The 60,948-nt window shown below is 43.4% G+C and overlaps 1 non-coding gene across 1 annotated transcript; it reads right to left on the reverse strand.

Annotated features, from left to right (window-relative positions):
- Positions 1-43,097: 43,097 nt before the first annotated feature.
- LOC119924985 lies at positions 43,098-43,235 on the reverse strand. The gene has a single exon (XR_005449658.1). It is a non-coding gene; the product is annotated as a small nucleolar RNA SNORA7 (small nucleolar RNA).
- Positions 43,236-60,948: the final 17,713 nt, after the last annotated feature.

A 60,948-nucleotide genomic window follows, 5' to 3' on the forward strand; every position in this document is an offset into this window, starting at 1 on the left:
ATCTTGGGAAATTGAATTCATTCTCTAGTAATCCAAAGAGTTTATTTCCCCTATGCAAAAACATGTTGTTGCTTCCTTAAATTATATATTGAATGACAATGGGGTGCAACTAAAGGTCAAATTAAAATATCACTTCCTTCAGTTTGTGGGACCAGCCTGATCATCAGGCAAAAGGTCAGGATAAGTGCAAATTATTATAAATTATTATTGGCACCATCCAATGCTATTTTCATAGTTAGGGAAACCTGTTCAGTGGAGGAAGGTTATTGTACTATCTCAGGAAACTACTAAATTTAAGTTCCTCCAGCTATGGCTTTTTTACCATGCACACTTCCTCATGGCATTTGTTCACTGGTAATTAATTAATCAAAAGGGAAGGCTGATTTTTCATCAAATCCCTAGATATGCTCTTTTTGCTGCAATAGTTCTAATCTTCAGAGGCCCACAAGGTGATACTTGCCTTTCTTGAGTGTACTCTCTCTCTTCCTCGCCACTATCTTCCCCCTCTCTCTCTCCCCCTCCCTGCCTCCCTCTCCTTCTGTCTCTTTCCCTCTCCTTTCTCGCTCTCTGTTTCCTTCTCTATCTCTCCCTCTCCTTTTATTCTCCCTCTCAGTCTGCCTCAGCGTTTCCTTCTTTCCCCCTCTCCCCCATTCTCTCCCTCTCCCGTCTCCCTCGCCTCCCTCGCCTCCTCTCTCTCCCTTTCCCCATCTCCTTCTCCTCTTTCTCTCCCTCTCCTTCTCCCTCTCCTTCTCCCTTTCTCCCTCTCCTCTCTCTCCCTCTCCATTTCTCTCATCTTTTCTCTGACTCCCTCTTTCTTTCTCCCTTTGTCTCTGCCTCTCTCTCCCTCTCTTCCCTCCACCTCTTTCTCCACCTTTCTGCCCCCTCCTTTCTCTTTTTTCCCCTCAATCAATCATTTATCACTCCCTCTCTCTTTTTTCTCTCCCCCCCTTTTCCTTTATTTCCCCATTCCTTTTGCCCCTCTTTCCTTCTACCTTTCCCTCCCTCTATCCTTTCCTTCTTTCCTTCCCTTACTCTCTCCTCTCTTCTCCTTCTCTCCTATCTCTCTCCCTTTGTTCTTCCTGTCTTTCTTTCTTCTCTCCTCCTCCTTTCCCTCCCTCCCTCCCTTTTTACCAACCTAGCGCACTGGGTTGGAGGGAGAGAAGGTAGTGCCCGGCAAATCCTGGGCTGTGGTTGAAGCAGCCCCTAGCAGGCCCTCAGTATTCCACCCCCTCCCCTTCTGGATGGTCAGACTGGCCGGGGAATGATAAAGGGATGGAGGGTTTGATCTCCATTTTTGAATGTTCTCACTAGAACTTTTTGTACTTCCTGTAGTTAACACACGAAGCCCAATTTCTTCATCTCAGAAGCAGCCAACAAAGAAAACAAATCCCTCTTCCTCATGGTAAATGCCATCCAAATGTGAAGCCTCTGGATTATCACCTCCTTGGTCAACCAGTGGGAAAAAAATATTAGAGATGTACTGTTTGGTGCTCTTTTCCGTAACATCTGTTGAAGTCGGGCATATGGGGCTCTATCATAAATCACTCTGATTGGCTAGCGACCACAAGGCACAACCAAAATAGACAACTGTGATAAGGGTTTCTCTCTGCAGAAAAGCAGCCTAGTTCTCAGAAAAGCACCCAACCTGGTCCACGAAGAATGCAGCGACATCGGCAAAAAGAATGGGCCGGAGATGAAGCTCGCAAAAGGAAATGAAATTCTCTTTGGGATTACTCGGCCTTCAGCCTTCAGGCACCCGGGAGTCTGCCCAGAAGAGCAGATTCTCATCTACAGGGTTCAGGAAGAATCAGCTGTACGTGCTTCTGGGGACCCAGAAATGGCAGCTCAGAGTTTCTTTACCTTGGAGGAGTAATGGGAACAAGCCCAGTGGAGAGAGCTCTGTCTTCCTCATCTAAAAGCCCCCCCCTGACCTTTTTCCTACCATGCAGAGAACAGTGCTAGTTAGTTTTGAACATATATAGCACTTCCGTGCATATCTGTAATTTATTTATTTATATTAGTGCCTGTCTCCCCCTCTAGACTGGAAACTCGTTGTGAGCAGAGACTGTGTCTGTTTATTGTTGAACTATATTCTCCCAAGAGCTCAGTACAGTGATCTGCACACAGAAAGCGCTAAATAAATAATATTTAGTGAGTGGTTACTCTATTTATCGAGTGCTTTCTATGCACCAAGAACTGAGGTATATTTACAAGATATAAGATTGATTACAATCCCTGGCCCATGTGGGACCCACACCTCATTTTACAGATGAAGAAACTGAGGCCCAGCGTGGTTACGTTCTTTGCCCAAGATTGCCTGGCAGGGCAGGGGCAGAGCTGGGACTAGAAATTGGGTTTCCTCCTTTTTTCACTAGGTCATGATGCCTCCCTGTTGCACAATTCATTCATTCAATCGTATTTATTGAGAGCTTACTGTGTGCAGAGCACTGTACTAAGTGCTTGGGAAGTACAAGTCAGCAACATATAGTTGCACTGTGGTAGTCTAGTGGTCTTGAAGCCGGATGGCTTAGAAGAAAGGATAGTTCATGGGCTTGGAAGTAAGAAGGACATGGGTTCTAATCCCAGCTCCACCACATGTCTGCCGTGCGACCTTGGGCAAGAGTGGAAGCACAGTGCAAAGCCCTTGATTTGCCCCTTCTCTCTCTGGCCTTCCTCTCTGAGCCATTTCAGCTCTAGCCCTGCTCCACCACTCTTATCCTTGGTCACTTGATTGACTCAAATAACCTGGTCATTTGATTGACTGACTCAAATCCAACTTGGTTACACGATTGACTCAAATCGAAGGGCCAAATTCGATTTGAGCCAACCGCATTATGACGTATCCTAGGCAAGATGAAACCACTCCATTGAACTAATCAAGACCCCTGGCCCTGCTAATCAATAGTACCAGATCACCATGGGACTTGCTGCTTTATATCCTAAAGTATTTCTCTTGTGTCTTCTGATCATTATGATCATTATGACCAAATGACCATTATGAATGTTATACCAACGATATATAAAGAAACTCTGTATTGCTTGAAGTTGAGCTGGCCTTGACTAGCAGAGGAAATTCTGCCTGTCAACAACCACTCCCTACTAGTGCTAGAATTAGCTCTAGTAGTAATAAACCTATCTCTGACATACCTTTTTTTGATACGAAGCAGAGTCCGTGAAGTTTTTCTTCTACATAAGTCACTTAACATCTCTGGACTTCCGTTACCTCATCTGTAAAATATGGTTTAAGAGTGTGAGCCTCATGTGTAACAGGGACTGTGTCCAACCTGCTCAACTTGTATCTACCCCAGTGCTGAGAGCAGTGCTTGGCATACAGTAAACACTCAAGTTCCATAATTATTGTTATTATCATCATTGAGAAATAGCGTGGCTTAGTGGAAAGAGCCTGGGCTTGGGAGTCAGAGGTCACGAGTTCTAATCCCAGCTCCACCATTTATCAGCCATGTGACTTTGGGCAAGTCACTTAAATTCTCTGCGCCTCAGTGACCTCATCTGTAAAATGGGGATTATGACTGTGAGCCCCACGTGGGACACCCTGATTACCTTGTATCTACCCCAGCGCTTAGAACAATGCCTGGCACACAGTAAATGCTTAACATATACCATTATTATTATTATTATTATGGGTCCTTCTTTCTTTTTTTTTTTTCAGTGAGTAACCTCGGCCAGAGATTTAACAGTGGAAGAGCAAAGGGAACACGGCCCCTCCCAATGATCCTCATTTGTAAGTGATGCCGGTGGTCTTTTGGTACTGGCGTGGAGCAGATCTACTAGATCATTCCCAATCCCTGGTTATCCAACCACAATAGAGTTGTTCATTTGTTGTGTGAACAGATCTGAATTTGTAACCAGGACAGCCTCCCCTGGTATAAGAGTCCTCCCTGCCAACCAACCGCTAGCTCCTAGACTGAAAGACCCCCTGACTGGCACCCGGGCTCACATTTTATCACTGTGACTGAACGCTACCCAAAGGACAGAGCAACCTAGGTTGAAGTCCACATTTGGGGGGTATAATTTGCGTAAGAGGCGTTTGGTCAGCTTATGACGTTGTCTATTAATTCTATCAATTCTGGCACCAAGAAGTCATACTGCGCAATCTGACACGGGCCTGATGTCCGTCCCCCACATGCAGCCCCATTCATGGTGCCACCCCTCTGGCAGTCAGCATGGCTTAGTGGAAAGAGCACGGGTTTGGGAGTCAGAGGACATGGGTTCTAATCCAGGTTCTGCCACTTGTCTGCTGTGGTTTCCTGTGCCTCAGTTACCTCATCTGTAAAATGGGGATTAAGACTATGAGCCCCATGTGGGACAACCTGATTACCTTGTAACTAACCCAGTGCTTAGAACAGTGCTTGGCACATAGTAAGCGCTTAACAAATACCATAATTATTATTGTGACACGATGTGACGCCAGTCTGGCACCCGCCTCCCAAAAAGACAGTGGCTCTAGCTCACGGACAATCAGTTCATCCATGTGGACTGAACACAACAATTGCCCTTTCCCATTTAAACATTCTGTAGACGGTAAGCTCCTTGTTGGCAGGGATCACGTCTGCCAACTCTGTTGTAGTGTACTTTCCCAAATGTTCATCACAGTGCTCTGCAGCCAGTAAACATTCGATAAATACCACTGATTGATTGATTATCCCTGGAAGATTTTCAAAACGGGGATGAAAGACAATAACTAAGATTCATTCATTCATTCAATCATATTTATTGAACACTTACTGTGTGCAGAGCACTCTTCTAAGCGCTTGGGAGAGTACAATATTCATTCATTCATTCAATCAATCATATTTATTCATTCATTCATTCATTCAATCGTATTTATTGAGCGCTTACTGTATGCAGAGCACTGTACTAAGCGCTTGGGAAGTACAACTTGGCAAAATATAGAGACGGTCCCTATCCAACAGTGGGCTCACAGTCTAGAAGTTATTGAGCATTTACTGTGTGCAGAGCACTGTACTAAGCGCTTGGGAAGTACAAGCTGGCCATATATAGAGATGGTCCCTACCCGAAACGGGCTCACAGTCTAGAAGGGGGAGATAGAAAACAAAACAAAACATGTAGACAGGTGTCAAAATCATCAGAACAAGAACAAATAGAATTAAAGCTATATGCACATCATTAACAAAATAAATAGAATAGTAAATATGTACAAGTAAAATAGAGTAATAAATCTGTACAAATCTATACAAGTGCTGTGGGGAGGGGAAGGAGGTAGGGCAGGAGAGGTGGGGAGGAGGAGAGGAAAAAGGGGGCTCAGTCTGGGAAGGCCTCTTGAAGGAGGTGAGTGCTCAGTAGGGCTTTGAAGGGAGGAAGAGAGCTAGACACATTGAAACCTCAGCCGCGGTTAACTGATCACTCTGCCTGCTTCAGTCATCCCAGATCCGACATAGGTTGCAGGAGCCACTACGAATCCCCCTCTCCATCCCCCCCCATCTTACCTCCTTCCCTTCCCCACAGCACCTGTATATATGTATATATGGTTGTACATATTTATTACTCTATTTTACTTGTACGTATCTATCCTATTTATTTTATTTTGTTGGTATGTTTGGTTTTGTTTTCTGTCTCCCCCTTTTAGACTGTGAGCCCACTGTTGGGTAGGGACTGTCTCTATGTGTTGCCAATTTGTAATTCCCAAGCGCTTAGTACAGTGCTCTGCACATAGTAAGCGCTCAATAAATACGATTGATGATGATGATGATGAAATAATTATAGTCTACAAGATAATAATAATACTGGCATTTGTTAAGCGCTTACTATGTGCAAAGCACTGTTCTAAGCGCTGGGGGATACAAGGTGATCAGGTTGTCCCACATGGGGCTCACAATCAATCCCCATTTTACAGATGAGGTAACTGAGGAAGATCGAGATGAACTGTACAAGGTCTGAACTGAACTGAACTGAACAAGATCTAGAGGAACTGTATCCCCACCCAGAACAAAGGCCCAAGAGCACTGGCCTCCTTGCCCGACAAGGAATGATCTCAAGGAATCGGCATTACTAGTGGTGGACACGTGTCTCTGTGCCTTCCAGAATGTTCCTTGAGCTGAGGAGAAACTCAGGATCCTGTAAGGCAGACCAGGCCCGGATGGGAACAGAGGCTGCTGTTTAATCTTTGTTTACACGGGGAGGCCCCAGATGGCCTAAGGTGACAGAGGCCCCTGAAACCAAGCCTATAATTGGGTGAGGAAACCCGCGGCCAAGACTCCTCCATCAGTTCTCACCCACGGGCCCCTGCAATAGCACGTGCCAAAATTTGCTTTTCCTTTTTTTAGGTTTCTTTTCAACACCTAAATAAATACCCTGAGTTCTTGCCTGGAACCCATTTGTCAACTCGTTTCACGTCTTATCGTTGTTGAAATGCAAAATACTTCGTGTTCCGAAAAAAAAATGGAAGTGAGTTACTCCAGGCTGGAACACAAAGATCCAGAGTGACAATTGAAATTGTAAGCTCCTTGAGGGCAGGGATGATGATGTCCCTCACCATCATCAATCATCAATCGTATTTATTGATCGCTTACTGTGTGCAGAGCACTGTAATAAGCGTTTGGGAAGTATAAGTTGGCAACATATGTCCCTCAACTCTGTCAGGCTCTTCCAAAGGCTTAGTACAGTGCTCTGAGCACAGATAGCTCTCAATAATTACTATTCATTCATTCAATCATATTTATTGAGCACTTACTGTGTGCAAAGCATTGTACTAAGTGCTTGGGAGAGTACACTATAACAAGATTATTATAACAAGACTGCCCGCAATGATTAATTGAACAAAATGTTGAGGAAAAGAGATTGTTTGGTATATGTGACTCTAGGAGGCAATGGAGTCTAGTGGAAGTCGTGAGGGGCAGGGAGTTGGACGATCTGTTGTATCCAATTCTACTGTATTAGACTCTCCCAAGCACTCAATACACAGCTCTGCACATGGGAGTCAATAAATACAGCATGAAGCAGCGTGGCTCAGTGGAAAGAGCACAGGCTTGGGTGTCAGAGGTCATGGGTTCTAATCCCAACTCCACCAACTATCAGCTGTGTGACTTTGGGCAAGTCACTTCACTTCTCTGTGCCTCAGTTCCCTCATCTGTAAAATAGGATTCAAACTGTGAGCCCCCCGTCATCAACATCATCATCAATCGTATTTATTGAGCGCTTACTGTGTGCAGAGCACTGTACTAAGCGCTTGGGAAGTACAAGTTGGCAACATATAGAGACAGTCCCTACCCAACAGTGGGCTCACAGTCTAAACAATAATAATAATAATTATTATTATTATTATTATTATCTCAAGGACTCTGCCAAAGTACAGAGAGAGACTTCTATTGAAGGAACAACCCTTCGTAAGAGTATCTGGATTATTTTTCCAGTGAGCAATATGGAGGTGGTTTACCCACCTGAAGCTAGAACCTGTGCAGAAAATGTTTCAAAAACCACCATATCGTTCTCTAGCTGGCGATTAGTACAGTATCCTGCACATGGTAATCATTCGATTAACACTGCTGATTAATTGTTGACAGCCACTAAGGATGTTTTCTTAATGAGCCAAGGCTGGCAGTGGGTAGGGACTTCTAGACTGTGAGCCCGTTGTTGGGTAGCCAACTTGTACTTCCCAAGCGCTTAGTATAGTGCTCTGCACACCATAAGCTCTCAATAAATACGATTGAATGAATTGGGACGTGAATCCCCGTGTGACTGCAAGGTCATGAGTGTAAGCTCATTGTGGGCAGGAAACTTTCTACCAACTCTGTTGTACTGTGCCCTCCCAAGTACTCAGTACAGTGCTCTGCACAGAGTAAGTGCTCAAAATCAATATCATTGATTGGTTGATTGATTCATGAGGAAGTGAAGACAGGTTCACAGTGGGCTATTTCTTGGTGGATGCCCAGGGAAATGGGAGCCAAACTATTATAAAGGTCAATTAAGAATTACTAGACATTGGTTTCCCCATGTGACCTGCCTTTATAACTTACGAAGAGGATCAGTTACCTCATCTGTAAAATGGGGATGAAGACTGTGAGCCCAAGTGGGACAACCTAATAATCTTGGAGAAGCAGCGTGGCTCAGTGGGAAATAGCCTGGGCTTTGGAGTCAGAGGTCATGGGTTCAAATTCTGGCTCTACCACTTGCTAGCTGTGTGAATTTGGGCAAGTCACTTCACTTCTCTGTGCCTCGGTTCCCTCATCTGTAAATGGGGATTAAGACTGTGAGCCCCACGTGGGACAACCTGATTACCTTGAATCAACCCCAGCGCTTAGAACAGTGCTTAGCACACAGAAAGCACTTAACAAATACCCTCATCATCATTTAAAAAACAAACCCAAATTGTCTTATGTCTATCCCAAAGCTGATTGTGGTGCTTGGCATGGAAGTCTAGCTAAGCATTTAAAGGAGAGTAGACTTTCTCTGCATATCACACCCCAAAATGTGTGCCAGCTCAGAGGAGAAGATCAGAACAAACTAGTGTAAGTGGGAGGAGACTCGTTGCCTTATAAGAAATCCAACGGCAAACTGTGCCACTTTATGAATCAGAGTTGCAATGAGAATTATCGTAAAATTTTCCAGACACCGCCTAAGAGAGATACACGCAAATGCATTTGTTTGTGGGGCCTGAGATGGGTCTTGTTCGGGAAAATAGTATCTGTCACCTAAAAATTAATTTCATAATGGCATTTCATGGTAGCCAAGTCTTGGGTCACCGTGACTGAGGTTTTGTAGTTTTTGTTTTCCAAAGAGGGATGACATTTTGCTTTCAGTCATTAAAAAAATCTTTGCAAGCCTGTCATGGTCAGAGGTTAATCGAGTGATTTGAAGTGCTTTCAAATGTATGGGATCAGGCAAAAAAATAAAATAAAATAAAACATTTTTCTGTCATTTTAAAAGCCTAGGTAAATGTCAAGACAAATGGAATTCTAGTGGAATTGGAGATATGATCTCTAATTTCTATTTTTTGGAAATAGCTTTTGGAGGCAAAAGATTTTTTGAAATCATAACAAAAAAAAAAAATGCCCAGGAGATTGTCTTTTTCTAGCACCTATGGAATTTTAAATCCGAGAATGATTGAATGAACGAATGAATCTTGTATCTAGCCCAGTGCTTAATACAGTGCCCAGCATATAGTTTGTACTCAACAAATACATTCGTTCATTCATTCATTCATTCAATCAATCGTATTTATTGAGCGCTTACTGTGCGCAGAGCACTGTACTAAATGCTTGGGAAGTACAAGTTCGCAACCTATAGAGACAGTCCCTACCCAACAGTGGGCTCACAATCAATCAATCAATCGTATTTATTGAGCGCCTACTGTGTGCAGAGCACTGTACTAAATGCTTGGGAAGTACAAGCTGGCAACATATAGAGATGGTCCCTACCCAACAACGGGCTCACAGTCTAGAAGGGGGAGACAGACAACAAAACAGAACATGTGGACAGGTGTCAAGTCATCAGAACAAATAGAAATAAAGCTAGATGCACATCATTAACAAAATAAATAGAATAGTAAATATGTACAAGTAAAATAAATAGAGTAATAAATCTGTACAAACATATATATAGGTGCTGTGGGGAGGGGAGGGAGGTAGGGCGGGGGGATGGGGAGGAGGAGAGGAAAAATGGGGAAGAAAAATGCACAATTTTGCATGTCCAAAGTCACAAATTAGTATGAATTCTAAGTTTGCTAACAATTTTGCGTTCATTCCTTCAGTCGTATTTATTGGGCACTTACTGTGTGCAGAGCACTGTACTAAGCGCTTGGGAAGTACAAGTTGGCAACATCTAGAGATGGTCCCTACCCGACAAAGGGCTCACAGTCTAGACAACGGGCTCACAGTCTTGATGAATACTGAAGTCAGGTAATCAAGTCAACTGGTAATGATATAGTAATGATGGAACCCAGGCCAATCACATCTGCTTAAACCTTTCCCTTATATATGTGTAATGTACTTCTTGGACACATATTGAATCTAATGCGGAGAGAAGCAGCGTGGCTCAGTGGAAAGAGCCCGGGCTTTGGAGTCAAAGGTAATGAGTTCAAATCCTGGCTCCGCCAATTGTCAGCTGTGTGACTTTGGGCCAGTCATTTAACTTTTCTGTGCCTCAGTTACCTCATCTATAAAATGGGGATAAAGACTGTGATTCCCCCCGTGGGACAACTTGATCACCTTGTTACCTCCCCAGCGCTTAGAACAGTGCTTTGCACAGAGTAAGGGCTTAATAAATGCCATCATTAATGACGACTTGGTGGCTAGTGCATGAATCTGGGAGTCAGAAAGATCTGTGTTCTAATCCCCACTCTGCCATTTATCTGCTGTGTGACCTTGGGCAAGTCATTTAACTCCTCTGTTCATCAGTTACCTCATCTGTAAAAAGGGAACTGGGAATGTGAGTCCTGGATGGGACAGGGACTGTGTCCAACCCATTATTTTGTATCTACCCAACGTTTAAAACAGTGGCTGGTCATAGTAAGTACTTAACAAATACCACAATTATTATTTTATTGTTACTGTTATTATTATTATTACCTTTTCAACCCCCTGATTAGCTTGTATCTACCCCAGTGCTTTGAACAATGGCCTGCCCATTGGAGGCACTTAATAATAATAATGATAGCATTTATTAAGTGCTTACTATGTGCAAAGCACTGTTCTAAGCGCTGGGGAGGTTACAAAGTGATCAGATTGTCCCACGGGGGGCTCACAGTCTTTATCCCCATTTTACAGTTGAGGAAACTGAGGCCCAGAGAAGTTAAGTGACATGCTCAAAGTCACACAGCTGACAAGTGGAGGAGCCGGGATTTGAACCCATGACCTCTGACTCCAAAGCCCGGGCTCTTTCCACTGAGCCAAGCTGCTTCTCTAACTTAACTGTGAGCCCGCTGTTGAGTAGGGACTGTCTCTATATGTTGCCAACTTGTACTTCCCAAGTGCTTAGTACAGTGCTCTGCACACAGTAAGCGCTCAATAAATACAATTGAATGAATGAATGGACTTAAGAAATACCGTTTAAAGAAAAACCCTCAGCTTTTGATAGGAGCTTGAACTTGGATTTACACCCTTTATTCACCCCTTCCTCAGACCCACAGCAATCCATAATTTATTTATTTATATTAATGTCTATCTCTCCCTTAGACTGGAAGTTCACTGTGGGCAGGAATCAGGTCTATCCACTCCGTTCTAATCTACTCTCCCAAGTACTTAGTACAGTTCTCTGCAAACAATAAGCCCTCAGTAAATATGGTTGATTGCTAGTGCTCACCCAAGCCTTTAAAGAAAAAATCTCAACAGCCTCCCAGTTAGGAAATCCATCTTCAGAAATAAATTATTTCTCCTTGGTCATCCTTCAGAGATGAAAAGCAATATGGCCTTATAGAAAGAGCCTGGGCCTGGGAACCAGAGGTTCTGGATCCTAATCCCGGCTCCACCACCTGCACGCTGCGTGACTTCAGGCGAGTCACTTAACTACCCTGGGCCTCAGTTTCCCCATCTGGAAAATGGGGATTCAATACCCATTCTCCCTCTTATTTAGAGTGGGAGCCCCATATGGGACAGGGACTGTGTCTTACCTAATTGACTTGTATCTACCTCAGCACTTAGTACAGGGTAAGCACTTAACAAATACCACAAATATTATCATAATTAGTGAGCACAAAATAAATACTACTGATTGATTGTAGCTTTCTCTTCTCGTAGAGAAGAATTCTAGACTGTGAGCCCATTTCGAGACTGTGAGCCCGTTGTTGGGTAGGGATCGTCTCTATATGTTGCCATCTTGTACTTCCCAAGTGCTTAGTACAGTGCTCTGCACACAGTAAGTGCTCAATAAATATGATTGAATGAATGAATGGATAAATAACCCTACTCTAATTTTACCTTTCCTCCCCAGTTTTATTTTTCTTATTCCTTTTCCTTGGACCACACTCCTGTTTTTCTTTGCCCCCAGATGATAAACAGTATGCCTAATATTCAGTATGTACCACTCAAAACCTCCTTCATGGTCATACACCCAATGAATCCTCATTCTTCCACTGGCTGTATTCTGGAAGTGGCTGAGAAAAGAATTGCAATAGGACTACATCTAATTCCCACCTATAGTCTCTCTCAGGGCTCACTTCAGTGCTCTGCACACTACGTGCTAAATAAATATTATTGTCACTTCCACCTTGAATAAGATTCTGACTCGAGTGGAAAAGGAGGTTTGCTAAAAAGTATTATTATTACTTCCACCTTCAATAAGATTCTGACTTGAGATGAGCGGAACAAGGAGGTTTGCCTCCCAATTCTATGCCAATGACCTTGCAGTTATCAACGTCAGCGCATCACTGACTGCTGTTTAACTTTTTATCCACCAGGATCTTTGGATTCTTTTTGCCACTGTTAAATTGAGCCAAAATTCCTTAATGTCGGGATTAGACTCCCTCCACCTAGCAGCAGGACACATTCCCAGGATTCCCCAGAACCGGACATGGAGGATAGGAAATCATCATCGCCAAGCTAGGTCTCTTCCTCCCTTCCAAGCCCTACGGAGAGCTCACCTCCTCCAGGAGGTTGTCCCGGACTGAGCCCCCTTTTTCTCTCCTCCTCCCCATCCCCCCAACCCTACCTCCTTCCCCTCCCCACAGCACCTGTATATATGTTTGTACAGATTTATTACTCTATTTATTTTACTTGTACATATTTACTATTCTAATTTGTTAATAATGTTCATCTAGCTTTATTTTTATTTATTCTGATGACTTGACACCTGTCCACATGTTTTATTTTGTTGTCTGTCTCCTCCTTCCAGACTTTGAGCCCGTTGTTGGGTAGGGGCCGTCTCCATATGTTGCCAATGTGTACTTCCCAAGTGCTTAGTACAGTGCTCTGCACACAGTAAGCGCTCAATAAATACAATTGAATGAATGAATGAATCATGATCAACATCATTATCGTTATCAATGTCTACTGAGCCTCTAATGTGTGCAGAACACCATACTAAGCTCTGGATAGAGCATTCATTCAATCAATCACCTTTATTGAGCGCTTACTGTATGCAAAACACTGTACTAAGCACTTGGGAGAGTACAATATTAACAACAGACACATTCCCTGCCCACAAGCAAGTCGCAGATGTAATTACCTGACCAAAGGGAGCTTAATTACTATGTGCAGAGCACTATTCTAGGCATTTGGGAGCATAAATAAAAGACTTCCAGAGACCGGTGATTTCTTTGTTGATGTGTCTAGGTGTGGGGACTAAGGTCTGGTCAGACAAGTAGATGATTCATAACCCTTTTATGAAAAGCGGCTGAGTTTAGCTTGTTATACGGACCTCGGAGGAAATGGTTTTACTGCCCTTTCAAGACGCTCGAAATCAAATCAAATACATAGCAAAAATGAGTGTGGAAAAATGTCATTCTCAGGGTTTTATGCTGACAACTGAGGGGGAGTTAAAAAGAAAAACCCCAGTGAGATGAGTTTATCACTTTGCGAAGTGATAGCTATAGTTTCGTGTGCAAATTTCAGTCATATCAGTGGGAATGAGTGAACCCAAGTTGAAAGTTTGGTAGCTCTTTCATTGCTGTTTTATCAGATTGCCAGGCACAGCAACTTGCCATGTTGCGGTTAATCACTTCTGTGGTTGTAAATGTCAAGAAATGCCAGACTTTCAACCCTTAAACATAGAAATGTGATTTTTGTGTGTGGTTTCCTATCAGAATGAGTCACTGAGCCGACACCTTCAGAGAGGGTGACCCTATTTTAGAAATTTTAATCCTGCTGAAGTTGTTATCAACTTGGTGCAGGGCTCAGGAGGAAGAAGATGTGGGTGGCCAATAGTTCTGGGAAAATGCAGAGAGTAGCTGGTGAAACTGGCAAACGTCAATCTTCTCATTTCTCCTTTTGGACTCATTCTGCTTCTAGCTACCTCCCCATCGAGCGCTTAGCCCAGTGCTCTGCACACAGTAAGCGCTCAATAAATGCGAGTGAATAAATGAATGAATGAACCTAGGAGGAGCCTTTAGATTATCATCAACCCCTCACTAAATTTCCTTCAAGGTAATAGCTAAAATGGGTTCATCAAGCAATGGGATTTATTGAGTGTTTTCTGATGGCAGAGCACTGTACTAAGTGCTTGGGCAGTACAATAGTTTAGGTAGACAAGATTCCTACTGTCAAGATATCTACATTTAGTCTAGCTGTGTATCCTCAGACCCGCTTTACCATGTGTTTTCACTGTGCATTCTGAGACTTAGGGAATTAGAGGATGTTCATAATAATAATAATAATAATAATGATAATGATAATGGTATTTGTTCAGTGTTTACTATGTGTGTTCTAAGCACTGGGAAGGATACAAGGTGATCAGGTTGCCCCAGGTCGGGCTCACAGTCTTAATCCCCATTTTACAGATGAGGTAACTGAGGCCCAGAGAAGTTAAGTGACTTGCCCAAAGTCACACAGTTGACAAGTGTGACAAGTGGCGGAGCCGGGAGTAGAACCCATGACCTCTGGCTCCCAAGCCCGTGCTCTTTCCGCTGAACCACACTGCTTCTCAATGGTGACGACTTGTTTGGCTACAGCGTACCTCAACAAAGGAAGAAGCAGTTTGCGTGTGTTTGTATGTCAATAATTACGATTGAAGGAATGAATGAATTCATTCCTTCAATTGTATTTATTGAGTGCTTACGGTGTGTAGAGCACTGTACTAAGCGCTTGGGAAGTACAAGTTGGCAACATATTGAGACGGTCCCTACCAAACAATGGACTCACAGTCAAGACTGTGAACCCCAAGTGGAACAACCTAATAACCTTGCATCTATCCCAGCGCTCAGAATAGTGCTTGGCACATCATCATCAATCGTATTTATTGAGCGCTTACTATGTGCAGAGCACTGTACTAAGCACTTGGGAAGTACAAATTAGCAAAGCACTTAACAAATCCAACATTATTATTATTAGATCTCTTGGAAACACCCCACAAAATCAGAAGCAGGTCTAGAACTGGGATCTTCTACTGCCTTATCAGGTGCTTGCGCTGGTATTTTACTACTGGTTTCTCTTTCTGTGGGAAGTGAAAAGAAAGCCCATATCATGAAACCAAACTGGAGCACCCAAAGAACAGATTGCCTTCTCTGTTCCATCTCCTGCCCTTTTCTTTCCCAATCTCCCTGCCCCACGCTAATCCACTTTCCCTCCTCTGGTGCTTCCTCAATCGATCGATCGATCAATCGTATTTATTGACGGTTTACCGTGTGCAGAGCACTGAATTAAAGGCTTGGAAGAGTATAATACAACCAAGTTGGTAGACATATATACCATTTCCTCACAATCTATCTTCTGCTTCCATCCCAGAAGTTCCTAGCTCTGAGCGGGGCTGAGATCCCTTCGGCAATCACTGCAGGGCCTTCCACGCTAGTTAGTGGGTGGACTGCATGGAGATTCCCTAAACACAGGTCCCAGAAATCCTGTAACTTTAAGACACCCCACCTCAGCCCCAAAGCACTTATGTAAATCTACATAATGTAATAATAATGATAATAATGATAGCATTTATTAAGCACTTACTCTGTGCAAAGCTCTGTTCTAAGCGCTGGGGAGGTTACAAGGTGATGACATTGTCCCACGGGGGGCTCACAATCTTAATCCCCATTTTACAGATGAGGGAACTGAGGCCCAGAGGAGTTAAGTAACTTGTCCAAATTCACACAGCTGAGAATTGATGGAGCCGGGATTTGAACCCATGACCTCTGACTCCAAAGCCCAGACTCCTTCCACTGAGCCACGCTGCTTCTCAATGTACGTTAATGTCCATCTCCCCCCTCAAGACTGTAAGCTCCTTGTGGACAGGGAACATGTCTACCAACTCTGTTACACTGAACTTTCCCAAGCATTTAGTACAGTGCCCTGAAAACAGTAAGAGCTCAGTAAATACAACTGATTGATTTACTGTGACCAGATTTTCTAAAGTCTCACTGCTTGTAACACCTTCCCCCCTCGGCACTGCCAAACCACATCTCTCCTCACTTCCAAAACTCTCCCAAAAAGCCACTTCCTCCAAAAAGGTGTTCCTTAATTAAGCCCCACCTTCCTGCTCATGTCACTGCACCAGTCACCCAGAGCACTTCCATGTACACATCTGCTTTGGTTATTTAATTTATTACTTAATATTTTTTTAAAGCTTTCTCCATCCAGGCCCAGTTGTGGAGAATCAGGCCACCTCTCCTCAAGTAGAAGCAGCAGTGTTTAATGAGCACTGTACTTGGAGTTGGGACAATACAGAGAAGTAAACATTTATTCATATTAATGTCTGTCTCTCCCTATAGACTGAACTCACTGTGGGCAGGGAACAGGTCTGTTAATTCTGTTGTATTGCATTCTCCCAAGGGCTTTATGGATAGCGTACAGGCTTAGGAGTCAGAAGGATTTGAGTTCTAATTCCATCTCTGCCACTTAATAATAATAATAATGATGGCATTTATTAAGCACTTACTATGTGCAAAACACTGTTCTAAGCACTGGGGAGGTTACAAGGTGATCTGGTTGTCCCAAGGGGGACTCACAGTCTTAATCCCCATTTTACAGATGAGGTAACTGAGGCATAGAGAAGTTAAATGACTTGCCCAAAGCCACACAGCTGACAATTGGTAGAGCTGGGATTTGAACCCATGACCTCTGACTCCAAAGCCCGGGCTCTTTCCACTGAGCCACGCTGCTTCTCTACTGTGCTCTTCTCTACTCTTCTCTGCTGTGTGACCTTGGGCAAATCACTTCACTTCTACGTGCCTCAGTTACCTCATCTGTAAAATGGGGATTAAGACTGTGAACCCCATTTGGGACAGGGACTGTGTCCAATTTTATTATTTTGCATCTACCCCAGAGCTTAGAACAGTGTCTGGCACTAAGTAAGCACTTAACAAATACCATAAAAAAGTAAGCACTCAATAAATACCACTGATTGATTGGTTGATTAAAGGAAATAGTCCCAGTTCCTGAGAAGCTTCCATTTCTGTCCAAACCTCTGCCACCCAGCTTCAACAAAATGCCTCAATCAATCAATCAATCAATCAATCAATCGTATTTATTGAGCGCTTACTGTGTGCAGAGCACTGTACTAAGCACTTGGGAAGTACAAGTTGGCAACATATAGAGACAGTCCCTACCCAACAGTGGGCTCACAGTCTAGAAGGGACTCCTGAGCTCCTATCTATCCAAAGCACTAAGGAGCAAGGCCGAGTGGAAAATACACAGGCCTGGGTGTCAAAGGACATGGGTTCTAATCCCAGCTCCACCACCTGTCCGCTGTGTGAGCTTGGGCAACTCACCTAACTTCTCGTTGCCTCAGTTACCTCATCTGCAAAATGGGAATTAAAGTTCTGAGACCTCTGTGGGACACAGGCTGTGTTCAACGTGATGATCTTATATCTCCCCCAGTTCTTAGTATAGTAGATGGCATATAGAAAGGGCTTAACAGATACCATAATAATAAAATAAAAACACAGAGCTAAGTATACTCCAGTGAATTCTGGGAATCTGATTCATGCCCCAATTTTCTAGATGTCATCCTGGGACCCAGGTGCTTAGTAGGTACAAAGATTCATTCATTAAGTCATTCAGTCATTTATTGAGCCCTTACTGTGTGCAGAGCACTGTACTAAGCGCTTGAAAAGTACAACACAGCAATAGAGTGGGCTAGAGTTGGAAAGCCTGTCTCAGCCAGTTTTCAGGGGTCAACTGAAAAGTCATTTACTGGATATTCTATAAAGTCAGCTTTCTTCTCAAGAAATCCCAAATTTGAATTTCCCAGATTCATTTGTTTTCCACGCTTTGCCAGGGATCTCACTCCCTTCTGTAAATTGCTGGCATCTGCCAGCTTTCCAGTGGGCCACTTTCCCCAGGATGACTAGCTCTGTGCCATGTTTATTTCTCATGATGTGGATTTTACTGCTGCCAGTTGTGGTTGTGCTCTCTCTCTTTATCTCTCTCTCTCTCTCTCTCTCTCTCTCTCTCTCTCTCTCTCTCTCTCTCCTTTTTTATGGTATTTGTTAAGCGCTTACTATGTGCCTATGTGCCCACCACTGTACTAAGCACTGGGATAGATACAAGCAAATCAGGTTGGACACCATCCATGTCCCATATGGAGCTCACAGCTTTGATCCTCCATTTGACAGATGAGGTAACTGAGGCAGAGAGAAGTGAAATGATTTGCCCAAGGTCACCCTGCAGACAAGTGGCAAAGCAAAGATTAGAACCCAGGCCCTTCTTATTCCTAGGCCTGCACTCTATCCACTGTTCCTTGCCACTAGCGGGTCCTGAGGATGAGGGGGCACTGGGGAGGGAGGAAAAGATGAAGGGAGGGAAATGGGGGAAGGAGAGAAAGACGGTAAAATCCTGCCTTTAACTCAAATTCTAATGACCCCAGGGTCTTACAAAGCCCATATTTTTCTCCAAAGCCCAGGGCTATTCTTCTCCTTCCTCCTACCCCCAATCTAGTGAGAGGCGGAAGAAAACCCAAAACTCACATAGAACAAGGAAGTTTGCTTTTCTTCAGGCTTTTAAGCTTTCCCTAGTCTCTAAGTTACTTCCTTACCTGTAAGAGCATGAAAACAATTCCCCAAAGTTCATAAAGCCCTTGAAAATACAAAAGGCCCTGGTGCCTTAGAAAGGAAAGAATGACTGTCTCTATAAATAAGAATAAGTCTTATAATGTTAGTGGCCCAAGAATTTTTAGTAACAGATCTCTCTGTGGAAGTCTCTTGGTTCTGTAACCATTAGACAGAAACAGAAGCAGGTGCTTTTACATTTAAAAGCTATCACATTTGCAAAGGCTATGTGGCTATGTGTCATCTCTAATTAAAAAAAATATGAACTGTGACGTCTATAAGCTGGGAGTATCATGTCTGCAATGTCCAAATGCATTGTGAGAAAGGACTTTGATAGAATTTTTTTCCTGTTGTTGGCTAGGATCTACACCAAGATGGCCTAATTGTAGAAAATGAATGGGGTGGGGGTATTTGGGGGGGTGGTCAAACCTCGTAATACAGAAGATATGTATCAAGCCTTATCTTTAAAAATGTAGGTTTACGTTTTTAATTCGATTAGCTCGTCATTTTATATTTACCTTAGCAGCTGCACAGCAAGGTTTATTTGGCAATAGCAAGTCCAGACATTTATGAATGATGTGAATAGGAAAAGGAAGACTCATCATAGCTACCTGTTGGACTCATTTGGTTGTTTAGGCCGCATAAGTAACTTGGGGTGTGTGGCAGAACATATCTACCTGGCTACACTTCAAATTAAACATCTCCAAAACTAAACTCCTTATCTTCCCACCCTAACCCTGTCCTTCCCATCACTGTAGAAAGCACCGCTATCTTCCCTTTCTCACAGGCCCACAGTCTTGGCATTGTCCTCGGCTCATCTCTCTCATTCCACCCACATATTCAGTTTGTACACTGAATATGTTTTACCTTCGCCACATTTGCTAAAATCTGCCCTCTCCTCTCCATCCAAACTGCTACCATGCTGATCCAAGCACTTATCCTATCCTCCCTTCACTACTCTATCTCATCCTAGCCCACCTAACAGACTCCTGTCTCTCCCCACTCCAGTCCACATTTTGCTCTGCTGCATGGATCACTTTTCAACAAAAATCTTCAGTCGACGTCTCCCCGCTCCTCAAGCACTTCCAGTGACTGCCTATCCACCTCCACTTCCAACAGAAACTCCTTACCATTGGTTTTAAGCTTAGTACAGTGCTCTACACAGAGTAAGCGCTCAATAAATACGATTGAATGAATTTAAAGTACCCAGTCATCTCTCCCCAACTTACCTCACTTCACTGACCTCCTACTCCAGAGCAGCCCTCACACTCCGCTCCTCTAGTGCCAGCTTCTTCACTGGGTCCATATCTCATCTATCTTGCCACTGACCCCTTTCCCACATCCTCCTCCTAGCCTGGAATTCCTCCCTGACAGCGTCTGCCTGACCTCCTCTCTCTCTCTCCACCTTCGGAGCATTATTAAGGTCACATCTCCAAGAGGCTCTCGCCATTTAAGCCCTCTTTTTCCTGGCTCCCTCTCTCTTATGCATCATCTGTGATGGGTTCTAATCCTGGCTCTGCCACTTGTCCGCTGTGTGACCTCGGGCAAGTCACTTCACTTCTCTGTGCCTCCGTTACCTCATCTGTAAAATGGGGATTGAGGCTATGAGCCCCTCATAGGACAGGGACTGTGTCCAACCCGGTTTCCTTGATCCATCCCAGTGCTTTATGGCTTTAAATTATATATTATAAATTACTTATTCATATTAATGTCTGACTAACCCTCTAGACTGTAAGGTCAGTATGGGCAGGGAAAGTGTCTGCTAATTTTGTACAGTGCCTGGGGCATAGTAAGTGCTTAACAAATACCATGATTATTATTACTATCACTTGAATCTGTGACCTTTTGACATTTGATATTCACCCCACCCCTAAGCCCACAGCACTTGTGAATATGGTTTTAAATTATATATGAATAAGTTACTTATTCATATTACTGTCCGACTAACTCTCTAGACTGTAAGGTCAGTATGGGTAGGGAAAGTGTCTGCTAATTTTGTATTGTACTCTCCCAAGCGCTTAGTACAGTGTTCTGCAAATAGTAAACCCTCAATAAGTACCAGTGATTCATTGATTGACACGAGAAAATATTATTATTAATTGTATTTACTGAGTGTTTACTGTGTGCAAAACACTGTACTAAGTGCCTGGGAGAGTACATTATAATATCAGACACAATTTACTAGAATCCTAATCTTGGCTTGGCTGTTGATGGCTCAATACTGTGAGGAGACAGAAGAGTGACTTTTCCACCTGAGAAAAGCAAATCTGACCATGGTTGCCTGCAAGATAAGGAAACACCAGACTCTTCCCAGATGGAGGAGTCGACAATGTCAAATAGCCATAAAGCTATTTAGCTACACAAGATAGAAGTGAAGAGGGTCTCATACTGTAAAGTTTCCCCATTTCCCCCTGATTGCAGAAGTAAGATGTTGGTCTTTAGAATAACCATCTTCTTTGTTAAGTGTGTAGGGGGCTAAATACTAGATTCGCAGGTCAGATCCAGTCTTCGTCCCACCTAGGGTTCACAATCAGTTTACGGCTTTACTCCTGAATGATGTTTCTGTAAATCTTGGCGGGAGCTGGGCGACAGAAGGGCTGTTTTGATGATCAACTGGCATGCACCATTCCTTTCAAACTATTGGAACTCTGTTTTCCATCCTAGCCTTTCATGTATCGCCTGGCTCCAGGACTTGAAAACATATTTGTCCAGGATCGTGGAAAATAATGACATTCTGGAACAGGGCTAAGAGATCTGGGCATGTTTTTGAAGCCTGTTGACCTGTGACTTTAGTTCATGTTACTGGACATTTTTGCTCATATTATTGAGTAATATTTTTGGAAGTGACTTCCCGTCCCAGGGGCTGGGTGGTGGGTGGAAGCAGTGTGGCCTAGTGGATAGAGTCAGAAGGGCTCAGTGGGTTCTAATTCTGCGTCTTCCATTCATTAATTCATTCATTCATATTTATTGAGCACGTACTGTGTGCAGAGCACTGTACTAAGCGCTTGGGAAGTACAAGTAGGCAACATATACAGACGGTCTTCCACTTGTGTGCTGTGTGACCTTGGGCATGTCACTTAACTTCTATGTGCCTTAGTTACCTCATCTGTAAAATGGGGTTAAGACTGTGAGCCCCAAGTGGGACATGGACTGTGTCCAACCTGTTAAGCTGTTTATACCCCAGCACTTAGTACAGTGCCTGGTACATAGCAGGTGCTTAACAAATACCATTACTATTATGTAAATATTAAAAAAAAGGGAAGCAAAATACAGGAAATTCTTAAAATCTGCCGAATGTCTGGGATGGGGCCAAGTTGACATTATCTAATTTTTTATCTTCCTTCACTCTGCCACCTACCCTAGGTATTTGTTCATTTGGTTTTTGACACTCATTGATACCTTCCACAAATCTTTACCAGAAGTGAATCATGCAAAGACAGTTTCAACCAGAATCAGCTATTAGGCAGTGTTGCAAACAGGGTCTTGATTGTTCTGTATTTTCATTACACACACACACACACACACAAACACACACACATATATTATATATATACATATATATATATATATATATATATATATATGTACATACGCATATGTTTAAACAACAAGTGATGTTGTTATAGGGTTTTACTATTTACAAGGGAAGCCCTCTTTCATACTCTGTCACACTACTGGCCGCACGTCTCTGCTGCAGAATTTTTGTCCACTTCTGGATTATTCCTTTTAAGGGGGAAAAAAATGCATCATCAGAACAATGATGGCGTCCTGAATTTCACAAGCTACACATCATCATCATCATCAATCGTATTTATTGAGCGCTTACTGTGTGCAGAGCACTGTACTAAGCGCTTGGGAAGTACAAGTTGGCAACATATAGAGACAGTCCCTACCCAACAGTGGGCTCACAGTCTAAAAGGGGGAGACAGAGAACAAAACCAAACATACAAACAAAATAAAATAAATAGAATAGATATGTACAAGTAAAATAAATAAATAAATAAATAGAGTAACAAATATATACAAACATATATACATATATACATATTTGTGTATACATATATACACATCTTCCTCCAGATCCTGCCCTCTTATCAGAATGCCTCTCTCAGGCTCAGAGTTAGGTCTGATTAACCTCTTTATGTCTATTCCTCCAGTCTGGAAGTTCCTCAGTCCACCATTTTTTATGGTATTTGTTGAGGGCTTATAATAAACCAAACACTATTCTAAGCACTGGTGTGGACACAAGTTAATTAGGTTGAACACAGCCCTTAACCCACATGGGGCTCAAAGTCAACTGCACCCATTGAGCCCTTACTGGGTGCAAAGCACTGTTCTAAGCACATGGGAGAGTACAAAAGAGTACGTAGATATGAACTCTGCCCTCATGGAGCTTACTGTATACACTGCAGACATTCAAATAAATTCCAATAAGGGCAACAACTGAGTATTAAGATATGTATATAATAATAACAATAATAATAATGATGGTATTTAAGTGATTCAGCTGTGTGACCTTAGGCAGGCCACTTCACTTCTCTGTGCCTGTTACCTCATCTGTAAAATGGGGATTAAGACTGTGAGCCCCACGTGGGACAACCTGATCACCTTGTATCCCCCCCCAGCACTTAGAACAGTGCTTTGCACATAGTAAGCACTTAAAAATATCATCATCATTATTATTATTATCAAACACTGTTCTGAGCACTGGGGTAGATACCAGGTAATCAGATTGGACACTGTCCCTGCCCCACACGGGCCTCACAGTCCTAATCCCCATTTTACAGTTGAGGTAACTGAGGCCCAGAGAAGTGAAGTGACTTTCCCAAGGTCACACAGCAGACAGGTGGCAAAGCAGGATTAGAACCCAGCTCCTTCTGAATCCCAGGTCCGTGCTCTTTCCACCAGGCCATGGTGTGAGGATGGGAGAGTGGGCAGTGAAACTCATAAGGACTCAAATTCTGAATTATCTTGTGGAGCATGAACGGAAGGTCAAATTATGCTGGGCTGTAAAGATTTAAAGTCATAGATTGGAGATGGTCAGAATCAAAAAGTAGTAGGGAGAATTATTTGATTTGTATCCTCAGAACTTGTATGCATATGAATATTAAACACCACTCATAAATACTTTTTGTGTTCTCTGTTTTTGTCCTGTTGTTAGATTTTTGAGGACAGGGAAAGTGTCACCCTTCTGTTCATTCATTCAGTCTTATTTACTGAGCTCTTATTGTGTGCAGAGCACTGTACTAGGAGCTTATTGCATTCAGTAGATGCTTTGGAGTCAACTGACTGATTTTGCTAGGAAAGCAAGGATTTTAGATTAACTGGATGGTTTTGGAAACTCTTCTCCCCTCAAAATACCAACACAAATCCACTGTAAACTCACACCTACCACATCTGCTGTTTAGGGCTTCAAAACAGAAAGAGTAGGAAACTTTTTGGCAGACTTTTACCTGGTAAATGGACTTGTTTTAGAATCAAGGAAAAGAAGAGAACAACTCAGTGAAGAAGATATTCTTCGAAATAAGGCCATCATGGAGAGTTTGAGTAAAGGTGGAAACTTAATGGAACAGAATTTTGAGGTATAATCAAAATGCAGATTTTTTGAAATTACACCAATTTTAAACAATATTGCGGTAGTGGAGTAGTCTTATCAACTTCATTGTTGGTGTTCAGTATGGCTTATGAAATAATCAGACATCTTCAATTCTACTGGATAAAAGGAATTCTGGATCACTTTTAGTGACCACTTTTCCTTCTGTTTTCTCTGTAATTCTTTAATCTTGTTAGACTTGGTGTACAAAATGAAAATGAACTGAAATGCGATCACATTTTTAATTCTTCAGGTTTTGTTGATGAATTGTGTGCATGAGTGTGTTCCATTAGTCTAAAGTAGGGTTTGGAGTTTGGGGGCTAATTTTCAGGTTGATGTAATGGAGACTGTGAGCCCGTTGTTGAGTAGGGACCATCTCTATATGTTGCCAACTTGTACTTCCCAAGCGCTTAGTACAGTGCTCTGCACACAGTAAGCACTCGATAAATACGATTGAATGAATGAATGAAAATGCTCGGCACACAGTAAGTGCTCAATGAATACCGTTGATTGAGAGAAGCAGAAAGTTACTATAGTTTCCCAAGAAGTCCAAATGACCCAAAGCTTTAAGCAATAATGAAGTAGGAAATGCAGTCTATGGTTTTCAAGTTCTTTGGACGCCTCAGTTCAACACCCAATCCAAAGTGAACCCAGAGAGGAGAGGAGCCTTCTAAGATGTTTATACTTCTCCTCACGAGAGACCCATCATGATCCGTCTCTCCAGACTGATTATACCGCTGACAGATCAGGCTTCAGACATTCAAAATGCGACCAAGTGTTTAAACAACATGTCACTGTAAAATTGTGACTCTGAAAGAGTGGGTGAACATAATGGGTTTATGACTCAGGGTTCTCGAGACGGGACGATGTCTTTGAAGTTTTAAAAAAATTTATGGGAGAGCGTTTAAACATCCAATAGGAAGCTGCTTCCAAATTCATCGTAAATGCTCCAGGTACTTTAAAACAACTTTAACTTTTAATCTGAAAGGAATGAGTCACATTTAATGAGTCAAAGTAGGAAGTACTGCTCTAGAGACAGTGCAATAAATAGTACATGGAGTACATTTTTTTTCCTAAAGTGAACCACAAAGAATGGATTAAAAATGCTTGGGTGAAAATAATTTCCACTTATAAAGGCTTGAATACTACAGTATCTTGCACAACTTGGCTAATCCCTACTGAATATGTGGATCTTGTACACAGAATATTTTACTCCATTTTTTTTAAGGTCTAAACTAAGCCCAGATCTCTAGAAAACAAATGAGCTTGTTTGAGTCCAAGCAGGGATATAGCTGAAGGAACACAGGAGAATCAGTCCATCTATAGTACTTATTGAGTGCTTACTGTGTGCAGAGCACCGTACTAAGCGCTAGAGAGAGTACAATATAACATAGTTAGAAGACCTGTTCTGTGCTCACAGTGAGCTGACGGTCTAGAGTAAAATGGAATATCAGTCCCTCTGTTTGTGAGGAAGGAAGAAGAGAAGTTCGGTAAGATAATCAGCGTGGCTCAGTGGAAAGAGCACGGGCTTTGGAGTCAGAAGTCATGGGTTCAAGTCCCGGCTCCACCATTTGTCAGCTGTGTGACTTTGGGCAAGTCAGTTAACTTCTCTGTGCCTCAGTTACCTCATCTGTAAAATGGGGATTAAGACTGTGAGCCCCGCGTGGGACAACCTGATCCCCCTGTAACCTCCCCAGCGCTTAGAATAGTGCTTTGCACATAGTAAGCGCTTAATAAATGCCATCATTATTATTATTATTCTAATCACATAAGTGGGGCTTAATAGAAGAAAAGCAAAGCTAAAGTAGGGAAAAAGATAGTTAAAGGGAGACTCACCCTTACCCCTCAGTTTTTTTTATGGTATATATTAATCGCTTACTATGTGCCAGGCACTGTTCTAAGTGCTGGGGTAGATACAGGCTAATCATATTGGATATAACCCATCTCCCACATGGGGCTTACAATCTTAATCCTCCTTTTTAGAGATGGAGCAGTTGAGACACAGAGAAGTTAAGTAACTTTCCCAAGGTGACAGAACACACGTGGCAGAGTTAGGATTAGAACCCTGATCCTTTGACTCCTAGGCCCGTGGTTCAGCTGCTAGGCCACGTAATTACCAATAAATATCTGATCAGAAACCCTAGCTTCAGTTTCTAGACTCTTGGGGAATCTCACCTAATAAGAACAGTAATTGTGGTATTTGTTAAGTGCTTACTATGGGCCAGGCACTGGGGTGGATACAAGCAAATCAGATTGGACACAGTCCCTGTCTCACGGTCTCCATCCCCATTTTACAGATGAGGACCAGAGAAGTGAAGTGATTTGCCCAAGGTTACACAGCAGACAAGGGGTGGAACTGGGATTAGAACCCCTGACCTTCTGATTCCCAGGCCCATGCTCTATCCACTAGGCCATGCTGCTTCTCTTACCTGCTTCCCCATCTCCCTACCAGGGCTGGCTCAAAGAGTCTCTGCTTGTGGAGAAAGTGAAGCTCTTAAGTAAGTACTTTCCTGAATCACTTCCCTCCTCCACACTCAGGAGCTGCAGTATTTATCGATGGCTTATTTTTTGAGGAGCGCTCTACTAAGCGCTTGGGAGAGGGCAAAATGACAGAATCGGAAGACAGGTTCCCATAAGTTGATTCAGGATAACCGCCCCAGACCTTAAAACAAGATGGATCTTTTTGAGTATAACCATTAGGCGACTTACACCGTCTCAGGCTGCCTCTCAGGACAACGGGTAAGGGGTTACAAGCCCTGGGGTGATTGACCTGGTGAAGGGCCTTGCTCTGGAGAAGATAAGGGTTAAATTTAGTAAATTCCATTTCTAAATCTCATCCCTTTACTGCTCCCCTGCTCTCGTGTCCTAAGGAGTCCAGCATCTCCTCATTATGATCATCAGTAGCACTGTTTGTCTTCTAGACAGTCTTCTAGACTGTGAACCCACTGTTGGGTAGGGGCCGTCTCTATATGTTGCCAGCTTGTACTTCTCAAGCGCTTAGTACAGTGCTCTGCACGCAGTAAGCGCTCAATAAATACGATTGAATGAATGAATGAATGATTGTGAGCACTACAGTGTTCAGAGCATTCATTCCTTCATTCCTTCATTCAATCAGATTTATTGAGCGCTTACTGTGAGCAGAGCACTCTGCTAAGCGCTTGGAAAGTACAATTCGGCAACAAATAATAATAATAATGGTATTTGCTAAGCGCTTACTATGTGCAAAGCACTGTTCTGAGTGCCGGGGAGGTTACAAGGTGATCAGGTTGTCCCACGTGGGGCTCACTGTCTTAATCCCCATTTTACAGATGAGGGAACTGAGGCACAGAGAAGTTAAGTGACTTGCCCAAAGTCACACAGCTGACAATTGGCAGAGCGGAGATTTGAACCCGTGACCTCCGATTCCAAAGCCCGGGCTTTTTCCACTGAGCCATGCTGCTTCTCTATTAGAGACAATCGAGACAAATAATAATAATAATGACATTTATTAAGCACTTACTATGTACAAAGCACTGTTCTGAGCGCTGGGGGGTTACAAGGTGATCAGGTTGTCCCATGGGGGGCTCACAGTCTTAATCCCCATTTTACAAATGAGGTAACTGAGGCACAGAGTAGTTAAGTGACTGGCCCAAAGTCACACAGCTGACAATTGGCGGAGCTGGGATTTGAACCCATGACCTCTGATTCCAAAGCTCGGGCTCTTTCCAATGAGCCACGCTGCTTCTCTAATAGAGAAAATCGAGACAAATAGAGACAATCCCCACCCAACAACGGGCTCACAGTCTAGAAGTGGGGAGACAGACAACAAAACAAAACAAGTAAACAGGCATTAATAGCATCGATATAAATAATCAATCAATCAATCAATCAATCGTATTATTGAGCACTTACTGCGTGCAGAGCACTGTACTAATCAATCAATTGTATTTATTGAGCGCTTACTGTGTGCAGAGCACTGTACTAAGCGCTTGGGAAGTACAAGTTGGCAACATATAGAGACAGTCCCTACCCAACAGTGGGCTCACAGTCTAGAAGGGAGAGACAGAGAATAAAACCAAACATACTAACAAAATAAAATAAATAGAATAGATATGTACAAGAAAAATAAATAAATAAATAAATAGAGCAATAGAGTAATAAATATGTACAAGCGCTTGGGAAGTACAAGTGGGCAACATAAATGTAATTATAAATAAATATAAATAAATAAATAAATGGAATTATAGATATATACATATTGTCAATAAAATTTATGTAATAAATACGTACATGCATACACAAGTGTTGTGAGGCGGGGAGGAGGGTAAAGCAGAGGGAGGGAGCCCAAGCAATGGGGAGGAGAAGAGGAGCAGAGGAAAATGGGGGCTTAGTCTGGGAACTTATGCTCGGGAACTTTACAACAGCAGTAAAAGATGCATGTAGACAGGGAACCTGGGTGCTGCGTAACTTCGAGAGAGTCACTTAACCTCTCTCTGATTCAGTTTTCTCCTCTGAAATGGGGATCAAATAATTGTTGTCCCTCCCCCTTATATCATGAAGCCCGTATTAAACAGGGATGGGCAGGGAAAGTGTCTACCACCTCTGGTGTATTGTAATAATAGTAATAATAATTATGGTATTTGTTAAACGTTTTCTATGTGCCTTGTCTTTTTCCTCTCCTCCTCCTCCTCCTCCCTTCCCCATCGCCCCCCTGCCCTTCTCCCTTCCCCTCCCTACAGCACTTGTGAATATTTGTACATATTTATTACTCTATTTTAGTAATGATGTGTATATAGCCATAGTTCTATTTATACTGATGGTATTGACACCTGTCTACTTGTCTTTTTTTTTTTTGTCTGTCTCACCCATCTAGACAATGAGCCCGTTGTTGGGTAGGGATAATCTCTATATGTTGCCAATTTGTACTTCCCAAGCACTTAGTACAGTGCTCTGCACACAGTAAGTGCTCAATAAATACAATTGAATGAATGAATGTGCCAAGCACTGTTCAAAGTACTGGGTTGATACAAGGTAATCAGGTTGTCCCACGTGGGGCTCACAGTCTAAATCCCCATTTACAGATGAGGTAACTGAGGCATAGAGAAGTGGAGTGACTTACCCAAGATCACACAGTAGACAAGTGTATTACTCCCAAGCACTTAGTACAGTGCTCCTCAAAAAATAAGCGATCGATAAATACCACTGTGACTGATCAATATGGATGAGACCTTTCTGCTGCCCAAGTCACCCCAGTATCAAGCACATGAGCCTTCCTGCAGGGACATAATTCATTCAATCGTATTTATTGAGCGCTTACTGTGTGCAGAGCACTGGACTAAAAGCTTGGGAAGTACAAGTTGGCAACATATAGAGACGGTCCCTACCCAACAGCGGGCTCACAGTCTAGAAGGGAAAAGTGGAAAGAGGGCTCATCTGGAATTGTCAGCTGTGCGACTTTGGGCAAGTCACTTAACTTCTCTGGGCCTCAGTTCCCTCATCTGTAAAATGGGGATGAAGACTGTGAGCCCCCCGTGGGACAACCTCATCACCTTGTATCCCCCCAGCGCTTAGAACAGTGCTTTGCACATAGTAAGCGCTTAATAAATGTGATGATGATGATTATTATTATTATGAGAAGTGTCCACCTGTGTCTGAGGCTGCAGGAACATGTGGCCAGCTTGGCAAATGCTTTCACCCATCCCACCTCAGCGGAGCAAGTCTTAGGCCATGATATTCAGTCGTGACCTTACATTCAGAAGCAGCCTGGCCTAGTGGCTAGAACCCAGGCCTGGAAGTCAGAAAGTTATGGGTTCCAATCCCGGCTCTGCCACTTGTCTGCTGTGTGCCCTTGGGCAAGTCACTTGACTTCTCTGGGCCTCAGTTACCTCATCTGTAAACTGGGGATTGAGAATGTGAGCCCCACGTGGGGCAGGGACTGTGTCCAACCTGATTTGCTTGTATCCCCCCACCCCCGCAGTGCTTAGTACAGTATCCAAAACTTAGTAGATGCTTAACAAATATGACAATTATTGTTATTATTATTATTATTATTATTATTATTATTATTACTGACTTCATATTCCCCTCTCCTGCAAGTTCCCAGAGAAGGAACAGGAACTGGTCACACAATGTCTTTAGGAAGTAAATTTGGGACTATAAAGAGTCCTCCCCAAACCCCCTCCTATTCAAACTACTGGGGGTGCTATAATAATAATAAATAATAATGGCATTTGTTAAGCGCTTACTATGTGCAAAGCACTGTTCTAAGCGCTGGGGGGATACAAGGTGATCAGGTTGTCCCATGTGGGGCTCACAGTCATCATCCCCATTATACAGTTGAGGTAACTAAGGCTCTGAGAAGTTAAGTGACTTGCCCAAGGTCACACAGCAGACATGTAGTGGAGCCGGGACTCAAACCCACGACCTCTGACTCCAAAGCCTGTGCTCTTTCCATTGAGCCATGCTGCTTCTCTATACACCTTCAGGAACTCTTGGTGGCGTCTGCTCTATTTATTTATTTATTTATTTTACTTGTACATATCTATTCTATTTATTTTATTCCGTTAGTATGTTTGGTTTTGTTCTCTGTCTCCCCTTTCTAGACTGTGAGCCCACTGTTGGGTAGGGACTGTCTCTATATGTTGCCAATTTGTACTTCCCAAGGGCTTAGTACAGTGCTCTGCACATAGTAAGCGCTCAATAAGTACGATTGATGATGATGATGCGAACAGGTTTCGGTTAGATGCTCAGCGCAGGTGACCGGGAACAACCTGCTTATCCGCCAAATTATCCTTCTAAACCTCCCCCTCCCTCTGGGAGAGAAAGCAGCCCTGTGGCCAAGTTGAAATCAATCAGTGGTATTAACTGAGGACTTTGTGCAGAGCACTGTACTAAGCAATAGAAAGAGTATCATACAGTTGGTCGACAGTCTCTGCCCTCGAGGAGCTTACAGTCTAGGGCTGGTCGTCTGGAGGCCTGGGTCCTAATGATGGCTGTTCCGCTTGCCAGTCGTGTGAGAAGCAGTATGGCCTAGTGGATAGATCACAGGCCTGGGAGTTGGAAGGACCTGGGTTCTAATCCGGCCTCGATCGCTTGTCTGCTGTGTGACCTTGGGCGGGTCACTTTTCTGAGCCTCTGTTACTACATTTGTAAAATGAGGATTAATAATGCAAGCCCCATGTGGGGCAGGGACAGGGTCCACCACGCTTATCTTTTATCTAGTGCTTGGCACAAGGTAGACACTTAACTAATACCATTGCTATTATCATTATTATTATCTTGAGCAAGTCACTTAGCCGCTCTGGACCTCTGTTCTCTTATCTGTAAAATGGGGATTAGAGGTTGCCTTGCCTCTCCCCCTTGGCCTGGGGGGCCCCGTAGGGGACAGGGATTGGGTCCTAGGTGATTATCTTGGATTTATCCCAGCACTTGGCTCACGGTAATTTCTTCCCAGTGCCAGTTTTTACTATTATGTGTTTGGATCTGCTTCACTCTTGGGAAAATCATCAACATCGCAAGTGGTATTTGTAAAGCGCTTACTAATCAATCAATCAATCGTATTTATTGAGCGCTTATTGTGTGCCGAGCACCATACTAAGTGCTTGGGAAGTACAAGTTGGAAACATATAGAGACGGTCCCTACCCAACAGTGGGCTCACAGTCTAGAAGAGGGAGACAGAGAACAAAACAGAACATATTAACAAAATAAAATAAATAGAATAAATATGTACAAATAAAATAAATAGAGTAATAAATACACACAAACATATATACATATATATATAGGAGCCGTGGGGAGGGGAAGGAGGTAAGGCAGGGGATGGAGGAGGGGGAGAGGAAGGAGGGGGGCTCAGTCCGGGAAGGCCTCCTGGAGGAGGTGAGCTCTCAGTAGGGCTTTGAAGGGAGGAAGAGAGCTAGCACTTACTATGTGCAATGCACTGTTCTAAGTGGTGGGGAGGATACAAGGTTATCAGTTTGTCCCACATGGGGCTCACCATCTTAATCCCCATTTTACAGATGAGGTAACTGAGGCACAGAGAAGTAAGGTGACTTGCCCAAAGTCACATAGCTGACAAGCGGCCAGGATTTGAACCCATGACCTCTGACTCCCAAACCCGTGCTCTTTCCACTGAGCCAGGCTGCTTCTCCGAGCAAGAACATTCACCACCTCACATCCAAAGTTACCTGACCCTGGCAGTGCATTACTAATTGGCTAGCAGATGTGAGGTGGGGAGAAGGCAGGATAGTAATATTAGTAGTAATAATAATGATAATAATAATAATGATAGTACTTGTTATGCACTTATTATGTGCCAAGCACTGTTGTAAGCACTGGAGTAGATGCAAATTAATCAGGTTGGGCATAGCCCCTGTCCCATATGGGGCTCACACTCTTATCCCCGTTTTACAGGTGAGGTAACTGAGGCACAGAAAAGTTAAATGACTCATCCAAGTTCATACAGCAGACTTGCGATGGAGCTGGGACTAGACCCCAGGACCTTCTGACACCCTGGCCTGTGCTTTATCCACTAAGCCATGCTGAGTAGGTATAGTAGTAGTAGTAGTGCTCTGCACACAGTAAGCGCTCAATAAATACGATTGAATGAATAATAATAATAATAATGTTGGCATTTGTTAAGCGCTTACTATGTGCAAAGCACTGTTCTAAGCGCTGGGGAGGTTATAAAGTGATCAGGTTGTCCCACCGGGGGCTCACAGTCTTCATCACCATTTTGCAGATGAGGTCACTGAGGCCCAGAGAAGTGAAGTGACTTGCCCAAAGTCACACAGCTGACAATTGGCGGAGCTGGAATTTGAACCCATGACCTCTGACTCCAAAGCCCGGACTCTTTCCACTGAGTCACGATGCTTCTAGTAGTAGCTAGAACACTCTTGGGAGCTAGGGTTATTCCCCATAGACCTTTCCCAGCGCAGAAGAAAACAATCGGTCATGCCTTCTGCAATCCCCTCCACTGAGTCCTCTCCTCCAAGAGGCCAGCCCTCTTTTCCTTTTCTTCAACTCCCTTCTCCAACTCCTTGACTTTATTCCTTTGTTCATCTCAAATTGTACTTTCCAAGTGCTTAGTACAGTGCTCTGCACACAGCAAGCGCTCAATAAATACGATTGAATGAATAAATGAATGAATCGCCTCCTAGCGCCACCACAATTACGTATATATCTATAGTTAATGTATGTCTCCCCATCTAAACTGTAAGCTCACTGTGGGCAGGGAATGTGTCTGTTTTAGGTGCTCAATAAACATGATTGGCTGACTGGAATGGGCGACTAACGGTCAATAACCTCACACCAGGCACTGCGTAGGTGCAGAATACTAGTCTTCAGAGGGGGAATTGGCTTTTTTATGGTTTGAAATAACTGTCACACAGTTTAATTTATCACATTGTTTCTCACTGGCTATAAATATATCATAACTTAGATGATTCCAGCTGTTGTTTGGATAACTTTACAAGCAATGATTACTTTAGGGAGACTTAATCCTCCTGGTTTCTCTTGCCACAAGGAGTAGTCACGTTTTTCAGTGTTGTATCAAAGCAGATTTCCCCACTGCCTTTTAGATCACCAGCATGCGATTTTCATCATAAATCACTACCTTGTGCACTAAATGGTTCCCAGCCTAACATCTGAGGTTTACGGTTTTTTTAAAAAGGCATTAAGTGCTTACTGTGTGCCAGGCACTGTACTAAGTGCTGGGGTAGATGCAAGGTTGGACACAGTCCATCCATGGGGCTCAGAGTCTTCATCCCCATTTTACAGATGAGGTAACTGAGGCCTGGAGAAGTGAAGTGACTTGCTCAAAGTGACAGAGCAGACAAGTGGCAGAGCCAGGATTAGATCCCTGGTCTTTCTAAATCCCAGGACCGGGCTGTAGCCCGGCCAGGCTGGCCCAGTTTCTTCTTTCTCGGGGATGGGAAGTTGACAACCAGTCACCTTCTGATAATTAAAATCTCTCCCTTCCACGAGAAAGCACTTTGGAGAAGCACTGAAAAGTCACAGTGTCAGTTTCCATTTCCAGAAGAAGTGCGGTCTAGTGGATAGAACAAGGGGCTGGGAATGAGAAGGACCCGTGTTCTAATCCTGGTTCTACCACATGTCTGCTGTGTGACCTTGGGTAAGTCACTTCACTGGGCTTCAGTTACTTCATCTGTAAAATGGGGACTGAGATGGGTGAGCCCCATCTGGGGCAAGGACTGATTGACTTGTATCTACCCCAGTACTTAGAATAGTGCTTGGCACATACTAAGTGTTTAAAAAGTACCTATTATTACTAGCCTCCTGTATCATCACACACCTTCTCTCCACAAGAAAAGCACTTTGTGGATGTTTTGTAGGTTTGTGAGGTTCTTAAGATTCTCACTCCATTGGTCCCAGCTATGTCTTTCATGTCTCTTATTTTTTGGGTGCTCTCTGAGTCACCCCATTGACACTTTCCTGAGTTTAGGCTTTATCACAGTTCTATAAGCCTGCTATGAGAAAGGCAGCTACTGTATTTAGCAAAAGCTACCATAAATCATTCTTCAGCTGCCTTAGAGTCATAAACCACCCTCTTAAATAGACTTAAATAGACAGTATTTTTATTGGCTCCAGGTAGTAAATGTCAGCTGTTGGCCCTGCTGTAAGAATTCATGTGGGCAAATTCGGGTTTTGCTGGGTTTTGGGGGGTCTTTTTTGCTTCCAAAATAGATTCACCCAAGACAAACGGCCATGCATTCTCCGGGTCCTTGTGTAGGGTTAATGAAAAAAGCTCAGAAGGTGAATTTGAAAGAGATACTTTCAGAAAGTCTCCTGGCTGGGCTCCTGAGGGCAGTGTTGACTTCCGAAGGCCCGATTCCTGCAAAGCATTCCTAGCTCTTGGAAATCGCCGATTAAGAAGGGAAAACTCCCAAGCTTGGGCTTGGGAGTCAGAGGTCATGAGTTCTAATCCCAGCCCCGCCACTTCTCAGCTGTGTGACTTTGGGCAAATCACTTCACTTCTCTGGGCCTCAGTTACCTCAGCTGTAAAATGGGGTTAAAGACAGTGAGCCCCATGTGGGACAACCTGATTACCTTGTATCCCCTCCCAGCACTTAGAACAGTGTTTGGCACATAGTAAGCACCTTATAAATACCACCCTTATTAGAAGAAAAACTGCAACCAAAAGGAAGAATGTCCTGGATCCCTCTCTTAATATGATAGCCAAGGACACCTTTTCCCAACTCCTAATCTATGTGTTTAATTAGGAACTAGGGGCTATCTAGTGAATTACTGCAGGATTTAAGCTATAGGGCCAGAGATGAGATAAGACTGCTCTTTTGGGCCGAACACACTGTTCAGTGGAGATGTCCTCATGGGGTGTCAGCCCAGTTGGCCAAGACTGACTTGAGAGGAATAAAGAAACAAGAAGCTACATGGCTAGTGGATAGAGCATAGGCCTGAGCATCAGATAGACCTAGTTTTTAATCCTGGCTCTACCGCTTGTCTACAAGATACTCAACTTCTCTGTGCCTCATCCATTTCATCTGTAAAATGAGGATTAAGATTGTGAGCCCCACGTGGGCCATGGACTGGGTCCAACTTGATTAGCTTGTGTCCACCCCAGGACTTAGAAGAGTTCCTGGCATATAGTGAGCGCTTACCAAATACCATTTTGGCATTGAATCGGCTGTGTATACTCCGTTTCTATTTGGATACTCGCAGGGACAAGAAGAGCCTACACTTTGCCAAACTACTATTTGAAGAAAGGAAAAAAAAGCAACTCCAGCCTCTCTATTTCTTAAAGAAAGCATCCATAGCCTGTTTCCCCAACCCACAAAGGAAGTGTTTTGAACAGCAGCGTATCACAGTTGGTGCAGACCGTGGACAGCCGGCTCGTCTCTCCAGTCAGATGTGATTATGTCAATCAGGTGTGGGCAATCTTGCCTGGCTCCTGATTGCTTGTGGCGTCTGTCCGAATGTCAAATGCCACTTGTCAGTTTGGGACACTTCTAGCTGCTGTCATCACCCATTGCTAGGCACTTTCCTAGGGCTGCCAATCAATCAATCTATCAATCAAGTGTATTTATAGAGCACTTATTATATTGTGGTATTTGTTAAGCACTTACTGTGTCCCCGGCACTGTCCTAAGCACTGGGGTGGATACAAGCAAATTGGGTTGGACATAGTCCCTGTCCCACAAGGGGACTCACAGTCTGAATCCCCATTTTACAGATGAGGTAACTGAGGCATGGAGAAGTAAAGTGACTTGCCCAAGGTCACACAGCAGATAAGTGGGGGAGCTGGGATTAGAACCCAGGCCATCTACTCCCAAGCCCATGCTAGAGCACTGTTCTACTACTACTACGAATAATAATGGAATTTATTAAGCTCTATGTGCAGAGCACTGTGCTAAGCACTGGGGAGGTTACAAGGTGATCAGGTTGTCCCACAGGGGGCTCACAGTCTTCATCTCCATTTTACAGATGGGGTAACTGAGGCCCAGAGAAGTGAAGTGCCTTGCCCAAAGTCACACAGCTGACAAGTGGCGGATCCAGGATTTGAACCCATGACCTCTGACTCCAAAGCCCGGGCTCTTTCCACTGAGCCACGCTGCTTCTCTAAGTGCTTCGGAGAGTACAACAGACAAGCTTAGCTGAGGGTGGAGGGCAGGTTTGAGGGGATAGAATTGCTGAAGGACAACCTCTTGGGGAGGCTAGTGTTGTTGATCAGGGGCAAGAGAGTTAGAGTGAGTCAGAAGATCCAACTTCTAGACCCGGCTCTGGTATATAATGTATTGTAAATTATATATTATAAATTACTTATTCATTCATATTAATGTCTGTTTTCCCCTCTAGACTGTATGGTTATTATGGGCAGGGAACATGCCTGCTAATTCTGTTGTACTGTACTCTCCCAAGTGCTTAGTACAGTGCTCTGCACATAGTAAGTGCTCAATAAATATCATTGATTGATTGCTCGGTACTGGCCTGTTGCGTTGTCTTGGGCAAGAATAGTAATAATTATGGTACTGGTGAAATGGGCACTGTACATGGCCTAAACTGTGAGCCCGTTGTTAGGTAGGGACCGTCTCTGTATGTTGCCAATTTGTACTTCCCAAGCGCTTAATACAGTGCTCTGTACACAGTAAGTGCTCAATAAATATGATTGAATGATTGAATGCAGTGCAGCCTGGGAGTCAGAAGGACCTAGAGTCTAATAATAATAATAATAATGGCATTTATTAAGCACTTACTATGTGCAAAGCACCGTTCTAAGCGCTGGGAGAGATACAAGGTGATCAGGTTGTCCCATGGGGGGCCTTATAGTCTTCGTGGCTCAGTGGAAAGAGCACGGTCTTTGGAGTCATGGGTTCAAATCCCGGCTCTGTCACATGTCTGCTGTGTGACCTTGGGCAAGTCACTTAACTTCTCGGAGCCTCAGTTACCTCATCTGTAAAATGGGGATGATGACTGTGAGCCCCACGCGGGACAGCCTGATCACCTTGTATCCCCCCAGTGCTTAGAACAGTGCTTTGCACATAGTGAGCGCTTAGTAAATGCATTATTATTATTATTAATCCCCATTTTACAGATGAGGGAACTGAGGCCCAGAGAAGTTAAGTGACTTGCCCAAAGTCACACAGCTAAGTGGCAGAGCCAAGATTTGAACCCATGACCTCTGCCTCCAAAGCCCGTGCTCTTTCCACTGAGCCACTCTGCTTCTCTAATCTCAGCTCCATCGTGTGACATTGAGCAAGTCACTTTACTTCTCTGTGCCTCAGTTATCTCATCTGTAAAATGGGGATGAAGAATGTAAACCCCAAATGGCACATGGACTGTGTCCAACCTGATTGCCCTGTATCTCCCCCAGTGCTTAGAACAGTAAGAGTTTAACAAATACCATTAAAAAAAAAGTGCTGGAGTAGATACAGTCCAATCGGATTGGACACAGTCCCTGCCTCACATGGGGCTCACACTTTAAATAGGAGGGAGAACAGATATTGAATCTCCATTTTACAGAAGAGGAAACTGAGGTTCAGAGCAGTTAAATGTTTTAAGGTCACACAGAAAGTTAAAGAAAGAGCTAGAATTAGAATTTAGCTCTCTCAACTCCTTAGCCCTGTGCTCTTTCCAATAGGCCATACTGCTTCTCAAGTCCCTTAACTTCTCTGGACTCAGTTCTCTCATCACTAAAATGGGGGCAAGCATGCCTGTGCTCACTCCCTCTTAGATTATGAGCCCTGTGGGAGACTGTCAGATCTCTTGATCTTCTATTTACCTCAGTACTTAGCATAATCACCAATAAATCAATGCTATTATTATGAGTCCTTGAAAAATGATTTGACTATCGTACGCAATTCCCACAAATCCCGAGTATAGTTTTACTTCATGCAGATTTAAAGCAAAAATGAAGTTCCCCAAGGAGGCAAAAGTGGACTAAAGAAATACTCGTTCCCTGCAGACTCGACCTTGTGACTTGTTCTTATTTATACTTAGTACTCTGCTCCGCATTTAGCAAAGGCTCCATAAGTACTGTTGATTGACTGCCTACGAACGGATGGCATCTTCATATACGCCTCTGAATTATTTGTGTCTGTGAGTAGGAGTGTGTTGAGGGGTGTGTGTGAGAGAAAATATAGGTAAAGTGTTCCTAATTCCTATCTTTAACCACGGACTTGGAAGGAAGCCATAGAAAGATTGTCTCCCACATTGAAACTATATTTCTGTTGCCTAAGATGGTGTTACCACCTGTTTGGGTTTGACATGAAAAATATGGGAAGTTGCGTGACTCTGTTCAGTCCCTGGAACAATAATTAGAGTCCAGAATCTTGCTCCACCTCAAGAACCGCCTTGAGTTCCCCGTCCAGCGACTATGGAAATCCTCAAAGGCTAGAACACATTTCTCTTGTTCTTTTTTGGTACTTACTGCACACCCACAGTATTCTGGGCTATGAACCTAACTTTCACCCTGTATGACTGGGTGAAAGTCCCCCTCGTCCCCCTCTCCATTCCCCCATCTTACCTCCTTCCCTTCCCCACAGCACCTGTATATATGTATATATGGTTGTACATATTTATTACTCTATTTATTTATTTATTTATTTTACTTGTACATATCTATCCTATTTATTTTATTTTGTTGGTATGTTTGGTTTTGTTCTCTGTCTCACCCTTTTAGACTGTGAGCCCACTGTTGGGTAGGGACTGTCTCTATGTGTTGCCAATTTGTACTTCCCAAGCGCTTAGTACAGTGCTCTGCACATAGTAAGCGCTCAATAAATACGATTGATGATGATGATGATGATGATGACGACTTCGCCACCCTTTAGAAGCTTCTAGTCTAAAATCAGGCACAGTACCCAGAATCCACTTAAATGGATCTTGCACATATCTGATTATTCACTTGTAATTTTTTTTGCACTTTTCCCCTTGGGCTTTCTGTTCAATTTTCTGATTCCCTCTAGACTGCAAATTTGTTATGGACAAGGAACACTTCTACCAGCTGTTATATTCTTCTCTCCCAAGAGCTTAGTACAGTGCTCTGCACACAGTAAGCACTCAAAAAATACAATTGATTGTTAAATTGATCTGTAGTTCATTCAATCAGTGGTATTTATCTATGCAGAGCACCATACTAAATATTTGGTAAAGTACAATACAGTTGGTAGACATGATTCCTGCCCTCAAGGGACTTCAGTTTAGCAGCGAATTGGAAAAGAGTGACTTTTGGATTGAGAAAACCTAAAGTCCTTATGGTACATAATCCCTCCTTCTAACAGGAAGTGTAAGATTGTGGAGGGTTTTGAATAAGAAAAGAAACCTAGAGTTTGGGAAATAGGCCATTCTTGGCAAATGGAACAAAGGAACATATCTTCCAACACTACTCTTCTAAGTGCTTAGAACAGTGCTCTACACACAGTAAGTGCTCAATAAATACCATTAATTGATCAGAAGAGGGCATAAAAAGCCTGGAGTGAAAGAATTTGACATGAAGGCTTGTTTGTTTGCTTGACCAGAACAAGTGTCCAGAAAATGGTGACTGATTCACTAAAATTAGTTGTGCTACTCCACCATTCTGTTTTTTTTTTAACATACACATCAGGATTAAGTAAGCAGATAGAGAAGCCAGTGTAAATGTGTTGGAAATCTTTCCCCAAGACCTCATTTTTACAGAGAATATCAGTTCATACTGGAAAACGGAGAATGCTCCTCTGGTTCCTACTATCTGTTGCCTTAAGACAATATGACTTGAGTGGGTACTATATAGTTTACTCTGATAAGGGCATCATTATACTAGATACTGTTCAGGCCTGGGGCTGATCAAAGGAAGCCTTTTTAGATACAGCTGTGATGAATGAAGCAATAACCCGAATTACCATCCTGACTAATGTCTGTCACCTGTTATATATTGTAACAGAACACCAAATGTTCCCACAGTAATGATGTTGGAAGTTCGGCCTGGCCCCTATTGTTGAAGGCTCTAATCTACCAGCTGCAGAAGACAAAAAATGAGCAAACCATGTATGTGCTTTGGTGCAATGCAGTGAGAGTCGAAAAGCAGGTGCTGATTTAGTTGGGGTCTTAGCATTTCAAAACCAGAAGAAGCTCAGTACCGACCCAAGATGTTACTGCGTAAAGCCACTTTTCCTAAAATGGAGGGGTTGTAAACTTTCGGGAATCCTGGATAAAGGAAAGCTCACATTGTATGGCTCACCAGGCCTGATCACCAGCGTGGGCACACAACTCTTTTTGTAGGAAGAGCGTGTCACTTGGAGTCAGGAGACCTAGATTCGAGTGTCAGATTTGCCACAAGTCTGCTATGTCACTTAACCTCACTAAGTTACTGTTAATAGAGTCAATAGAGAAGCAGCATGGCCTAGCAGAAAGAGCACGGGCCTGGGAATCAGAGGACCTGGGTTCTAATCCTACTTTCACAACTTGTCTGCTGTATGAACTTGGGCAAGTCACTGTACTTTGTGCCTCAGTTACCTCATCTCTAAAATGGGGATTAAGACTGTGAGTCCCGCATGGGACGTGGACTGTGTCCATCCTGATTATTTTGTATCTACCCCAGCACATAGTACAGTGCCTGGCACATAGTAAGCACTTAACGAATACCGTTTTGAAAAAATAGTACTTATTGTGTGCGGAACACTGTACTAAGCACTGGAGAAAGTAGAATACAATGGAGTTGGTAGATGTGATTCCTGCTCACAAGGGGCCTACAGTCTGCAGGAGGAGACATACATAAAAATAGATTAGGGATAGAGGAAATAGTAGAATATAAGAATATTTACATAAGTTCCGTGGGTTGGAGTATCAAAATGCTTAAGTGTTCTTAACTCCAAAATGGACATAAGATGCCTGCTCAAGCTGCCTCTTAGACTGTTAACCCTGTGGGGGACAATCAATGACTGTGTCCAACTCCATTATCCTAACCACCCCAGCACTCAATGGTGTGCTTGGCAGTTAGTAAGTTCTTAATAAATACTATAATTGTTCTTAATTATTATTATGTTAGCTAGTCATATTTATTGCACGTTTACTGTGTATTATAGAATTACAGTCCAGTAATACTCAACTCACACTGATGTCCACTTTAAACTCCAACGATATGGTTCTAAGATGTTAAACAGAAGAATTTAGCCCAGAGGGCTGGGAAGGAATCTTTCTAAGTCTCAGGATCGCCTATGCCCAATACGGTTAGTATTGGCAACTGGCCACATTGAATGCTACAAAAATCACCCATTTCTCCTACCTAGGCAGCTCGGTGTGAAGCTAGAGATCTAAAAATCCAAATAGAGAAGACTACCATGGCTTCTGTAGATTGTAAGCTCATTCTGGGCAGGGAATGTGCTGTTTATTTTGTATTGTGCTTTCCCAAAAGCTGAGTACAGTGCTCTGCACACAGTAAGTGTTCAATAAATACGATTGACTTAGAACAGTGCTTTACACATAGTAAGTGCTTAACAAATGCTATCATTATTATTATTGTTATTGACTAACTGATTCTGTAGGACTGACCAATAAGGATGCTCAACTTGGCATAAAACAAGAGATCAAACAAAGCAGTGTAGAATCTAGACCGCACTTAGAGCTGCCAAGACCTGAACCTACTTGAAGTATCATATCTGCTTCATCCAACAGTTCCATCTACACCAATATGTGCCATATTAATGCAGACCAAAAGGGGCTCAGACAACCTAGTCTTTGTTCCTCCTAGATTATAAACTTCTTCAGGGCAGGGAGCATGTCTACTGACTCTACCGTACTCCCCCAAGTGCCCAGGATTGTGGCCTGCTCAGAGTAAATGCTCAATAAATAGTACTGATTGAGTGGAAGGTAGCCCACCTTCCATCATATCCATTCTCTAGAGATTTCCTGGGAAAAGGGAAAGAACACAGACAGGCTCCCATGCATTTTTTTTTATTAGCAAAGATGGTGATCATTAGAATGGATTGGGCATTCCTAAAATCCCAGCTGTAGTAGTTCCATCAGTGATTTCTGGAGTTCAACACAGTGCTGCTCACATGGTAGGGTGCTTTTCTTAATGAACACTATTGATCTGGAATTTGTATTTGTGTGTATGTGAAAAGGACCTGTTTCCAGCCACTATGCAAAGACGTGGTTAGGGTTTTGAATTGGTATCCCACTGCTCCCTAACTCTCCCCAGGCCATCTCATTTCTGATTGCAGCTCGTCTGTCATTCATTCATTCAATTGTATTTATTGAGTGCTTGTTATTATTGTTGTTTTATGCTGTTGAGTTGTGTCCGACCGTGGACACATCTCTCCCAGAGCGTCCCATCTCCATCTGCAATCGTTCAGGTAGTGGATCCAGAGAGTTTTCTTGGTAAAAACATGGAAGTGGTTTACCATTGTCACCTTCCACACATTCTGCTTGAGTCTCCGCCCTCTACTCCAAGCCTCTGCCGCCCAGCACAGGGGAGTTTTAACTTGTAGCAGATTGCCTTCTACTCACTAGCCACTGGCCAAGCTAGGAATGGAATGGGTAGGCCTCTTCTTGACTCTCCCTCCCATAGTCGAGACTGGTAGAGTACTGGAAACTCTCCAGGTGCGACTCTGAGGGGGGTATTGAGAGTTTACTGTGTGCAAAGCACTGTATTACGCACTGCTGCTACTGTTTCTCTGCCCTCCCAGAGTTCTGCTTCGTTGCCTAAAGGGCATGCTTTGGGGTGTCTTTGAAACTGCTTTTCTACTCTAGTCCTCATAGCAGCTGTTTGAGGGCCTTCTTTGAAATTCCCTCTCTTCTTGCATCCTGCTCAGCTTTTAGACTGTGAGCCCACTGTTGGGTAGGGACTGTCTCTACATGTTGCCAACTTGTACTTCCCAAGCGCTTAGTACAGTGCTCTGCACACAGTAAGAGCGCAGTAAATATGTTGCCAACTTGTACTTCCCAAGCGCTTAGGACAGTGCTCTGCACACAGTAAGTTCTCAATAAATACGATTGAATGAATGAAATTAATGAATAAATACGATTGAATGAATGAATGAGTGAATGAGAGGGAATTGCAGCAAATAGGGCTTAAATCTGGAAGGGCTTAGGAAGAAATGGTCTGTAAATTCTGTGAGACTGTGTCTAATGTGTCCACAAGTAGAAAATTAGCTGAAGAAAATTTAGGGAAATGTTTCATCAACCCCTAATTCACTGCTCTGAATTTTGGAAGACACGGACAGGGCAGAGAATCATTTATAAATGTCCTCTATCTTCAAAACGATTTTGCTTCTATTTGGTTTTCAAATGCATTCAATGAACTACTGCTGGGGGTGGACATATTGAAATGTAATGAATCGGGAGAAGGATTTTCATTTTCCAAAAAACGTCATTTTAATATTGATGCTCTTTAGTGATAGGGCTATCAGGTTTCGAACTGCAAAGTGGAATCAGCAGAGCAAGCGCTTACTAAAGACCATCATTATCATTACCGGTGATGCATTACTCTGACACACCAGCAGGAAAAACTAAAGAGTGACAGTTTTTTTTTTCTAATCCTCTTAAACTGCTAGCCTGTCTAGCATAAATTATGCTTTAACCCTTTATACAATGAAAGCTTTATACAGTAATAATTATGGTATTCGTTAAGCACTTAATATGTGCCACATACTGTTCTAAGGGGTGATGATCCCACCGCACGGTGATCCCACCAACTCCTTAATTGAGCATTTAATCACCTTGCCCTCTCCTGCCTCACCTCACTACTCTGCTACTGCAACACAGCCCACACACTTTGTTCCTCTAATACTAACCTTCTCACTGTACCTCAATCTCATCTATCTTGCCGCCGACCTACTTCTGGCCTGGAATTCCCTCCCTCTTCACATCAGACAGATAATTGCTCTCCCCCCCAATTCCAAGCCTTATTGAAGTCTTCCTCCAAGAAGCCTTCCCTGACTAAGACCTTCTCTCTTCTCCCACTCCTTTCTGCGTCACCCTGACCTGCGCCTTGCATATGTTTTATTTTGTTGCCTGTCTCCCCCTTCTAGACTGTGAGCCCGCTGTTGGGTAGGGACTGTCTCTATATGTTGCTGACTTGTACTTCCCAAGCGCTTAGTACAGTGTTCTGCACCCAGTAAGCACTCAATAAATACGATTGAAATGAATTCATCCTTACTCCCATCCCCACAATATATACATATATATTTGTAATTGATTTGTTCATTCATTTACTTTATATAGATTAATGCCTTTCTCTCCCTCTAGACTGTGAGCTCACTGTGGGCAGGGCATGTGTCTACTGTTCTATTGTATTCTCCCAAGTGCTTAGTACAGTGCTTTGCACACAGTAGGCACTCAATAAATATGAATGAATGAATGAATGAATTTATATTAATGTAAGTCTTCCCCTCTAGACTGTAAGCTTGTTGTGGGCAGGGAATGTGTCTGTTATACTGTAATAATAATAATGGCATTTATTAAGCGCTTACTATGTGCAAAGCACTGTTCTAAGCGCTGGGGAGGTTACAAGGTGATCAGGTTGTCCCACAGGGGGCTCACAGTCTTAATCCCCATTTTACAGATGAAGTAACTGAGGCACAGAGAAGTTAAGTGACTTGCCCAAGTCACACAGCTGACAATTGGTGGAGCCAGGGCTTGAACCCATGACCTCTGACTCCATAGCCCGTGCTCTTTCCACTGAGCCACGCTGCTCTCCCAAGCACTTAGTACAGTGCTCTGCGCACAGTCAGCGTTCAATAAATACAACTGACTGGCTTACCGACCGACTGAACCGCTACTGAATTAGCCTTACAAAATGAGAAGTGTGTTTATGCTGCTGTTCCTTTAGGCAGAACTATTCCAAGAATACATGTTGCAAGGAAGATAAATCAGGTATGTGGGTCAGTTGAAGGAGTTGAAACCAATGTGAGGTTTGAAGTCCACCAGAGAACTCCGATTATCAGCAAGGCTACTGGGGTAATTCCACATGCCCTAGTTAAACATTTTAAGGAATTTACACAGAGGCTTTAATTCCAAGAGCTATATTACAGGAAATCCATCATAAATAGCGATTATTTTGTAATCTCAACAATAAATAAAATGTAGCAAGCTAATCCCCCTATTGTTTTAATATGAATAGACCAGAGTAATCTGAGAAATAAAAATGAATGAAAGACACTGTGGCCTAATAAAAAGAGCACAGGGTTAAGAATCTGGGGTCTGGAGATCCTACTTCTAATTCCAGCCCTACCACGGGTCTGCGCTATGTATTTGGGTAAGTTCCTTGACTTCCCTGAGCCTCAGTTTCTTTTTCTGTAAAACAGCATTAAGATCTCTGGGCTCCTTACCTCTTAAATTGTGAGCCACCAGGAAAAGAAACTGGATCTGATGACCTTGTATCTACCCCAGCGCGAGGTGTAAATGCTTAATAAATAACACAATGGATTCCGTGATAGTTGCAATAGTACTCTTTTAAGTGCTTAATGTCTGTAAACCACTCAACTGAGTACGAATAAGCTCCCCTCTTGACTGTAAGCTCACTTTGGACAGGGAATGGGCCTGTTTATTATTATATTGTACTCTCCCAAGCGCTTAATACAGTGTTCTGCACACAGTAAGCAGCCTGGAGCATTGTGGCCCAGTGGATAGAGCACAGGCCTGGGAATCAGGAGGACCTGGGTTCTAATCCTGGCTCTGCCACTTGTCTGCTGTGTGACCTTGGGCAAGTCACTTAACTTCTCTGTGCCTCAGTTCCCGCATCTGTAAAATAGGGACTGAGACTGGGAGCCCCACGTGGGACATACACATATTGTACATATTTACTATTCTATTTATTTTATTTTGTTAATATGTTTTGCTTTGTTGTCTGTCTCCCCCTTCTAGACTGTGAGCCCGCTGTTGGGTAGGGACCGTCTCTATATGTTGCCAACTTGTACTTCCCAAGCGCTTAGTACAGTGCTCTGCACACAGTAAGCGCTCAATAAATACGATTGAATGAATGAATGAATGAATGACAGGGACTGTGTCCAACCCGATTTGCTCGTATCCACCCCAGCGCTAGGTACAGTGCCCAGAACATAGTAAGCGCTTAACAAATACCACAAAGAAAAGAAAGTAAGAGCTCAATAAATGCGATCAACTGACTGACTGAATTAGACATGGTCCCTGTCCTTCAGGGGGCTCATTTTCCAAGACTATTAGGGAGAAGAAAAGATTGGTGACAGAGATGGAACAAAAGACAGTAACAAAGATCAGTAGGGGACAGTGGCTAGAGGAGCCCGTTGTTGGGTAGGGACCGTCTCTATATGTTGCCAACTTGTACTTCCCAAGCGCTTAGTACAGTGCTCTGCACACAGTAAGCGCTCAATAAATGCAATCGAATGAATGAATGAGCAGAATTTCAGGAGCCACATGGCTCAGAGTCCAAGATCACAACCACGGCCACAGTGACCACTCCAGCATTCATTCATTCAATCGCATTTATTGAGCGCTTACTGTGTGCAGAGCACTGTACTAAGCGCTTGAGAAGTACAAGTTGGCAACATATAATTTAATCATTATAAATGATTTAATTTATAGCAGCACCATCCACGGTCTTCCGGAGGGTTAGTGGAGGGGCTCCAGGCTGCTGATGCTTTTCTGTGTCCGCGAGGGTGGTGCGAAGTGGGTTGGGATGGAGACTTCTCAGTGAAGCGGCAGAGCGGGATTACTTGAAGCGCCAGTTGGATGGCAGTAAGGTAGTTGCTTCAAAGTTATTACGCTCACCAGCCCTTGCAACAAATTCTTAAACAGGATTAGGTTATTCTAGAAGTAGAATCTGCAGGAAGGGGAATTTTGTTGCTGTTGTTAATCTGTTCCCCCTTTTAGACTGTGAGCCCACTGTTGGGTAGGGACTGTCTCTATATGTTGCCAACTTGTACTTCCCAAGCGCTTAGTACAGTGCTCTACACACAGTAAGCACTCAATAAATATGATTGATTGATTGATCTGTGTTAATTATATGACCTACAATAATAATTGTTTAGTTCCCTTCGCATAAAACGCAGATCCACATAATTATGAACATTGTTAACTTTGAGCTTCTTGTCAGCCTTGGTAGGTCTCCTTCAGTTATTTTCAATCTGATTTCATTCATTCATTCATTCAATCGTATTTATTGAGTGCTTGGGAAGCTTACTAAGCTTGGGAAGCTTACTAAGCGCTTGGGAAGTACAAGTTGGCAGCATATAGAGACGGTCCCTAACCAACAGTGGGCTCACAGTCTAGAAGGGGGAGACAGACAACAAAACAAAACCTATTAACAAAATAAAATATATAGAATAAATATGTACAAATAAAAGAGTAATAAATACATACAAACATATGCAATCACACCCTCTGCAATTGCTAAAACATGAGTGCTTGCTCCAAGAAGCATTACCTGTTAGCCTCCAAAACTTAAACTCATTTCTATGAAAAATGCTACCTAACTCTCATTCTTATCACTCTACGTCTCATCACGCGATCACATCATTGAACACGAGTGGAAACCAACCTAGACCTTCTGCAATCATTCCGTCGTATTTATTGAACGCTTACTGTGTGCAGAGCACTGTACTAAGTGCTTACCTTGACTTCATCTGGAGGCTTCATCAGAATGTTTCTCCTCTCAGCTGATTTCATAGTATTTACAGTTCAATTTACCCATGAATCTCCCTGTATTTGAAGCTGCTGTTAATCCATCTTAGTCTAATGTCAATAGAATGCTTTACTAAAATGGTAAAACAGACGGTAAATGTGACAAGCTTGGGGTACATAAATTACAATCAAATCAGACACAGGACTCACAGTCTAAGGGAGAGGAAGAAGAGGTACAGTGCTCGGCACACAGTAAGTGCTCAATCAATACGATTGAATGAATGAATAGCTGTCATTTCTTTATTTATATTCATGTCTGTCTCTCCCCCCAGCCCCCCCCCAGACTGTAATATGATGTGGGCAGGGAATATGTGTTTATTATTATACTCTCCCAAGTGCTTAGTACAGTGCTCTGCACACAGTAAGTGCTCAATAAATACGATTGAATGAATGAATGAATGAAAGATGTATTTAGTCCTTTTTTTTACAGTTGAGGAAACTAAGGTTTAGAGGAGTTAAGGGATCCTCCCAAGGTCTTACAAGCAGACAAATGACAGCGCTGGGATTAGAACCCAAGTCTTCTGGTTCCCAGGCCTATGCTCTTTCCATCTTCTTCTTGCCAAATCTAATGGCCTCTACCACTCGGCTACCTTCAGCACTGTGGATCAGTCCCTTCCTGAAACATTATCCAGCACTGGCTTCACTGACACTAATCTGTCTCTTCTGATTCTCCTTCTATGTCTTTTACCGCAAAATAAATGTTCAACAAACACCAGCGATTAATTGATCGATAATGAATGTTAATTTCCAATCCAGTACTGTTTCTTGTTATCATGTAGCAAATGTGATAACAGTGTTTAAGCACATTTTCTTGCTTCATAGAGAAGCAGCGTGGTTCAGTGGAAAGAGCATGGGCTTTGGAGTCAGAGATCATGGGTTCGAATCTCTTATCCACGAATTGTCAGCTGTGTGACTTTGGGCAATTCACTTAACTTCTCAGTGCCTCAGTTCCCTCATCTGTAAAATAGGGATTAAGACCATGAGCCTCCTGTGGGACAACCTGATCACCTTGTAACCTCCCCAGCACTTAGAGCAGTGCTTTGCACATAGTAAACACTTAATAAATGCCATCATTATTATCATTATTATTATTGTAGGTTAAGGTAGGACTAGGTTCCCTGAAATGAAGGTTGTAGTCATTGAAAAATTGGATTTTTTTAATTGTATTTTTTGTATTTCACTTAGCGGTATGAGCTCACTGTGGGCAGGGAATGTGTCTACCAACTCTGTTATAGGATATGAGAAAAACTGATACGAGAAGCAGTGTGGCTCAGTGGAAAGAGCACGGGTTTTGGAGTCAGAGGTCATGGGTTCAAATCCCAGCTCTGCCAATTGTCAGCTGTATGACTTTAGGCAAGTCACTTAACTTCTCTGTACCTCAGTTACCTCATCTGTAAAATGGGGATTAAGACCGTGAGCCCACCGTGGGACAATCTGATCACCTTGTAACCTCCCCAGCGCTGAGAACAGTGTTTTGCATATAGTAAGTGCTTAATAAATGCCATCATTATTATTATTATGATTATATTCTTCCAAGTGCTCAGTACAGTGCTCTGTACATTCATTCGTTCATTCATTCAATCGTATTTATTGAGCGCTTGCTGTGTGCAGAGCACTGTACTAAGCTCTTGGGAAGTACAAGTTGGCAACATACAGAGACAGTCCCTACCCAACAATGGGCTCACAGTCTAGAAGGGGGAGTAAGCACAGTAAGCACTCAAAAAATACAATTGGTTGATTGATTTTCAGAATAATGAATATAAGCAAACTGACTCTACCCTCCTAATATTATTATTATGGTATATATTAAGCACTTACTATGGGCCAGGCACTGTACTAAAAGCTGGGGTGGATATAAGCAAATCAGGTTGGATACAGTCCCTGTTCCACATAGGGCTCACAATCTCAATCCTCATTTTTCAGATGTGGTAACTGAAGCCCAGAGAAGTGAAGTGAGTTGCCCAAGGGCTCACAGCAGACGAGTGGCAGAGATGGGATTAAAACCAATGACCTTCTGATTCCCAGGCCCATGACCTAGCCACTACGACATGCTGAAAACTGGCACCTTAGGGCTAAATGTCTGTATTTGGACGGTATGATTTTTGTGTGAATTTGAAATTCCCTCAGGTCAGAAAGACTCAAACAATTCTCTCCATCCATTGGTGTGAAAAACATAAACCTCATTCGTGAATCTGGTTGGGGGTTTTTTTGGTCTTTTTTTTTATGGTATTGTTAAGCACTTACTGTGTGCCAGTCACTGATCTACGCAGTTGGACAGACCCAAACTAAGCAGGTTGGACACAGTCCATGTCCCACACGGGGCTCACACTCTTTTAGTACATCTATTTTAAGCCTAACCTCTAGAATCCATGCGATACAACCGGCCAGAATGGGATAGGAAAGCTTTGCAAATAGGACTCTCGTTGAGAGCAGGGAATGTCACTGTTTACTGTTGAATAGTATTTTTCCAGGTGCTCTGCAAATGGTAAATGCTCAATAAATATGATTGAATTGAATTGAATTGACTCTCAAATTTTTTAGTACCCTTTTCCCTGTATTTAAGCAACTTACTTTTAAATGCCAGGGTAAGATAACATACATATCTGTATATGAGGAGTAGGGAGTCCTAGGGGAAAGAACACTTGCCTGGGAATCAGAGGACCTGGATTTTAAACCGGACTCTGCCGTTTGCTTGCTGCGAGATTTTGGGCAAATCGCTCAACTTCTTCATATCTCAGTTTCCTCTTCTGAAAAATGAGGATTCAATGCCCGATATCCCTCCTATTTAGACTCTGCGCCTCATACGGGACAGAAATGGTGTCCAACCTGATTAATTTGTATCTACTCCAGCTCTTAGAGCATTGCTTGACACATAGTAAGTGCTTAAAAAAAATTATTATTATTATTCACCCACATTTATTCCCGCCAAAAACTAACCAGAAAAGACCAAGATGCAGATGCAGTGAATTTCTTTCAGCTTCACTGCTTGAATTCCTTTGGCCTGAATCCGACTTCTTTGGGTCTTGGTGAAGCCGACAATTGGTAATTTCAGTTAGCACTGTTGGTAATAGTGATTGAGCATCTTCTTTGTGCAGAGCACTGTACTAACATCTTGGGAGAGTTCAGTAGAGTTGATAGATATGATCTCTGCCCTTAAGGAGCTTACACTGTTCCAGGTGCTGTGGGGAAGATGAAAACAGTCTCTAGCTTGGTGGAATTTTCCAACAAAGGGGTGAGGCAAGAAAAGAGCATAAAACATGCAATTAATCATGCAATTCCCACCCCCTCCCCTGCCGCCCCCAGACTGTGAGCTCATGGTGGGCAGGGTGGGATTGTCACTGTTTCTTGCTGTATTGTTCTTTCCCAAGCGCTAGAAAAGCAGTGTGGCTCAGTGGAAAGAGCCTGGACTTGGGACTCAGAGGTCATGGGTTCAAATCCAGGCTCCACCAATTGTCAGCTGTGTGACCTTGGGCAGGCCACTTCACTTCTCTGGGCCTCAGTTACCTCATCTGCAAAATGGGGATGAAGACTGTGAGCCCCACATGGGGCAACCTGATCACCTTGTAACCTCCCCAGCGCTTAGAACAGTGCTTGGCACATAGTAAGTGCTTAACAAATGCCATCATTATTATTATTATTACAGTGCTCTGCACACAGTAAGTGCTTAATTCATTCAATTGTATTTACTGAGCTCTTACTGTGTGCAGAGCAATGTACTAAGTGCTTAATAAATATGATTGAATGAATGAATAATAATTATGGTAATTTTTAAGCGCTGACTATGTGCCAAGCCCTGGTCTAAGTGCTGGGGTAGATACAAGGTGATCAGGTTGACCACAGTCCTGTTTCACATGGGACTCACACTCATCCCCATTTTACAGATAAGGTAATTGAGGCACAGAGAGCTGAAGTCACTTGCTCAAGGTCACACCGCAGACGTGTGGCGGAGATGGGATTAGAACCCAGGTCCTCCTGACACCCAGGCCTGTGCTCTATCCTCTGAGCCACACTGCCCTTTCTGCACAAACAACTCAAGGGCGGGTTCTGCAAGCATCAGGGCACACTTTTCCCTCCTATCGCTGTCAATCGGTGGTATTTATTAAGTGCTACTACACGCAGAGCACTGTGCTGAGCACCTGGTAGAGCACAATACAAATGAATTGGTAGGCATGACCATCTGGGCTTGGGAATCAGGGGTCGAGGGTTCTAATCCCGGCTCTGCTAATTGTCAGCTGGGTGACTACGGGCAAGTCACTTAACTTCTCTGTGCCTCAGTTACCACATGCTGCATGGCTCAGTGGAAAGAGCAATGGGCTTTGGAGTCAGAGGTCATGGGTTCAAATCCCGGCTCCGCCACTTGTCAGCTTTGTGACTTTGGGCAAGTAACAACTTTTCTGGGCCTCAGTTACCTCATCTGTAAAATGGGGATGAAGACTGTGAGCCCCTGGTGGGACAACCTAATCCCCTAGCGCTTAGAACAGTGCTTTGCACATAGTAAGTGCTTAATAAATGCCATTATTATTATTATCATTATTATTATTATCTGTAAAATGGGGATTAAGTTTGTGAGCCCCACGTGGGACAACCTGATTACCTTGTATCTGCCCCAGTGCTTAGAACAGTGCTTGGCACATAGTAAGCACTTAACAAATACTATTATTATTATTATTATTATTGTTATTATTAAAAAGGCACCGCTGTACTTTCATGGATGACACATGCCTGGTTGGAACAGATTCTCTCTCAACAGTACTCAGTACTAATACTCAAGGTTCAGCTTCATTGTTTTTTTTGGTTTGGGGTGGGGTTTTATGGTATTTGTTAAGCCCTGACTGTGTTCCAGGCATTGTTAGAAGTGCTGGGGGAGAAACAAGCTAATCAGGTTGGACTCACTCCCTGACCCACCTGGGGCTCACCGTCTCAATCCCCATTTTACAGATGAAGTACCTGAGGCCCAGAGAAGTGAAGTGACTTGCCTAAGGTCACACAGCAGACAAGTTGGGGAGTCAGGGTTAGAACCCAGGTCCTTCTGACTCCCAGATTCCAAGCTGTAGCTTCTCTATCAGTGCTTCTCGATTAGCGAAGAATGTGAAATGTACCGGCCTAGAGTTTTGACTTGATATGAAGAAAGAAGAGATTGGGTCCAGTTGGTACTGGAAGCAGCGTGGCTCAGTGGAAAGAGCCCGGGCTTTGGAGTCAGAGTTCATGGGTTCAAATCCCGGCTCCGCCAACTGTCATCACCATCATCATCATCAATCGTATTTATTGAGCGCTTACTATGTGCAGAGGACTATACTAAGCGCTTGGGAAGTAAAAATTGGCAACATATAGAGACAGTCCCTACCCAACAGTGGGCTCACAGTCTAAAAGTGGGAGACAGAGAACAAAACCAAACACACTAACAAAATAAAATAAATAGAATAGATATGTACAAGTAAAATAAATAAATAGAGTAATAAATATGTACAAACATATATACATATACACAGGTGCTGTGGGGAAGGAGGTAAGATGGGGGGGATGGAGAGGGGGACAAGGGGGAGAGGAAGGAAGGGGCTCAGTCTGGGAAGGCCTCCCGGAGGAGGTGAGCTCTCAGTAGGGCCTTGAAGGGAGGAAGAGAGCTAGCTTGGCGGATGGGCAGAGGGAATGCATTCCGGGCCCGGGGGAGGACGTGGGCTGGGGGTCGATGGCGGGGCAGGCGAGAGCGAGGCCCGGTGAGGAGATTAGTGGCGGAGGAGTGGAGGGTGCGGGCTGGGCTGGAGAAGGACAGAAGGGAGGTGAGGTAGGAGGGGGCGAGGGGATGGACAGCCTTGAAGCCCAGGGTGAGGAGTTTCTGCCTGATGCGCAGATTGATTGGTAGCCACTGGAGATTTTTGAGGAGGGGAGTAATATGCCCAGAGCATTTCTGGACAAAGATAATCCGGGCAGCAGCATGAAGTATGGATTGAAGTGGAGAGAGACACGAGGATGGGAGATCAGAGAGAAGGCTGATGCAGTGGTCCAGACGGGATAGGATGAGATCTTGAATGAGAAGGGTAGCGGTTTGGATGGAGAGGAAAGGGCGGATCTTGGCAATGTTGCGGAGCTGAGACCGGCAGGTTTTGGTGACGGCTTGGATGTGAGGGGTGAACGAGAGAGCGGAGTCGAGGATGACACCAAGGCTGCGGGCTTGTGAGACGGGAAGGATGGTAGTGCCGTCAGCAGAGATGGGAAAGTCAGAGAGAGGGCAGGGTTTGGGAGGGAAGACAAGGAGTTCAGTCTTGGACATGTTGAGTTTTAGGTGGCGGGCAGACATCCAGATGGAGATGTCCTGAAGGCAGGAGGGGATGTGAGCCTGGAGGAAGAGGGAGAGAGCAGGGGCAGAGATGTAGTCACATCATTACTAAAGACTACCAAATATCCTAGCCTGTGGTAAAAAGCAAGATTTAAAAAATTTAACGGCAAGAATGGACAGTTTAAAATTCCAAATACTTAGGAGTATTTGACAATAAATTGATTTCTGCCATGAAATAGTTCACTCGCCCCGCTTCAAAGCCTTATTGAAGGCATATCTCCTCCAAGAGGCCTTCTCAGATTAAGCCCCACTTTTCCTCATCTCCCACTCCCTTCTGCATCACTTTGACTCGCTCCCTTTGTTCTTCCCCCGTCCCCACCCCACAGCACTTATGTCCATATTTCTAATTTATTTATTTGTATTGATGTCTTTCTCCCCCCTCTAGACTGTAAGCTCGTTGTGGGCAGAGAATGTGTCTATTTATTGTTGTATTGTACTCTCCCAAGCACTTAGTCCAGTGCTCTGCACACAGTAAGTACTCAATAAATACGATTGAATGGATGCGTGAATGAAAGTGTAATCAATCATACATTTGAATTAGTCCAATACATACATTTAGTTAATATGATGAGACTTCTTGGCAACAGAGTCTTATTAGTGTGAGCAACTCAACAGACATTACTTGGGGGGGGGGAAACCCATCAGAAAGAAAAGTCATTAAAATGATTTGTATCCTGTTTATATACTTTAAGTCCAGAAATGTTTGGATCACATGTTGCTCCTTATTTGCTGTTCATCATGGTAATTTTTACAGTTACAATCAAATGCTTCCTGCTTCCTCACAAAAGTAATTATCAGTAATGTAATGTTTCATCGGAAGCCCTATAAAATGAGTTACTTGAGATGATTTCATGCCATTTTCCTAGGTTGCATTATTTTGTTTAAAAAAGGATATATGATAAAATTTTATCCATTTCAAGTTAGAATTTCATTAGTTTTCTAATGGGGAAGATAGTCATATGTTCATCTTCCTAAAACATCTGCTCAGCTTTTCCCTCACCTCCCAAACCTCCAGTGGCTCTCCATTTCTCTATAATCCATCATACTTATTGAGTGTTTACTGTGTACAGAGCACTGTACTGAGCCCTTGGGAGCATACAATAAACCAGAGTTGGGAGACATGTTTCCGGCCTGCAAAGAGCTTACAAGCAAGCAAAAACTCCTGACCATTGACTTCAAGGATTTCCAGTAATAATAATAATAATGGCATTTGTTAAGGGCTTACTACGTGCAAAGCACTGTTCTAAGCGCTGGGGGGATACAAGGTGCTCGGGTCCCACGTGGGGCTCACAGTCTTAATCCTCATTTTACAGACGAGGTAACTGAGGCTCAGAGAAGTTAAGTGACTGGGCCTGGAATGCCCTCCCTCTGCCCATCCTCCAAGCTAGCTCTCTTCCTCCCTTCAAGGCCCTACTGAGGGCTCACCTCCTCCAGGAGGCCTTCCCAGACTGAGCGCCTTCCTTCCTCTCCCCCTCGCCCCCCTCTCCATCCCCCCATCTTACCTCCTTCCCTTCCCCACAGCACCTGTATATATGTATATATGTTTGTACATATTTATTACTCTATTTATTTATTTTACTTGTACATATCTATTCTATTTATTTTATTTTGTTAGTATGTTTGGTTCTGTTCTCTGTCTCCCCCTTTTAGACTGTGAGCCCACTGCTGGGCAGGGACTGTCTCTATATGTTGCCAATTTGTACTTCCCAAGCGCTTAGTACAGTGCTCTGCACACAGTAAGCGCTCAATAAATACGATTGATGATGACGATGAAGTGACTTGCCCAAGATCACACAGCAGACATGCGGCGGAGCTGGGATTCGAACCCATGACCTCTGACTCCAAAGCCCATGTTCTTTCCACTGAGCCACGCCGCTTCTCGGTTCTTTCTGCCATCTGAAAGCAGGGATCATGTCTACCAACTCCATTGAATTGTATTACATACAGTGCATTGCACACAGTATGTGCCAGGTAAATGGAGAGGGGATTGATTTGTTCATTCATCTACTCCCTTCCATCTACTCTGCACTCCCTACTATCCTGCTCTATCACCTCTCCATATCAATCAGTCATATTTACTGAGCATTTACTGTGTGCAGAACACTGTATTGAGCGCTCGGAAGAGTACAGTATAAAGAAGTTGGTAGACACACTCCCTCATATTCTCAGGCTCTCTTGGTTTCAAATCTACCATGCCACAGGTCTCCCCTTCAATCAATCAATCAATCAATCGTATTTATTGAGCACTTACTGTGTGCAGAGCACTGGACTAAGCGCTTGGGAAGTACAAGTTGGCAACATATAGAGACGGCCCCTACCCAACAGTGGGCTCAGAGTCTAGAAGAGCCCTCTAAAAATTCTACCTCCTCTTGGAGAGAGTCCCCAATTAATAATCTTCCTCTCAGGTTGCAGCACTTTTTAAAATGGTATTTCTAAGGTGCTTACTATGTGCCAGGCACTCTACTAAGCTCTGGGACAGATGCAAGCTAATCAGGTTGGACACAGTCCATGTCCCACACTGGGCTAACAGAATTAATCCCCATTTTACAGATGAGGTGACTGCGGCACAGAGAAGTTAAGTGTCTTGCCCAAGGTGACATAGCATGTATTTACAGCCATCTGTAGAATTTCTATACATATCTACTTATGTACTTTCAAAGCATTTTTTCTCTTTTCTCTTTTTCCGTTCTCTTTATCCTCCCCCTAACTGTAAACAATTTGGGGTCTGATGCCTGTAAAATTGCAAACTCCTTAAGGACAAGGACCGGGTCTTCTATTTTACAATCCAGAACATTTTGAATGGTGCTCCACAAAGAGCTGCTCAATAAATATGACTTGTTTTACACATTTAAGTTATTCTTCTATTGAATTTTAACATTTCAATAAAGATCATGTAGGATATTTGGTGGGAATATTTGACTATTTGCCATTTCTCTGCACACACCGTAAGTACACAATAAATATCATTAATTGATTGATTTCTTCTTCATGGAACTACCTCCCCTGTTATAACAGCAATCATATTTGTTAAGCACTTACTATCTGCCAAGCCCTGTTCAAAGCACTGGGGTAGCAGGGGAGACAGACATTAAAATAAATTACCGGTAGTGAGAGAGGCAAATAAATGTAATGATGTGTACATAACTGTAATGGGGAGTGTGAAGATCAATTGACTTTTGGATTTGCAAGCAGGCTGAAGTGGCAGTTGGGGAGTATACAGTGTGGTGGAGGAGAGAGTTTAAACAGAGAAGGCCTCCTGGAGGATCTGTGATTTCAGAAGAGTCTTCCTTCCTTCCTCTCCCCCTTGTCCCCCTCTCCATCCCCCCCATCTTACCTCCTTCCCTTCCCCACAGCACCTGTATACATGTATATGTGTTTGTACATATTTATTACTCTATTTATTTATTTATTTTACTTGTACATATCTATTTTATTTTGTTAATATGTTTGGTTTTGTTCTCTGTCTCCCCCTTTTAGACTGTGAGCCCACTGTTGGGTAGGGACTGTCTCTATATGTTGCCAACTTGTACTTCCCAAGCGCTTAGTACCGTGCTCTGCACACAGTAAGCGCTCAATAAATACGATTGATTGATTGATTGATTGAAGATGCTCTGAACTCACAATAGCATTAATCAAATCGTTTTTATTGAGATGAATTGGTTAGTACTGTTCTAGGCATCATCAAATCTATAATTGCGGTGAAGACAAAAGCTATTTTGAGCATGCACGAGGAAATGCACCATAATGCTCCCTGGTGGGTCCTACCTTTAATTAATAGTGAGAAGAAGAAGAATTATGTTTGTTAAACGCTTACTATGTGTGAAAAACTGCTCTATGTGCTGGAGTAGATAAAAGGCGATCAGGTTGAATACAGTCCCTGTCTCACGTGAGGCTCACTGCCTTAATCCGCATTTAACAGACGAGGTAACCGAGGCCTAGAAAAGAGAAGCGGCTTGCCCAAGGTCACACAGCAGGTAAGCGGTGGAGCTGGGATTAGAACCCAGGTCCTTTTGACACCCAGGCCTGTGCTCTATCCACTAGGCTTCACTTTATTGTTACTAAACAGAAACTGAACCCAAAAGCTGAAGATTAGCCTTGGCTACAAATCTGCTCTCATAATCCCCAGCCCTAGGGTGGACTCTCTCTTGAGGCCGCAGAGTGACTATCAGTCAGGGAAAACGATCGGTGGATGGTCATAGGAAGCGGTGTGAAGCTGACCATGGGGTCCAGGGTCTAGCCGTGTGGAGCTGGTCTGCCTCTAGACCAGAAATTTTTGGAGGAAGGAAACATGTACCGACTCTACTAAACTGTAACCTCTCATGCCCTCAGTACGGGGCTCTGCGCAATATGATCGATTACTTGACAGACTGAAAATATGGATCGAATGAGAAGGATGCGATGAGGATAATGCCAAGGTTACAGGCTTAGGAGACAGGGAGAGCGGTGGTGTTGCCTATAATCATAGGATAGTTGATAAGGGGATAGGGTTTGGGAAGATGAGGGTTCTTTTTTGGACATTTCGAATTTGAGGCGAAGACACGAGGAAAGGCTCTCTTCCTCCCTTCAAAGCCCTACTGAGAGGTCATCTCCTCCAGGAGGCCTTCCCAGACTGAGCTCCCTCCTTCCTCTTCCCCTCCTGCCCCTCCCCATCCCTCCCTCCTTACCTCCTTCCCCTCCCCACAACACCTGTATATATGTATATATGTTTGTACATATTTATTACTGTATTTTTTTATTTATTTTACTTGTACATATTTATTCTATTTATTTTATTTTGTTAATATGTTTTGTTTTGTTGTCTGTCTCCCCCTTCTAGACTGTGAGCCCGCCGTTGGGTAGGGACTGTCTCTATATGTTGCCAACTTGTACTTCCCAAGCGCTTAGTACAGTGCTCTGCACACAGTAAGCGCTCAATAAATACGATTGAATGAATGAATGAATGAAAGGCAAGACTGCAAGAGAAGGAGATGGGTCTCGGGGTGGAGAGGTGGATTTGCAGCATGGTGCAGTGTATACAGCATGTGCCTTGGAGTCAGAAGGTCATGAGTTCTAATCCCAGCTCCTCCACTCATCTGCTGTGTGGCCTTGGGCAAGTCACTTCACTTCTCTGTGCCTCAGTTACCTCATCTGGAAAATGGGGATTAAGACCGTGAGCCCCAAGTGGGAAAGGGACTGTGTCCAACCTGATTTGCTTTTATCCACCCAGCACTTAGTACAGTGCTTGGTAAATAGTAAATGCTTAACAAAGCTCATAGTCATTTGGGAATCATCTGCCCAGGGAGTCATAGGAGTGAATGAGTTCTCCAAGAGAGTGGGCGTAAATGGAGAATAGAAGGGGACCCAGAAATGAGCCTTGAGGGATTCTCACAATTAAGGGGCGGGAGGCAGAAGAGGAGCCACAGGGATGGCCAGAGAGATCAAAGGAGAACAGAGGAGAAGAGGGTGTTAGTCACTTTCATTCATTCAGTCGTATTTATTGAGAGCTTACTGTGTGCAGAGCATCATCATCATCAATCGTATTTATTGAGCGCTTACTGTGTGCAGAGCACTGTACTAAGCGCTTGGGAAGTACAAGTTGGCAACATATAGAGACAGTCCCTACCCAACAGTGGGCTTACAGTCTAAAAGGGGGAGACAGAGAACAAAACCAAACATACTAACAAAATAAAATAAATAGAATAGATATGTACAAGTAAAATAAATAAATAAATAAATAGAGTAACAAATATGTACAAACATATATACATATATACAGGTGCTGTGGGGAAGGGAAGGAGGTAAGACGGGGGGATGAAGAGGGGGATGAGGGGGAGAGGAAGGAAGGGGCTCAGTCTGGGAAGGCCTCCTGGAGGAGGTGAGCTCTCAGTAGGGCCTTGAAGGGAGGAAGAGAGCTCGCTTGGCAGATGGGCAGAGGGAGGGCATTCCAGGCCCCGGGGGATGACGTGGGCCGGGGGTCGATGGCGGGACAGGCGAGAACGAGGTACGGTGAGGAGATTAGCGGCGGAGGAGCGGAGGGTGTGGGCTGGACTGGAGAAGGAGAGAAGGGAGGTGAGGTAAGAGGGGGCGAGGGGATGGATGGACACCCTTGAAGCCCAGGGTGAGGAGTTTCTGTCTGATGCGCAGGTTGATTGGTAGCCACTGGAGATTTTTGAGGACTGTACTAAGCACTTGGGAAGTACAAGTTGGCAACATAACCGTTGACTATGTTGGCAACATAGTCACTGTCATCGCTGAAGCCAAGGTCAGACACTGTTTCCAAGAGAAGGACATGTTCTACAGTGTCCTCAGCCCACAGAGTTCAATCCTGTCAGCGAGGACCTCTCCGTATTGGAAAATATA

Source organism: Tachyglossus aculeatus, chromosome 2, assembly GCF_015852505.1.
Source record: "Tachyglossus aculeatus isolate mTacAcu1 chromosome 2, mTacAcu1.pri, whole genome shotgun sequence".
NCBI classification, from domain to species: Eukaryota; Metazoa; Chordata; class Mammalia; order Monotremata; family Tachyglossidae; genus Tachyglossus; species Tachyglossus aculeatus.